The 72,089-nt window shown below is 37.2% G+C and overlaps 1 protein-coding gene and 1 long non-coding RNA gene across 3 annotated transcripts; one reads left to right on the top strand and one right to left on the bottom strand.

The window, feature by feature from the left end:
- Positions 1-2,697: 2,697 nt before the first annotated feature.
- CAND1 (cullin associated and neddylation dissociated 1) lies at positions 2,698-37,002 on the bottom strand. 2 transcript variants are annotated; one of them, NM_001101173.1, is given in 15 exon segments: positions 2,698-3,318; positions 4,052-4,159; positions 5,227-5,391; positions 5,468-5,637; positions 7,971-8,066; positions 8,928-10,421; positions 10,761-10,902; positions 12,518-12,810; positions 15,375-15,520; positions 16,622-16,727; positions 16,808-17,064; positions 18,034-18,157; positions 20,389-20,543; positions 27,807-27,950; positions 36,634-37,002. In NM_001101173.1, coding segments are annotated over 15 exon segments (3,693 nt in total). In that variant the 5' UTR covers positions 36,702-37,002; the 3' UTR covers positions 2,698-3,093.
- A 220-nt stretch (positions 37,003-37,222) lies between these two features.
- Positions 37,223-50,088, top strand: LOC100848339 (uncharacterized). Its single transcript, XR_234564.5, has 2 exons — positions 37,223-37,307; positions 49,368-50,088. It is a non-coding gene; the product is annotated as an uncharacterized lncRNA (long non-coding RNA).
- Positions 50,089-72,089: the final 22,001 nt, after the last annotated feature.

The raw sequence follows: 72,089 nt of genomic DNA on the forward strand, positions 1-72,089 counted from the left end.
CACTGTCCATTTTCCATTTCACAAAGGATTAGTTAAAATTTCAAAAACATGTGTGACTCTGGAGTAGCAGTAATTTAAAAATTAGGATTTAATTTAAGAGCTAGAACCAACATCTCCTGAAATTTTAAAGCTCTTTAATATAAAAATATTTACTAAGTATACTATATCTAGAGACTGGCAGTTAATTTTTACAACTTAAGTTTTTGGTAGAAGTTTTTACCTCGGCAGAAAATGTTACTTCAACTTTTAAAAAATTGTCACGCATTACTATATTACTTTGTCATGTGGTTAAATACACCTTAAAAGGATTATTAACTAGTTAACTGAATTTCCTGACTGAGGATCTTGTGTATTTCATTAAACTTCAATCATGCCTATCTATATAATCATATTCATGTATCTGAAATTGAGTTAGATATAAAAGGTATCAGAATATGCCTTTAAAACCGGTTAGATACACCCATATTATTTATCATTTACCCAACAGAAGTGCAAAAACAAAAAAGTGGCCTGGTTATATAAAAATTATGTAAGTATCAAACACTTGTTGAAGTCTCTATACTCCAAATTTGTGAGGAATTCCAAATGGTTAAGCAGCTTTAGATATCACTAATTAATATATGACCACATTTTAAAAATTATCATGCAGTGCTATTGACTTTAAATTTTTAGGTTAGGCTTTGCCATACCAAATTTCCTTTCTGCCTTAGTCTCATAACGTAACAAACAACTTAAAAACAACCCATATTGAGCTGTCTTTAAAAAGAACTTGGTTAAATCTAAACAATTTAAATGTCCTCATCAGTGAACAGCTGTTTTTTTCTCCTGAGGAACCACCATGTGCAGAACCGCTAAGTAGAACTTCCTAATAATTATTAGAAGACCAGTGAGCAGTGTGAGTGACAGACTGTGACTGAAGCTCACACCTTCCGTCCCAGTACCAGGACGTCACCACCAGAAAGATGAACCTGATCAGTATGACTCCGCATTTAAAACTTGAGTATTCTTCTTTTACTAACTGTTATATATGTGAATATATACATTGTAATATATATATATATCATATATATAAACACAAATCATATCGACTACTAGAAAAGAGCAGAACCTCTTTAAAAGATAGAATTTCAGCTATATTAAAAAATTAGCCATTTTGCGAGACTCAAAAAACAAAAAACTACAAGCATTTTAGAAGTTAAAAAAACTGAAGGTGAAATCCAATATGTGAAAAGAGTTTGGATTTAACTTCAATTAACTAAGACATTCACACAACATGTCAGTCTCCTACTTGGTCCTAGAGCCTATAGTATTGTAATTTATTGTGAAACCGTGAAACCAAATACTTAAAATATATCCACAACATCTGTACCACGGTAATGCATAGTACATAATATACTAACAGCTTGAAATAAATTTCTATTACAGTTTTTTGCAAATTATAGTATGATTATCACCTGCCACACACTCTGAAACAGCACCAACTTCATGTAACGTTTCATGTCCACATACTAATCAAAATCCTTACTGGTAATGAAGTCTTATGCACGATCATCTGAATACCTAAAGTTAGGCTGTTCGTCTAATAACCACAGTATGTTATAATTAAAATCACCTCATATTTGCATGTTAAAGCAGGTAAGTCAAACAGCAGGAAAAATATTTCTAATTCACAGTTTCAAAAATAAAGGGTGCAGTTTTCAAATATGTGAATGCTTAAAACTCGTCACTCAATTTAACAACTGCCTCCTTCAATACATGTAAACTATGTTTGCACAGCATTAGGAGATGTCTTTTATTTCAGAAGTTAGTTCTTACTGTTACAGGAGCACCACAAATTTGAAGGAATAGGCTACAGTGTGAAAGGAGCTCACTGAAGGATATGTTAAATAAAATTTTAACTACAATATAAGGTACTGCAAAGCTTTGCTTCCCCCCAAGCACAGACCCTTTCATCAGGAGTAGTCAACACTTACCAAATACAATATGTAAATTAGCTCTAGAAGAAAGAGGGAAAAAAATCTAACTCAACTAAAAGAAAATACTATTATTAGCTAACAAACCTGGGATAGCCAGCTTCAGAAGTTTCCAAAAAATAAAATTCACAAGCACACAGTTATTAGAATCACTCGATATGGAATGTAGAGGTCCAAAGGAAATCAAAGAAAAATCTGACTAAGAATTTCTAGGGGGAAACACACGCACACAAATGGGTAACCGAGAAAAACTGAGTACTTAAATATTCAAATTTTAAATGTCTAAGAAAATTTATAATAGAAAAAGTGGCAAATTGTTATTTGGACTTGATTTGCTGAAAACACCTGCAAATTCACACTGGCATTAAGAAAACCAAAGTTTCAAAAATTTACTCCCCTCTCTCTCCAGATATGTGTTTTCTGTGCAAAAATAAATATCTGAAAATTGCACTAATACAATAATACTTATTTTAACTTTTGTATTATGAATAATCTGCACATGCTGCTTTACAGACAATACATATTTGCAAACTTGCTCATGCAAAATTAGTGTGCGCAACAGGGATATTGTTAATCCCCATACTTAAAAAATGATACCCTATTGTCTCTCTTAAACCGCCAACCCCTCTGAAATGTAACAAGTCTTACACAGATAATTCTTGTCTGCCAGCTAAAAATCAATTTATGTTGCTGAAACAAAGTTACACAAGAAAAAGAAACATGGTTTTTGTCTTGCAGAATTTTTGATTTTTAAATAAGAGAAAATTTATAAAAGAAAGAAATTCATGGTCACAAAATTTTAACATTTTAATCCTAAACATTACAGGGTAAATATACTGGACCCTATCTCCATCAATCCTAACGTTTAGTTGTCATTTTAAACGTTGCTCTAACCACTAAAACATCAGTGGTTTTACAACCTCTGGATTATGGAAATACATATTTCTGAAATAAATGCTACAAAAACAACAATGGAAGAAAGTCAAACTGTCTCCATGAAGGGGAAAAAAAGTGGAACATTTTGAAGCTTTTAAATACTTCTCTTTTCATGTCTTATGATTAACCTGTCAAATCAGTGCATCATATGGTCAGTGTAATGGTCCCCAGGTTGAACAAATATCTAACTAGTGTCCATTGATTCCAAGTTAGTGGATGATGAATCTTTTTGGATACTTTCAAAGATGGCTGCCAGCTCAGGGTTAGAACTGATCTGTGACTGGAATTCACTCATCAGCGGACTCTTCTCTGCTTCTGGAATGGTTAGCAGTGCTGCCACTGCTCTCATGGCAGATCGCTTTAGTTCATCTTGCTTTTCAAACTCCTGCTTTACTGAGTTTGCTTTTACCTGGAACATTGAGTAAATTTATATTACATGCTATAAAAGGCAGCTCTTATACCAACAAAATCTAAGCACATAAAAATAAAGCAAAGCAACTCTTGCATAGATCCAAAAGGCACATTATTCTTCAAGCAGGGGTGTTTTGAAACTTTTTTAGCAATCACTGTCTCCTTTTAAGGGAATATTTTATACAAAGCCCATTATAAAAACCAGAGTGGGATCTGCTTAGCAAGTCCTACTTTGTCCTCCATCAAACTACTGTTTGATGTTACCATATTTGTTCATTATTCTTCAAACATGTCATGTACTGAAATCTCTGTGCCTTAATTCATATAATCATTTTTGTATGAAAAGTCTTGCTTCACTTTCTGAACCTAAAAATAATCCTGATTTTTTCAAGGTCCATTTTAAATACTGTCTTGTGCATATATGAAGCCTTCTATGACTCCCACACCCATTCGCCTCCTCCAACAGAATTAAACATTTCCTCCTCTTTTGTGGACCTATCACTTTAATCATATCAGTACTTTAAAAATGTGTCACACTGTTAGAACAAACTTTTAAGAATAGCATTTAACAGTGATAAGCTTTCTAAAACATCCACATTTAATACATTAATTTTTGAAGCCAACTGCTACCCAGGGTGCCAGCACAGTTAAATTTGGAAAACCACAGTACAGAATCAACTGAGAATCCTGAACATACCAAGTCTGGCCTAAATCAACATCATCAGTATTACCTTAGTTGTGCACGTGGCACGCAACGGCTCAACAAGTCGGTCCAACCTCTGCAGTACCGCGCTTGGACAAAGGGTAGAGAGTCTCACCAACATTAAAAATGTTAGCATCTATTATGAATAAAAAAGACAAAATTTAGATTCTGAATTTATTTTCTAAAGACAAATCCCAAATTCTGACAAAGTTTTTAAAAGAAAATGACTAGCCTGTGCTACAAAGTTTCATTTTTAGGTAGTCTGCCATTTGGAATCACACAGAATTCAAATCTAAGAAATTTTAGCTACAAGTACTAAAGTTATCTATCATATGGTCCAAAAATACAGAACTAGAAAAGTGATTCTCAATCTTGACTGCACATGAGTTAGAGCTGGGGAGCTTTCCAATTTTTTTTTTACTTCACTCATTGGGATAGGGTCATAAACTAACTGTTTTTCAAAAAGTTCATGTGCACCAAATGGAAAAAAATCAGTGAATGAGAAAATAACTAGAAGAAAAGCTTTATAACAAGTTTCTACTATCTTAGATTTTTCTAAAGAACAAACAAAAAAAAACCCCCCAAAGCCTGCTTATTCAGATTAATCCATTAAAGTCCAATAACCCATAGTCTTTTATCTTAAGACTATAAATTGTAGAAGGATCCTATTCTTTCAGGGCTCTTTTCATTGAATTCTGGGAGAATCAGGTTATTCCATATTACATTATGGAAACATCAAAGTAAGAGTTCTGATAGTATGGCTGAATTACTGCTCAACTACCACTTTTGCCCTGCTTGACCAAAGGCCCTGAGTAGACGATTTTTCAAATCACCGTTTTATAGTTCACATTTTAAATAGGAAGATAAAAAGCAGCTATGAGCAAAGTTCATGCTCTACGCCTAAGAGGCGGTATAATTTCTCTGTGGTTGCATCTACAGATAGCTTTGTGTATAACATCCTTTAACAACACTCTGAATCTGACTTGCTCCGCTAATGACAAGGTTTCTGGATGTTCCTATATGTCAACTGATGTTATTACACTGCACTGCTACTTTGTTTGCATATTAGAGAGTTTCTAACACACTAAAATCATGACAAGTAAACTAATCGTTCTCATTGAATAACAAGAGTAAATTACAAAGGTGAAAGTCACTAGCAAAAAGTATTCTAAAACATTTTATCAACAGGCACAAACATCTCACCTTAATGTCATAATGGTCCTTCAAACCGTCTTCAACATGATTAAGAAATTCAAAGATATCAAGTCTGTCCAGACAACTATCTAGAAGCGTGTACATACACTCAAAAGCTGCCTTTCTAATATCCAGGCCGTCATCAACTGTATGCTTAAATGGACCCATTTCTACCTGTTGAAATACAAAGATATGTAAATATTCTACAAAGTAAAAGACAAGCTTAGGTAAACAATGTAATCTAACGTACCTCTCTTATAAGCTCCTTTCTAACTTTTGTTTCATTATAAAGATGTGGAAGAACAGTATCCAAAAGATCCCTTATTAATGATGGCTTATTATGTGCTGCTGAGTTGAATGTGACCAAAGCTACTCTTCTTACATTTAAATCTGGGTCTTCTAATGTTTTTAGGAAATCACCTGAAGAAATCAAAGAGAAGCAACATAGTTATATGGCAAGTTTAAAATTAAATAGGCATTATACTGTTATTTTACTAGTGTTGGTATTATGGCCATTTCTTGAACGTGGATCATGAAATATGATGAAATACTAAGTGAACTACATAATTTCTTTTGGCAACAGTTATACCATCATGTCTGAATATGAGTGTATTTAACTGATAAACCTATTCTCAGCACCTTTAAACACAGGAGTGAGGGCCCCCAAAGCTCCCAATTACTTTTATAGATAGTTGATAAAAAGGTGGGTGGCAAAGAGAAGTGATGGAGTCAGCAACCACAAGAACTAGTAATGTGAATGACTCTCCTTAAAGTTCAAAATTAGTACTCACACTAAAAAAACCACCAACAGAAGTGGAAGTTTTTTCATTCAAAAAGTACTTGTTGAGCATTTATCGCATGAAGCATTGGGGATACAGCTGTGCGAAAGTCAAATTTATGCTCATATGAAGTTTACATTATATGTATGCTATAGTTTACATTCCAAAGGTGAAATCTTAAAACCTGAGTTCAAAAGATAAACAAGGGTGGGGACAGAGCCACAGCTAAAATATTGTTAACAAGTAAACAATTTATCAGATGACAGAGAAATGTGCCTCCAAAAACTTGTTTTTATCTTTAACAAGAAATGTATAAATTGACAAGAGGTCTAAGAGTAGAAAAGAAGGAAACTGAAGCCTAACATAAGACAAAAAGCTAGAGAAAGTGCCCAGCCACTCTAAACACAGATATAAGTCTGACTGTTCTTGCACATGGGGGAAAGAATATCTTTGGAGTCACACAGATGGTGATCCAAACTGCTTCACTTGTCAACTCTAAGACTGACTTCTAGCAATTTATTATAGGCAAGAGCCTCAGTTTCCCAGTTAATAAAATGAGAATTATAAACTTTTAGGGCCACGGAACAGAATAAATAGCATGCACATTACTGAACACAGTGTCTGGTACATGTATTCATTCATAGCTATTCATCAATATGTAATCTCAACCCTATGATAAGTAATCTTTTAGAATACATGGTGGGGAAAAGGTGCCAGAAGACTTAAATGTATCACAACAGCAATCTGCTAAAATGGGAGATGAAAAAAATGCTTCAAACATCACAGATTGGTAACCTCAAGACTGACCACCCAGGAAAGTTCTGACTACAAAAAAGGTTAAGAGATAGCTTGTGTTCAAGAAGAATTTAAAGCTCCTCACCTCTGTCTGTCTAGAATTACTATGACGGTAAACTGCTTTTAAGTAAAGCTCCTAAAGTACTGCTATCATTATGGACAAATGGTGACACAATCTAGGATCAGTGGTCCCCAACAACTTGGTCTAGGAATTTCAATTTTAAACAACCAGAATGATCATCATCTAACTGAGTAACTACTCCAGTGATGCACACTTGCTGACTGTTGTCAACCTAGAAAGATGTCTCTAGAGATCTGGCACAGGTCTCTTCCCTTGTTGTATCTTGTACAATGCCAAAAATGAGAGTAAACAAAAGAAAAAAGAGGGGAGAACAAAGGCAAGAATCTTCTGACAGAGACTTCCTATGAATTATCTCTACGTCTCAGCATTGTCATCCATTTATCCTCTATGTCCCTCCTACTCTGAGCTAGTAATCCCTTTGTGTAGTTCTTTTAGACTGTTTTTGCCCCTTCTGGCCCACTGCAGAATGGCATGAAGCTGTTAAGTTTCTATGCATACCCCTCTATCCTTTCTGCTGATATCCCCATTCTTTTGTCAAGAAAACCCCAAGAGTTTAGTTACTAAAGACTCTAGGGAAACTGATGATGAAAACAACTTAAGAAGTTATAAAATCATGAAAAATAATAAAGAGATGACCTTTTTCTTTCTTGTGTATCTCCTCTTAGGCTGACAGGGATAAATACCTCAAGAATTATCTTTTTTAGTCTTAAATTTCCACCTTAAATTTAGAAGCCTCCACAGAGCCCCTTGGGAGCTAGAGGGATATAAATAATAACAGAAAATTCAGCCATCACAACTCAAATGAGATTCATTTACAACTGGGAAGAACTTCAGACTGTCAGATCATATAATATTACCCTTTACCCATTAGTTTACTTTAGGTCATTCCCCAAACACTATTACCAAATGTGTAGTTGACTTTAAAGACATCCTAGCATATTTAGCTAATTTCAATTATTTGCAAAATTATGTTTTTAATGAAACAATTACCAGACCCTTAAAATAGTTCCTTGGAGATATATTTAGCTATTGAAATGATTCAGGTTTTGACAATTAACTACTATTTAGGCAGTATTTTTATCTTCATTTGCACTTACCTATGCAGTTCTTTAATAGTGGATCAATAGGTTGTGGATGATCAGAAATAGTAAACTTCACAGCTGTAACCACTGAGCTTCGGGCATATGATGAACCTAATTAAAAATAAATTCTAAGTCTACGGTATTTAAATCCGCTAAAATCCATGGACATCTTTATCATTTTCAAACCACTTCAAGTAACATCAGTGTCTGTAATTCCTTAAAATTCTCTTTGATCAAGAAGGGTATTTCTTCTTTCCCTCAGGATACCAATGGAGCAAAGTTTATTCATTTTGTGAAATATAATCTCGCTAGATCTCAAAACGAACAATTTCATCCAAGGAGGAGGCAGCCTGAGAAACCAGGAGTGAAGGATCTACCCCTCCTAAAAGGGAACTGGTTTAACCACATCAGCAGATAAGATTATCAAATTTATTAAAAATGGAAGCAATTTCTAAGAATGAATGGCCATTTTTACCTTCTCCTTGGATAATAAGGGTTGACACTGGTAAATCTGAAAACTGTTCCCAGAATTTTTCATTTGAACTTAGTTCACCAATTTTAGTACTGTAAGCATGGTTCTCGGGCTTTATTAATTCAAGACCAAAGAGTAACATTAAAATATACTGAACACTAGAAATGACACCAGATTTAATCATTATCTAACTACACTCTTAATTCTTTTAAACAACAAAATGTCATTTGAACATGGCTCCATATTATAAGTTCTACATGTAACAAGATATAGCATTAGCCATCTTTCCAGGCAACCAAATACTAATAACAATGGGGGGGGGGGGAGGGGAGGGAGGCTCAACAGGGAGGGGATATATATATATATGTGTGTGTGTATATATATGACTAATTCATGTTGTTGTACAGCAGAAATCAACACAATACTGTAAACCCATTTTTCTCCAGTCAAAAAATTTTAAAAATAAAAATTTTCTTAAATAAGAAAATCTAGGTACCCACCTGATATTAAATACCCCTTAAGCCGTGGAAGGAGAGTTTCTGGATCAATTAGAGTGAGTTTGCCTAGACATTCAGCAACAACATTTCTGGTTCCTTCTTCTGCACACTCACAGTGCTTTAGCAATAAGGCCCAGATGTTTTCAACATACGGTTTAAGGCCCACCACTGATGCAGAGCTAATAATTTCCTTCAAGGAATGAAGCAGTAGATACTGCCTTTTGGGTTGACTGGTTATTTCTTGTAAGACAAACGGAAGGTATTCAGGAAGGTTGCCCACACTAATGCTGCCTAATGCATAGGATGCAGCTGATTTGACTTCTTCACTAGGAGATGAGAAAGCTTCTAATATGACAGACTTTAGTTCCAGCTGCCCACTTAAGTCAATATGATGCCCAACTTCTCCAAGAGACAGTAGAGCTAAGAGACGAATTGAATCTGTAGACCTTGAGTTCTTCACATCTTGAATAAACTGACCTACTACAGCTGGTCCTTCTTTAGGGCATGCTCGAGTAAGAGCAGCTACACATTTGGCAATGGAATAATAAGACTGCTTATGAGTAAGAGCTGTGCTCTGAGAATAAACTGGGCCAGTGAGCATGCGCAACAAATCCATATATCCTAGATTATTTGTTCCAGTAACAACCAGAGCTTGGAAAAAGTCTAGCATAGCACTAAGTGCTCCCCCTTGCAATAAAGGTGATCTAACAAGTCCAATAAGTTCATTGAGAATGGATCCACTTATCTTCGAAAGGGAGGAGGGATACACTTTTGCTAGTGTGGTTAGAAAACTGATAGCCATCTGTGAAACATGCATATCACTTTCGCTGATAAGAGGTGGGAGCTCATCTAGAACTGCATCAATCATGGCAGCAGTCAAGCTGTCACTATAGTTTTTAATTAGAATATCTAAAGCAGAAAGGGTACCCAGTTTCAAAGCTCTCTGGTTTTTCCTGAGAAACGAGGCAAGGATAGGAACCCCTTCTCCCAGGACAGGCCTCAAATCTATCTTCAACGGGGACCCAGCAATCAGTGTCAAAGCCTTCACTGTAGTTAACCGTGTAATCTCATTCTTCAGTCTCTCCAAGAAAATCTGAAGTGTATTGGGCAAGTCAGAGCCCAAATTGTCTCCAAGGTTGCAAATAATTTGTCCCATACAGGAAATAGCCCTTTCCTTGACTTCCTGATCAATGTCAGCTGCTTTTAACCTCTTAATGGTACAGGTAAATAGATCTTTGATGTAAGGAGTCGCATCAAACGAGGAAGGCTGATCTAAAGGACGAATTACTTTGACAAGTTGTTGAGTAACAAGAAGAGCTTCAGATGTAATCTTGTAAAATGGGTCTCCAACACAAGCCACCACTGGGGGGACCAAAGCTTGAACGTGAGGATGGAAGACTTGAGGAGAGTGGTTACAGAGGATTACATATAGACAGGACAAAGCATCGATCTTCAAATTTGATGAGCTTGATTTATCATTCAGTGAGAAAATGATTCCTAAAAACCCAACCAAAAAAGAAAAATCCAATATTTTTATGCATGACAACTTTATGAAAGCAAAAATATAAAACTAATCCCTAAAAGACTGCTAAAGCTTCCACTTTATATTATCTCTAAAGTAATAGAAATTCCACAAGCTGTGATAAATATTAAAGTAAAATATTTTAGGGTTTGGTTTTAAACTTTTTACTTTTAACTTTAGATATTCAATGTTCCTATAAAGTTAGTTCCATGTACAAATTAAGTTGTCACAAGTCATTCTTTTCAAGGAAACAATTATTTAAGCTTATCTAAGTCTTAATAAATCCCAAAAGTGATTTACTATTTCTTGCATACCTGGTACAAGTACAGGAATGTGTTGTGTTAGGGCCCCGGGTAATACATTTACCAGTTCAGTTAACATGTTAAAACAACACTGTCGGGTCTTCACACTTTTCTCTTTCATCTGTTTGTGCAGAGCTTTAACAATGTTTGGAACCTGTAATTATCAAGTGCTCATTAGCTGGTTCAGTTATTGGTACTTCCTCAGTTCACTTAACACAAATTACAAGGGATGCGGACGAATGGAAGAATTTTTCTGGTCAAATTCCTAACGAATGGAAGAATTTTTCTGGTCAAATTCCTAATTCTGCTAACTGCTAACAATTAGTTCGATACAAACTTTGTTGCCATCTACTATGCATGTTCTCTTGTAACTATATTTGCTTGATACTGATAAACAGAGAAAAGCTATCATTAGCTTTCTACAGAACAACAGAATAGTCTTCCTTGATTAATTTTACTTATGAAATGCACCAGACTAAATAGAAATCTAAATAATAATTTTCAACCAAAACTTTAGGAACATAATTTATAAACTTAAATAGCACATATAAGCAATTACAGGAAAAAAGACAAATTACAGAAAAGAAACCATTAAATGGGTCTTTGTCTTTGCTTTTCGTTGGCTCTTACAATGAAATCAACCTCACTTCAAATGTAGTTACAAGCAGCAGGAATAGGAGTCAAAGACATCACTTCTATACTTTCTAATATTAGTGAAACCTAAATAGGGTATTTGCTAAAAAGTCTTCAGGAGAGCAGGATACAGACACATACCATATTGAACAATGATGTGAGAACTAGAGGCAAAAGAAAACACCTATCTAATTAATTCATCATAGCACCATCATAATTTTTTGTGATTTTTATCTGCTTTCCATATAGTCAATTACTTATGTCTTGGATACACTTTCTTTTTCTTCTACAATTAATCATCAGTGTTCACCTTTTAAGTTCACCACAATCTATTAAAATTTTTACTACTTAAAACAAGATAGCTATGACACGTACATCCCTTGTCCTAGTTTAGTTGTTTAGTTTCTCTCAAGATCTCTTCTGTAATCCATAAAAATGGACATATATGTACCCTATGGGGATGCTTTAGAGATTACATATAAGATAGGAAAATGCCTAGTGTGTACTAAATATTCAGTAAATGGGGACTATACAGACCTAATATTTAGATCCTAAAGAAGATGTCCTAAAGTGAAAAAATATGTATTTTATCAATAATAGGTGGCATATAAAATCAATAATAATATCAATAATAATACATGGTATATAAAGCCTGTGTGGCAGGCTTCACCGTGTGTTTAAACAGAGCATATCATTTCCATCTTGGGTAGACAGTTTTAAGTAAACCATTATTACAAATGAGAAAACTGAGACTTAATAAAATGTTTAAATAACTTGTCCAAGACCACATACACAAACACACACAGAGTCCTAATTTCTCTAAATTAGAAGAGAAAGCTATGAACACAAGTAGTCCAATTCTACTGCCCTAAGATTTCTCCATTAATACATCAAAGATAAAAGATATTTTATTGAATCTTAAAGCTAATACTGTTCAGCCAAGAAAAATCAAGAAAACTTCAATCAGAATAAATTATAAGTAAGTAATGTTATATGAGGATCCATAAACTATTATACAAACATATCCCAGAAATGTTTCTCTAAAGCTATTCTGGAACTCCTATTTTCATACAAAAACACCATTTTAAAACATCACATTTACTAGCAGGACTTTCAAAACCACACTTTAAACTGACCTGACTCTGAAGCATTGTTAAAGGTGTTTCTCCCTGTTCCATTGCGTCAGGGTCACACAGCCAACTTTGCACAGGACGAGTTTGCTTCAAAAGAGAAAGGTATGCATGAAATACATCTGCTTTTACATTCTCTTCACGCTCTTTAAATCTGGATATCAGTGCAGGAGAGACGGTCTTGTAGAATTCTGGAAGCATTTCATGCCTTGTGCTAACTACAGCATCCAAGCACTTAGCAGCTGCACGTCTCACTTTCCAACTCATGTCATCATCGTCACTGTATTCATCATCACTCCCTAAAGAGAAGTTTTAATGTTAACAGACTATTAATCATAAGAAAAGTTTAATACAGAAAATAAATTGATAATCATAACTAAGATAATTTTCCAACTTTTAAGATACACAGCCAGAGACAGATTTAAAAAGAACTCGTTCATAAACCAGAAGCAGTTTACTTAAAAAATCTACAAATAAACCTCTAAAGAAAAATGATCTGATTGTGTTTTTAACTTAACATTTTCTCGTTGATGGATAATGAGCTGTTTATTAACTATCATTTATTAACACATTAAACATCTTCAGATTACAAATACGTATAAATGTCCCAGCCTTTTAAATAATATGAATAGAAGTTCAATTCAAAAGATTCACTTGACACTACAGGAAAACCAAACAACTGGGGAGTTCATAAGATAAACCATAAAAATAATGATCACCAATGGCATATCACACTGTGAAACTAATTTTTCAGGGGTAAAAAAGAATCCTGACAATTAGCTTTCTTTGTGGCTACATGGCTTTCCATTAAATTTGTTGATGGGCTATTAGGAACAAATATGCATATTCTCAACTTATTAAAATATTATCTTAATATAGCTTAAAGAACCTATACTTTCTCAGTTACAACAATAAAATTCTGTCCACAGAATAGAGCACTAGCTTCTCCAAATTCCTGCTAAACATTAAAACAATATTCTAAGCTTAAGTATTAACAACTCCATCTCACTTATACCAAATACTGCTAAATCAAGGCATTTGATTTGAAGAAAAATTACAGGGCACTATCAAGTAGACTATTTAAAGCAAGTAAGTAAAAATTTTTAGAGAATGTAAACATTTCCAATGGCAACCCAACTATGGGAATAACTTTATAGAAATATACTTTATTGAAAAAGTTATAAAAATTAAATAGCCTAATAACTAAAATTATGGTTATATAAGTTACAGTAACACTATGATAAAAATATATTAGGTATCAGAAAATATTAGGTGTAATGAAGAAAGAATGCTAAAAAGGGAAATAGGAGTATGCGGTATGGGAAAGTCCTGAGATGGGAGACTGGATGAGGGAGGTATGTAAAAGAAGTAATCAGGTATAACCCCAAAGTTTTTGGCCTGAGAAACTAAGAATAGAGGTGCTATTCTGAGATGGAGAAGTCTAAAGAAGAAACAGGTTAATAACCAGTCAGTGGAGGAAGGCTGGGAAGAAGATATTCTGGACATCTAGGCAGTGTATCAATTAAGCAGTTTTGCATATATGAACCTAGAATTAACAGGAAAGATCTGGGATAAAGTTTGGGTTTTCAGCATACTGATATTAAAGCCAAAAGACTAGATGAGATCAACAAGATTATAAGAACATAACAGAGAAGTCAAGAACTAAGCCCAGAAATACTCCACAGTTTAGTGATCAGGGTGATGAAGAGGAATCAGCATAGGGAAAGAGAAGGAGTAATCACAAAGACAGGACTAAAGCCAGGAGAATCTGATATCGTGGCAGTTAAATGAAGAAGTGCTGCTGAAAACTGAGGAACAAGCTAAGTCAAACATCTGAGGTCACTAGCAATCACTGCAAAACTGGATTCAAAACAAAAGGGGGAAAAAGGAGTTGGAGAGCATTTATTCTTTTGAGGAGTTCTGTTATAGTGCAGAGAAACTGAGCAGTATCTGTCGAAAGTCTAAAATGAGACTAAGAGAGAGTTTTTGTATCTTTTTTTTTCAAATGGATGAAATTACAGACTTTAGAGCAAAGGCATTACCTAAATTCATTCAAAGAATCAAACTTAAAAAGTATAATTAACAGGAAATCCACCAACACATAAACCCAATAACTTATTTAAACATTGCTATTATGATTCTTTTAATAGAACAGAGACAACTACACATGAGCAACCCTGTGCCTTTGATGTGTTACTCCTTTCCACAGTAAATACAACAAATCTCAGCACAATGACATCAATCTCAGGAACCTCAGAAATACTTGGATTAATCATGAAAGTTAAGTAGAGCCTCAAATAATACTTAAAATTTCTCATTAAAAGTAACTATGCATCAGATCAGATCAGATCAGTCGCTCAGTTGTGTCCGGCTCTTTGCGACCCCATGAATCGCAGCACACCAGGCCTCCCTGTCCAACACCAACTCCCGGATGCATAAAACAAACCAAACTGCTAGGAATATGTTATAGATATCTATAGGTACAATTTATTCATTTCCCTCCTTACAAAAACACTGTGTAATCACTGATAAGTGCTTGCCAAGAGAAAAACACTAACATTTTTTTTAGCTTATTTAAAAAAATTAAATTGGGACAGAGTAATTTTGTTATCTACTTTTCATTCAACTTATTAACCGCTTTAACAAATGTTTACCTAGAACATGATTTTGAAAATGTTGCATACAGTTCAATAGCTGGACGCCCCGTAATTAAATCAACTTGCTCTTGTTGAATACTGTGGTTATTTCCACTTTCACTATTATAAGCAAGCAAACAAACAGTACATTCTGGGGCTAAGAATCATCTCCATCTATAATTAGTTCTTTCATGAAAATATAACAAATCCTACTTAATTTGAAATACCTTGGTCGTCATCATCACCACCGTCTGCATCCATGGCATTTTCATCTTCATCTTCATCATCATAATTATAATTAGGATCATAAGTAAGATACTTAAGACATATATTTATAATGGTAGAAACATGGGGATACACTTCCTTAGGACATCTGTAGAAAAAACAAAAGCTACCTTGAATAATTGTACTTATTTTCTTGATTCAGTATCTGTCAACTTTATTAGCAGATTGTCTTCCGTTTAACGTTTTAAAACATTTACTTTTCAAATTACTCTTTTTTAATCAATTTTAAGATGAACTCTTCCCTCCTACCACCACCACCACCACTTAACACCTTTGAAGTCAGGATGATTTTTACAATAAATGATATGACATGGTTAGTGTGGGGTCATACAAAGAGAGATCTGCACACAGTCTATCTTTTCAACATACAGCTATAACACAAAGGCCAAATAAATGCATTCTTCAGTAACTAGCATTACTGGTAAAAATGGCAGGGTACATTAATTTAGGTTTGGTCTTATAACTTTAATGTTCAGAAGACAGAACGTATAGTAAATGCCCAAGAATAAGTATTTCTCAATTAAAGGTATAGAAATGAACCCCACAATTTGTAGCAATTTTATATGACTATAAAGCTACTTATCGAAAACCGTGAGTGAAAACTGCTTACTATTACTACAAACAGCCAACAGTCAAGTCACAAAACACTGTGTTACAATGCTGTCAATTCTAGCCAGGAGTGTGGGGGGGCGGGGGGGGGACGGGGGGGACAATCTCGCTACTTAGCCAGTATGATCTTCTCACACATAAATGCAGTTATTATTAGAACCAAGGTTTTCAAACTGAGAATCACTGCCCTAGCAAATATAACAGATCTCAAAAATTGTTAAAGAGATACAAAATTCACTAGTATATATTTCTGACCAGATCATTAATTTGTTCTGGTAAACCACATTAAGACAACTGGAAGACAATTATATATACTTTTCCCAAGTTCTTTAAGTTCTAACAGTAAGGAGGAAACATTTCAAAATAAATGTGATGACTGTATTTTAAAATAAAGATGATACTCACTTCAAATACTGTATTGTTATCACTTATTATTTAAAACTTAATTAAAACATCTGAAATCCAAAATTCAATCCAGCTGTGAGTAAAATAATCCATTTTTCCTCACCCACCAAATCTAGATCTTATTATTCTATTCTTAAGAAAAAATATTTGAAAAATAGATATCTTTAAAACTTGCCTTCTCACAAATGATTCAAAGGCTTGAATGCAGTACTCTCTTAATTCATCGTCATCTACATTACAAAATTTTACCACCAAAGGAATTATCTTCTCAAGGTATTCACCTAAGAAAAGCATATTGGTTCTTATAAATATTCATTAATATGTTTTAAAGAAAATTTTTAATTATATAAATATTTCTTACCTATTCTATGACCAGCTTGCCTACTAATAGCAGCAATACATTGTATGTAGGTTCTTGTTGTTGACATGGAATCATTTTTGGACAACTCTGACAACAGATGTTCAATAAGATCGACAAAAACTATATTTCCACAGCTCATAACCAGATGGCCAAGAGCAATAATGGTTCTTTTCCTCACTGCAAGTCTAGGGCTGGTCAACTGGGGGAGCAGACAGGTCAGAATTGAAGGATGGAAATTAACAAGAAGTCCTCCTTGCCTTAAAACAAAATGAGAAGAGAACAAATAAATTCAAAATGTCCAAGAACTATTACAATTTCTGCCTTCTGACCATCTCTCGATTACTTCTTCTCCCTATTGTCTTTTCTCTACAAATCTATACACTCAGTTTCAACCCACTTTGTTGGTTCAACTCCTCTCTCTCAAATCATTTCACATGTGCAGTTCAATGACTCAACAGCAGTCAAATATCTGTGTCCGGTGCAGTGCTAGTGATAAAGTCACACAGAGGACAAAAGGTCTAACTGAATTTTCACTACATATCAAATTAATAAGATTCCAATCAATCAGAATGATCTCCGACTACCTTCTATTCATTCTATATTCTGGAATACTAGAATATGTTTCCCACCTCAAGACTACTCATATATTCTGATATATTTTATCCTTAAGCACATATATCTGTGCTCTAACCACTTTGCAAAACTAAATCCAGATGTGGTTTCCATAACAAACTTTCATGGCTCCTTCCATTTTAAATGTCAAAATACACCATACTCTGCGTTAATATTTAGTCCAGCTCTGCCTTACATTACAGCCATTTGTCTTATCTCCTATAGTGAAGTATAAGCTTTTTGTGTGCTAGGATAGCTCTTCACTTTTACTGTGTATTTGTACCATATGAAGGCACTTGATTACTTTCAAGTTCAAGTGAATTAGCCACAAATGATAACTATATTCAAGAAAATAAAGGGTAAAACAAAATATAAAAACTGTGCTGAAATATTTAAATTACAAATTTTATTATTTTTCAAGCTACAAGAAATATGCTTGCTATGTAATATTACGTGAGTATAATTAGCTTTTTTCTTCCCTCACCCCTAACCACACATTTATAAAACAATTTAAATATGAATAATTTGACCAAGTTTTATTATATTTATCAGAAAGAGTTCTTAATAAATGCAAATATCTGTATATAAGTAATAGAAACCACAGTCACGTTTACCTGCTTAACATATCAGCCATAATATCCAAGGCTTCTAGCTGAACAGAGACATCTTCCTGCTTTGCTATTGCACTGGTAAGACGCCCAGTAATCTTTTTACATACATTAGCAGCTAATGCAGACCCTGTATGAAAAAGGAACCATAACTTCAAGGCGAGTATGTTGAATTCCACCTTAAATTCATTCTAGTTATTAAATATTCAGCAATTCTAAACTTGATTTAAAAACTGACTCGAGAGATCCACGTCAGAAAAATGTTTCAAAATAGGCTGTTTTTCAATAAAATAAGTTATTAGACATAAACAAGAATTAGAGATAACTGCAGAAGAGTGCATGAAACAGGGAAAACAATATTGATTCAGTAAACTCATACTGCACAACTATTTCTGTGCACCAGTGGGAATGCTGGCTATGGAGCTATTAGCAGCTATAATGTTTACAACTCTAAACTGGAAAGCACATAACATTTTTCTCTACTTGAGTCATCTTTAGTAGTAACCTAATGAGATCCTTTCCAATCTAAGTAGAAATGTTGTTCCAGGAGACTCATCAAAAAGGTTATTAATATTTTAAAGTAGATCTATATTGTTACTGACCAGAGAGAGGAAAAAAAGGAAAAAGAAACTGTGAAAGTAAAAATCTGCATGGTTAACAGAATTCCTGTTAGAGCCAGAAATCGGCTAAAAACAAACATGTTTTAATGAGGGGAAAAAATGAGGAAAATTATCAATATAGCTAATAAAAGGATGCTTGCTCCTTGGAAGAAGTTATGACTAACCTGGAAGAAGTTATGACTAACCTAGACAGCATATTAAAAAGCAGAGACATTACTTTGCCAACAAAGGTCCATCTAGTCAAATCTTTGGTTTTTCCAGTGATCATGTATGGATGTGAGAGTTGGTAGTATGAAGAAAGCTGACTGCCAAAGAAGTGATGCTTTTAAACTGTGGGGTTGGAGAAGACTCGAGAGTCCTTTGGACAGCAAGGAGATCCAACCAGTCAATCTTAAAGGAAATCAGTCCTGAATATTCACTAGAAGGACTGATGCTGAAGCTGAAACTCCAGTACTTTGGCCACCTGATGCAAAGAACTGACTCACTGGAAAGACCCTGATGCTGGGAAAGACTGAAGGCAGGAAGAGAAGGGGACGACAACAGAGGATGAGATGGTTGGATGGCACATCACCAAATCGATGGACATGAGTCAGCAAGCTTCAGGAGTTGGTGATGGACAGGAAGCCTGGCATGCTGCAGTCCATGAGATCACAAAGAGTCGGACTTGACTGAGCAACTGAACTGAATACAACTATAAATGACATACTCAAGAGTTGGTGAAATGTTTTTGAAGTAACTAATTCAGTAAGGGTAAAGTAACAATGACATGATACAGTGAGGAAAAAAAAGCCCATCAACTCTGGGTTAGAAAATAATGTGTATGAATCTTCTTCACCCAACAAGCTAATCAAAACTTTGGATGAACTGACCTAATCTCTCTGAATTTCAATTCTCTTATCAACAATCTACAGTATTAAGACCTCCCACAGGATTAACATTTGGACAAAGTGAAATAGTATACATGCATCATCTAGCATGATAGTTAGCACAGTAATTAATAAATATTAAGTAAATGAATGAAAACTACATACTAAGACTACATTTTTACCAATACACATATTTCCATGAAAGAGTAATTGCACTCCATTTGCAGATGAGACAGTAACTTTAGACTGTTAATTTAAGCCAATAGCTTAGTAGTCAAGACCAATTCTAAAACTTACATAAAAATTTCTGTTGGAGATCAAAAGCTAATTACTTGACAAATTCATTAACTGTAACTGTTTTAAACTTTTTAAAATTGTAAGTAGTTATAAAAGGCTCAGCCTGAATTAAAGATACTAGTAAACTGAAATCTTTCATAGCTATCTTAATAGTGTTAAGTTTTACACCATAAATTCTAATGCAAAGCAAAATTAATACTGAAAATGGAAAGCTAATCAAAATAACTCATGGTTTTGGGTATCTTTTCTCCCATTGCATACACTGGTTTGACTCTTTTCTGCAAGTCACTGTACATGCAATGATATAAAATCAAGTTCCAACACCAAAAATTTTCAGAACTGGCATTCCAAAAATACTTAAATTCAATCAAAATAACTGAATTTATTTTTAAGCAAAAATAAGACTCTATAGACTTTTTTCCCCTCACTGTTCAAAGGGATATTTACAAAGATCTTTCAGGGGTAAATACATCTCTCTCTCTCTCTCTCTCTCTCTGTGACCAGGAGGAAAAAAAAATTAAAGGAGAAACACTTCCATTTATAAAAGGGAAACAGAAGGAAAAAACACTCTTGCTTACCACTGGAAGCTGGAGGAAGTTCTCCAATTACTGTCTTGAGGCCAATACTCGAAATATCTCGAAGTTGTTCTTTATCAGAAAGCATGTTAGTGCAGAGGGTATCTACAATTGTCTCTACTTGGTACTCTTTCACTTTACTCACTAAAGGGCCAAGACTGAAACACAAAAAGAAAAAAGAAAAAAATTAACCTAGATAAAAAAAAAACACAGAAAGAGAGACAAGTAGTATACAAATAAGAGTATAAAAAATTCTTGGTTAATAAGCTTCTGGCAGTTTCTAATTTCTTCCCATTTATTTTCTTCATAGTATCATGAAACTCAAGATGCTTTCACCCGACCCCCACCCTTGGCAAACCCTTCAAATACACATCTTGTAATAAAAAAGCTAATTAGGAGTCTGTTCCTAACAAGAATCCCATGATTTACCAGCAATAGAAATTCTATCCAACATATCACATTTGCCAACTGTGATCCTTTCTTCCTACCATCTAACACCAACTTCATTCAATTCATAAGCCCAAGAATTTATATTTCTTTTATTTTCTTGTTTTAAGCATCAAGTAATCAGTTGCAGAAACCAAACAAGTCAGAACCTCTCCATGCTTCCAAAGCATCTTGAATATGCCTTTCATATTAGTATCTCATACTGCTACATACATGCACTGCATGTAAGTCCACTGGTTGAGGATAAAGGCAAGCTCTCCTCCTATGTCCTTCCTACAGAATTCAGTACATAGATACCTGGGGCATGACTATCCATTGAAGAGCCACTGTACTCAAGACTGTACTGAATAACAAAAGTACGGCCCTGATCTTCAAAAATTTACCATCTGGTTGGTGAGGTAAGGAACTCACATAACTATTTTAGAAATTAACTGAAGGCATTCACTACTCTGCGCAACAGAAAGAAAAAAAAAGGTAACTTTTAAATGCAATGTTAGTATTTATTTACAGACAGGAGACTGCACTTCAGAGAAATTTTAGGTACTTGCATTTACGGGATATAGTTAGAAAAAAGAGCATTTCAAATGGAAGGATCAGATGCTAGAATGAATACAATACACACTAAAGAGATGAGAAGTCAAAAGAATTGCCTGACTTAGTCATTACTCATATTAGTTTTAAACTTTCAGGGTTACTTTTCAGGGACCCCAACTCAAACTTTCAGAATTGTTGCTATAAAATATTGCCCCCAAAAAGGTAAAAAACAAAACAAAACAAAACCAACAGGGACTTCTCTTTTGGTCCAATGGTTAAGTTAAGACTCTGCCTGCCAATGCAGGGGACGTGGGTTCAATCCCTGCTCCAAGAAGATTCCACATGCCATGGGGCAACTAAGCCCATGCGCCACAACTCCTGAGCCTGAGCTCTGCAACAAGAGAACCCACCCTCAATGAGAAACCTGTGTACCACAACTAGAGTAGCCCCTACTTATTAGCACAACTAGAGAAAGCCCTCTCACAGCAATGAAGGCCCAGAGCAGCCAAAAAATAAAAATGAATTTGCAAAACTAAATAAAAACCAACAACAAAAGAAACAAATAGAAAAAAGGCAAAATGGCATACTGAAAGCGTCCTACATCAATATTTACAATAAACAATGAACTAAAAAACAATACCATCAAAGGGAAGAAATTATGAAACTGAATAGGAAAAAAAGCAAGACTTAACCATCTGCTGTCTACAAGACACATAATTTAAAAATAAAAACAGATTAAAAGCTGAAAGTAAGAGAAAAAAGATGCACTATGCAAATACTAGTTAAAAAAAAAAACTGGGGCAGCTATATTAACATAAGAAAAAATATATTCCAAGATACAGTATATTTAAAAAGAAATATTTTTACTCATAAAAACATCAAACATCAGGAAGACATAATTATAAATATGTATGCCTCTAATCATACAGCTTTAAAATACATGAAGCAAAAATTGCCATTATTAAAGAGAAAAACAGATAAACAGACAATGATAGTTGAAAATTTTAACACTCCTTCTCTCAGTATTTAATATCAAGGAAAAAAAATCACAAAGGATATATAAATCAGAACAACACTACCAGCTACCTTGACCTGACATTTATAATATATCACATCCAACTTCTGTAGAAAACACTTTCAAATATACACAGGGAGCATCCACCACAGTGAAAGCCACTCAGTCACGTCCAACTCTTTGCGACCTGATGGACTATACAGTTCATGGAATTCTCCAGGCCAGAATACTGGAGTGCGTAGCCTATCCCTTCTCCAGGGGATCTTCCAACCCAGGAATCGAACTAGGGTCTCCTGCTTTGCAAGCAGATTCTTAACCAACTGAGCTATCATATGCTGAATCATAAAACCAATCTCAGTGAGTAGACAGAACAATACAAACCAAAACAAACAAAATAAACCTCTCTGAAATCTTAAAGAGTATGATTCTCTGATCATATGCAATTAAGTCAGAAACCATTAAAAATAAACATCCAGAAAACCTCTAAATATTTGAAAATTGCTTCTAAATAACTGGTAAATCAAATAATCATCACAATGGAGATTAAAAATGCTTCAAACTGAATGATATAAAAAATTAATCACACACTACTTAGAGAAAATATACCTTTAAATGTTTAAGAATTAGGAAAGGAAAAAATGAGAGGAAAGAAAAATAGTTAAAAAAAAAAAAAAAGCAATCAGTAAAATAAGGCAACACACAATAGGGAAAATGAACAAACCTTAAAGTCAGTTCTTTGATAAGATTAGTAAATATGGTAAATCCTTGATTAAATGAATTGAGGGGAAAATAGAGAAAACAAATTACCAAAATTAGGATTAAAAGAGGTGGATATTCACTGATAACAATTGTTAAGGTAGAATATCCCAAGGAATGAACAGAAAGTACTGTAATAATTATGAGATACTGCAGTTAATGGTTAAAAGATCTAGTTATTATTGTAATTGTTGATCCTCTTCAAATATTTCTATAGCTTCAACACAATTTCAATCAAAATTTGAGCAAGCTTATTTTTAACACAGAACCTGAGAAACTGATTCTAAAATTTACATGAAATACAAAGAACTTAAAATACTCTTGAGAAAAGAAAAATGAGGCTAGAAAACTTACATGACCTTACTTCAGACTGCTACAGATCTGTACCAGCGTTTCTCAACCAAGGGAGATTTTTGCCCTTCAACAAAAATTTGGCATGTCTGGAGACATTTTTGGTTGCTCCTACTGAGGCATGAAGGAATACTACTGGCAAAAATAGTGGGTAAAAGCTGAGAGACTGCTAAATATCCAACAATACATGGAATGTACAAGATAGTTCCCCATAACAAAGAATTATCTGGTCCCAAAACTCAAGAGCACCAAGCCTGAAAAAGCCTGAGCTATGCTAATAAAACAATATGGCATTGACATTAGAATAGACAAATAGACCAGTGGAACATAACAGAGTCTGGAAACAGACCTAACACTTTTATAGTCAATTGACTTTTGATGGAGATGCCAAAACTGACAGTACAGAAAGGAAGATGCTTTCAATAAATGGCGCTTCAACAACTGGATATCCATATGCAAAAAAAGAAATAACCTCAATTTCTACTTCATAAAAATTAATTCAAGATAGATCACAGAACTAAAAAGCTGAAACTATAAAGCTTTTAGAAAACAAGGACAATCTTTGCAACATAATATAAACAGATTTCTAAGAACACAGAAAGCAATAACCATAAAAGCTGAAACTAATTTATAAATTAAGTCAAACTAAATTTTAAAGTAAATTAAAAATTTAAGGTCAAATTGGGAGAAAATACTTATAAAACATATATGTGCAAAAGGACATATACCCAGAATATATGAACTACAATTCAGTAATAAAAAGACAACCTCAATTTTAAAAACTGGGGAAAGTCCACAAAAAAGTAAATGGCAATAAACAAACAAAACAGCATTAAACATCGGTAGTCATTCAGAGAAATGGAAATTAAAACTACACCTATACACCAATTAAAAGAGATAAATTAAAAAGCAACATAACCAGGACTTCCTGGCAATCCATCAGTTAGGACTCCATGTTTCCACTGCAGGGGGCACAGGTTTGATCCATGGTAGGGAAACCATCTGCAATGTTGAGAGTCGTAGCCAAAAAAAAAAAAAGTAACACAACCAACCGTTGATGATAATGCGGAACAACTGTACTTTCATGTAAAATGGTACAAATACTTTGGAAAACAATTATCAGTTTCTTAAAAATCCAAATGTTCATGCATGCTAAGTCGCTTCAGTCATGTTCAACTCTTTGCAAGCCAACAGACTATAGCCTGTCAGGCACCACTATCCATGGGATTCTCCAGGCAAGAATACTGGAGTGGGCTGCCATTTCCTCCTCCACGGGATTTTCCCCCAGGCAGGGATTGAACCTGAGTCTCTTATGTCTCCTGCATTGGCAGGCAGGTTCTTTACCACTAGTGCCACCAAATAGACAACAGCAATTTCATTCTTCCTAAGAAATAAAGACAGACACATGTCCTAAGATTCTTACAAGAATGTTCATTCTACCTTTATGCACAATAGCCAAACCCTAAAAAGATATCAATGAACTACTAGTCAACAGCAAAAAGTCACAAAACACTAATATATCCAAAATAAAACCAACTTAAGGTGAACAATGTTGACCTCTAGTAAGAAGTTGTGAGGTAAGGATACAATTTTATGTTTTCCAAATGGTAATCCAGTTTAAAAGAAAAAAAAGTTCAACTTTTCTCATGATGCCACCAACTGCATCACGTAGTTTCCATCCTATTTTCCACTACTGTTCTATTAATGCGTCACTACCTCACTGCTTTCATTAGATAAACATAACACTATGTTTTCATATCAAGCAGGGTTAACCAATACATCTCCAAGTCCAGTGATTTTTCAGGGCTTTTGTGGTCTAACAAGCAAATATCCTGCCCCTCTTTGCAAAATGCCCTTTAGAATCAACCCCAGCTTGTGGGAAAAACTTGATTTTTCGAGTTAAGTTAGCATTAAAATAACCCAGAACTAACAACTCTGTTGAGTTATTCTATCCAGGGACCTGAGATGTCTTGCCATTTGTTCACAAGTACATTTTTGCTATTGGTCAAGAGTATTGTCAAGTTTTTCTCCTATAAAAGTTTTTTAACAAATAAAATTATATGCTTACTTTAAACCACACAATATCCTCACCCAAAGTCACCACTGTAACATCTGTTACATTTATTGCTAGGCATTTTGTCTTTCTGTTGCTGTAATAAACGGACATTTGCTTCCATATCTTCTGTTTTATTTGCTTATATGAAGGCTGATTTTTGTTCATTAATTTTACAGCACACTCCTTCACTGAATTTTTTATTCTCTTTTCTTGATTGACTTGTTTTTGGCTATGACCTTTTAAAATTCTTTTATGTCTTAATTTCCTCCCCCTTGTCTTACAGTAGCTAATGCCTTCAAAAGAAATCTAATGAAGATAGAGAAACACTCGTGTTCCTGCCTTTAGTGTGAAAGTATCTGGTAATTTAGTGGCTTTTGGGTTGAGGTATAAATGTGTTTGTGCACTTTTTAAAAAAGGACCTATGGATTTCCTGTTATTAAATGCTTTACTTGAAACGAGTGATGAATTCACGTCAATGATATAAAGCATCTCTGACCTGTTCTTCACTCTGACATTAAATATGATGCCAGTTTTCAGAAAGCACTTCATTCCTCTAATTATATTAAGCAGTCTAGGTGTTGGATTTTATTTTTTTCTTTTAAACGAAGAACAAAAGTTGAATCTCATCAGTACCTTGACAACTAACCAGATAGTTTTTTCCCCTCATCTATTAACATGATGAAATAAAAATATTAATAAAGCCCATAATATTAAATTGTCCTTATATTCAGGATGAAATCCACTTGGTCATGGTAAACTGCACTTAATATACTACTGATTTTATTTTGAACATTTAAATGAAACTGATGTGTAATCTTCTTTTAGTGTTATATTTAGTCAGAATTTGTTATCAGTATTTTGTTTAAAAGGTTTTAATACTTTATGTTGTAAATAATTCTAGAACTATCTATACTGGAATTATCTGTTGTTTGAAGTTTCAAAGAGTGTGTGAGAAGATTTTTGGGCAGGGGTTTCTTTTGGGTGATGAGTTCTTTGACAGATTTTTCAATTTCTTGATAAAGCTACTTAGTGATTTATCTATTAGGACTTTCCCTCCTCCTAGAATCAGTTCTTGAGTTTTATCTCCTAATATATTACCTTTGTTTCTATCTTCTTTCTTATATTATTAAATATATGTCATTTCCCCCCACCTGTTAAATTTTATGTATAAGAGATCATCAAAAGCTCAGGTTTCTAACAAGATTCATACTCAAGTGAATAAAGATCTGTGTACCTCTCAATCTGGGACAAAACCTACTTTTTATTATCATTTTTAAAGGCTAGTTAATTGCTCAGCACATATGTTAGACAAAATTTTGTTTGTTAATAAGCACATACCAAAATAAAAGATGAAAATAACTACTAAAGTAAAACTAGACTCATTGGCTCTATTCTGCAACTTATTTTTTTTTTGAAGACCCATTTTATTTTAAACCTGCAAATGCCCCAAGTTAAAGAAAGTTGTATTACATGTCTAGAAAAATCTATGCTGACCAATGATTTCTCACACTTTGCCTGTTTTTACAGATGTGTAAATCCTTAGCCTTAAATAAATTTAAAGCCTTTATAAGAATATTCAAAAGTAATAATGAGAATGCTCTATTTAAATTAATACCACATATTATATGTCATACAAAATGAGATTAAATTCTATAATTTAACTTTATAGGAAGCCAAAGTTATTGTACTTACCAATAACTTACTATGTAAGTTTTTAAGGATCTCTAATATTTGATATGCATAAATTAAAAAGGTGCATTAATACAATTTACCAAGAACTCAAATTCTCTACCCAGTTGTCAATATCACACCTAAAAGATGCTCTCAATGCACCACTCTCCAAAGTAATGGGAATTCTTTTAACTGTTGTATCATCAGTGTTAAGTGAACTATAGTTTTAACTGCTGCTATCCTTTACTAAGTCTTATTATTTTTTACTTCCCTTATCATTGGTTCTTAAACTCCACACTGCCTTGGAATATACAGTAAGTAGGCCTTTTAACCCAGCTAAAAAATCTGGCCAAATAAGTAAGAGAACCAGTCTTTCTAAAGTTTCATAAGATATAAATACCATTGTTCTAGCCAATATAGAAACTACATATAAGGATGTGTCTACGTACCAAGTACAAATGCTAAGTCAAGATACCCACAAAGTCTAAAACACTCCACAAAGACTCAGAACAAAACTAAGAAAATTTACCAGTTACCATATTGAACTTTTTAAAAGCTGAGGTGGTAGGAATCAAGTAAAACACAACTCACCATTTGACAGCTAAATTCTGTACCTCTCCATTTTTATCTTCCAGTAACTTCAAAATCATTTTCACTACTTTTCTTTCACTATCATCATCCAACTTGATGGAATCTTTCTGCAGTTCTGTCATCAAATCATTTGTAGCCATAAACCTAATAAAAGATTAAAATTTGTCAGTAATTAAAATTTTTAAGCATTAACAAAAATCACTGTTTTCAAATCTAATGCTATCACTCATATCTAAGTCCTGATGTACTCTTTTAAATAAGGTATCATTGGCTTTATTTTCCTCAGGTTAGCCTTGATTTCAAATTTACTGACAGGACCTTCAATGAATAATAAAGCTGACCCTTGAGCAACGTGGGCATTAAAGGTGCCAAGCCTCCCCATGCCCCACCCCCTCCTCCACATCTCATCAAAAATCCATGTATAACTTTACAGTCAACATCCACAACTGCACAGTTCTCCATCTGCAGATTCAACCAATCGCAGATCATGTAGTATATATGGCATGCATTTAATGAAAAATGTTCCCATGTTAAGTGGACCCGTGAAGTTCAAACCCATAGTTATGGGGTCAACTATAATTGCATCAAGGCTTTTAGGGGAAGAAAAGTGCCTCTCTACTTTTACTTTGCGTGTGATTTGAATTTTATCTAGGAAGTCTTTAACATTAAGAATACCTTCCTGTGCAATACTTTAGTGTCAGACTGGGCGGCTCATATTACAAACCACTGGGAAAATTACAAAATGCACTCTCACCTCCATCCCAACTCCCACCACCAGAATCAAGTGTATTTTCAAAAGGATGTTTTGGAGCAGAAAGCTGTTCCACCAGACATCTAGCCCCCTTTCCTTAAGGACCACTGCCAACGGACAAAGTTTTAAACTACACACCAGCATAATTCTTATCAAGTCTTGTTAAACCGCTTAAAAAGAAAAGCATATGGTCAAATTGGGATAACACAGGTAAATTAATCCTGTGCCTTTTAAAATTAACACTGTTCTCCTAATTGGAAGCCTCTTCCCATTGTACATGATGAAAAAAATGAATTTAAAATCATGTAACAGTCCGGAAAGTTAAAAAGAAAAAAACAACTAAATAGAACCATGCACGCACTTCTACACGCAAAGCACGAAAAGCATCTTCACCAATTATTTTACTTAGATAAAATCCATTAGACAGGCGTATCAGTTAGGAACCTCTAAGAATCTCTGAAATGTTAATCATACAGTTGAAGAGAAAACACAGTGATCATCAATTTAAATTTAAAAAAGCATATCATCCCAATAAAAAGTTATTTTATAGTTCTGAAGAAACTACGGGTACAAAGATCCCTTCCTTTATTTACCATTTATTTATTCACTGCCTGTTATGCTACAAAGGCTGGATTATGAGCAAAGGACCCTCAGAGAACTTATACTCTAATAAAGAAATTTATTGATTTCAAAAATCTATAATTAACAGTTAAACATTTTTAAAAACTGAAGTGAGCATCAGCAAAATTAGCAATAGATAATATTTTTAAAAATCAGAAAACTAGATTGCGATAGTAAGAATTACGTTTTAATTGTGACCCTAAAACCAGAAAGTTCCCTCTGTTAATGTGTTAAAAAGTTTGCACTATAAATCTGAAAAAGAAGTAGTTTGACCAGTTTGAAAGCTGTCCATGGCAGACTGAGAAGCCAATTTGTAAAATGTCTCTTACGCATTTATTGCTTTAGCTATGGCACGAAGGGCTGAAATGATAAACTTAGATCCAGTCCCTTCCTTTGAACTTTTCATCTCACATGGCAGACAAACAGGTAACTTGGACAAATCTCACACAAACTTTTAAAAATACTCAAGGGTGTGCGGCAATGACCACACCAAAGAATTGACAGTTTGGATTTCAAAGGTTTAAGAGGGGTTTCCATGGAGAAAGCTGGTTTGGGATTTTTAAATCTGTGTGCATGGTGGTGGTGCTGGGGAGGAGCATAGCACCCCAGATGAGAAGCAATTCAGTGTGTCTGAGACACAGGGAAACCTAACGGGAAGATGGAAATCCAGGCTGAGGTTAAGATGGGACAGGCTGTACATACTCATTCCCTATGTCCTGAGAACCTTCTGTCAGGTACTATGCTAGGTGCTATGGAGACAAGGGCTAGCAAAAGCAAACACAGGTGCTTCCTGCTACCTTGAAGTTAACGTAACAATCGAATGGAGGCATAATAATTTTTTTTAAACTACATATATGAGTACTTATCATATGTAGTTATGAACTGAGATAAATGCTATGAAGGAAAGGAACATGATACAAAGACAATGGGCTAACAAAATAACATGAGCTAGACTGGAAAGAAAGTTGTGTATCAGAAAAGACTAAGGTCCTAAACACGAATAGGAACTGTGTATGGGGAGTGGGGAGGTTATAACCAAGTAAGCAAGGGCCAAAAGATCAGAGAAGTCTGAAGACCTTAGCAAGATTTTAGTCTGTATTGTAAAAGTGATGGGAAGCTACTGAAAAGCATTTGAGGTAGAAATGAAGAGTAAGTGGAATGATCAGATTAACATTTTCCAAGTATTACTCTAGTTACACTGTGGAAAATAGTTTGAAGAGAATCAAACTTCATTTAGCAGACCGAATGGAGAACAGTAAGGAGAGCTGCTGCAGCGGTCTAGGTGAGAAATGATGGTAACTAGAATTAGAGTTATGACAGTCAATGGAGATGGAAAAATGGACATAGAGCCAATTCTCATTAGCAAAGTAAAATGTGTTGTAACCCCCAAATCAATTCTCCAATGCTTTCATGTCATTTGCAGACATGTGAAGAACCACGAAACATTTGAAGCACCCGAAGTACGCATCCGCACACACTCTCAGCTGACACTGTCCAAGGTAATGGTCTGCCTTACTTCGCCTCTCATATGTAAACAAGCATCCTCCTCTCAGTCTATCTGGTGCCATTTTTTTTTTTTTTGCATGTCTGTGCTTTTTGTTGGTAATTTTGCTGTTTAGAATGACCCCTCCAGGTGCAGTGCTGAAGCGCTATCTACTGTCCCTGATAGCACACAAGAGGGTCATGATGTGTCTTCCAGAAGAAATACATATTAGACATGTAACTACTGTAGAACAACAAACAACCCTATTTGAGACTTACAAGATTAAAAATTAACAGGCTTTTGAAATGGATTAGATATGGGAGTAGTAAAGCATGAGTTAAGTACAAAGAAATAGGAGGGAAAACACAGGATTCTGGTGTTACAGTGGGTATGTATCCTGTCCAGTCTTAATGTTACTGAATAACCACTGTCACACATTAGATGGTTCAATCACTCATCTTACATCAGAGGGAGAGAGAATTAACAAGCCTAGTTCCACTACAGACTACACTCAATGGCCACTCCTCTGATCCTAATCAACAAAATCCCAGCAAAAGTATAGCCGTCACCATCATGAATTACTGCCCTGAAGACCAACTTCATCTGCTCTTGGCCAAAGAAAATGAAGATTTGGGGGGAGGGGAGAGATGCTGAGAAAGGGGGCCTAGTAGCCTCTACAGTCCAGGAACTGTTCTGAGGTTCATACCTAAACTTCAATTACAATATCCAAAAGAATAATCCAAACAGATCAACAGATCTTATCTTACAGTGAAAGGATATTGTTTTCCTATATATAATCACACAGAACATCCATTTCAGGTAAGTTCACTTAGCAACACAAAACACCAAACATCCTCCTAACTAAAAGAGTGACTGCAACTTCTGCTTTACAATAGCTGTTCCCTTGCTTTACCATGCCTCCTTATAACATTTATTAAGATGTCAAGTGATCGAATTGCCCCTTTCTGACAACATCCACTCTAAAGCAAACAAACCCCTGCCTCCTTAGACCTTCCCAAAATTATCCAAATAGGTACTAACAACCTCTTACTGAGACAAATGGTAACAAACCCAACCTGTGGGAGGGATACCTATACATATGAAAATTTCAAGAAGGAAAAAATGGTAAACAGTGTTTACATACAAAATAAAAGAGCAAAGAAACCACCCACTAAGTTACCTGGAGACTGTTAGCGATTTGAGGGAGAGTAATTTCAGTCAGCTTAGGTGGGCAACCTCTCCTGAGTTTATCTCATCTATGGGAATTAGTGCAGAAGGCAATGATCAGCTGTGATATTTAGGAAGAAAATTCTAATGGAAGAACTACCAACATACTGCATTAAAGAGGCCTGAGATAAGGAGACTAATTTGAGAAATACTCATCAGGGAACTAAAGTAAAGAAGAAAGGGTGATATCAAGGGTTCCAACTGGGACATTTGGTGGATGGTAACATTAACAAGAAAAAATAAGTTTTAAGGTGGGAGAGGAGGAAGTTGTTAACAAGCAGACTTCTATGGGAGTCCCAGGTGGATTAACCTACAGGCAGTGGCATCTCATTTACTCAAATATTTTGGTGCTACCATCATTAGAAACTGTGCCAAGGCTCTGCACAAAAAGTTATAAGCTAGACAGTCAGAGACTGCAACTTAACACACTTGGCTTATTCTACTGAACTGAAAGTTCCCGGAGGAGTAAACTTATTCACCGTAAATAAATCCAATGCGGAGAGGCAGAAATAATGGTAGAAAGATACACTGTGAAAACCACAGTGAGTGGTTTTCACAACACTTCTAATACACAAACACAATTTTAAATTTTACCCTTGCTTCCAACAAAGATTTAAAGGCTATTGGCAAACTGCATTTCCCAATGAACAAATTACCTTTCAAAGATTTCATACACACCCCACCGCTATCTCACTTTTTCTCATTTCTTCTCTTAGTCATGAATCAACTTGGGACAGTCTTAGTATTGTTCATGTAAATAAAACTACTTTTTAGCCATCTTTCTTCTTCCCAGTGTCCTCAATGAGGTCCCTTTCTCCTCTTTTTCAGTGGTGAGACCTAACTATTGCTGATTATGAGTGTTAGCAGTACCTGCATCCACACCTCCCTCCAAATCACATTAAGTGAAATCACGTAAATCACTGCCATCAACAGGCACAGTACTTAGAAAATGCTCAGAAGTCACCTTCTTAAATCTACAAATCTATTTCTTCTGATCAAATCTACTTTTCTTCAAACACAAGCAGAAGAGCCTCTCCTGTTGTAACAGCTGTCATTCAGTTGCTCAGTTATGTTTGATCTTTGTGACATCATGGACTGCAGCACACCAGGCTTCCCTGTCCTTTACTATCTCCTGGAGTTTGCTCAAACTCATGTCCACTGAGTCAGTCATGCTATCCAACCATCTCATCCTTTGCTGCCCCCTTCTCCTCCTGCCCTCAATCTTCCCCTAACCCATTACTGTAAATGCCCACACAGTACTTTCAGCTATTATAGGACCTGTAAGGTCCCTTTCAACTCTGAAAGCTGATGATTCCATAACAGGCCTAATATTTTTATTAGCATCTTAAACAGTTTTCAAGAGCAAATGTTTTCCAATAGTCAAAATATATAAATTAATTTGGTGACAAACCATTATCAAGCTGGGAAATTCTACAACGCAGTGAATTAAGATCGCATCAAATAATTTGGGTAGATTTTGCAATGATTTCTTAAAGAAACTTTCCCAATCCTTATGTTTTTTTTTTCTTAACTCTGGAAATCAACTAAAACAAGTTATCTATTGAGAACTCCCAGGACCAAGGCCCTAAATTAAGTGGAGGATTCAGTTCAATAAGAAAAGGTCCCTGCCATGTCTAACAAGATTATTTATACTCTCTCCCTGAGTGGTGCTTTGTAGAGAATGCTCTCACACCTGTACTCATATTCTCTTCAAGACCTAACTCAGATCACACCTTGCACGTGAATCTCCTTGCTTTCATGTTCTCTGCCACTTAGGCCTGAAAACTACATACAGCCCTGGGTTAATTATCTTTTTACAAATGTCTTAACCATTCAACAAGCATGCAGACAATACTGAAGGCAAGCACTAATCTTCAACTTTTTGGAGTACCTCTTAGGGAATTTAAAGTGTCTTCTAGCACAAAATATTCCACAAGCCTAACTCAGAACTGAAATTTAAGGTCTTATTCGTAATGTCCTCTGGTAAAAACCTTGGTGAAGTAGAGTATGGTAGTTGAGAGTTTATGCCCTGAGGTTATCTGGAAATCCTAGATCTGCTGCTGTCAAACTGCCCTTGGGCAAGCACTTATTGTCAGACTGAAGTTTCCTCAACTGTAACAGAGACTGCTTGTGTCTACTTTATTAAAGTTGTAAGGATCAAGTGTATAAAGTCCACAGTAAGTATTAACTATTATGTACAGAGAGATAAAACAATGATAAAAAAATTCGTTTAGCTTTTGATTCCCTGGAATGCTTTAATTCAGTTGGTGGTGAAGTACATGAAAATAAAAGCAGAATACCATTAGTTACCTCAACCCACTGAATATTCAGGATTAGTATTTATAAACGAAGCATTTGTTTTATTTGTGCATATTAAAGTTCTCATTCTTTTATCTACAGAATCACCAAGCACCCACTCCAGTGTTCTTGGCTGGAGAACCCCAGGGACGGGGGAGCCTGGTGGGTGCCGTCTATGGGGTCACACAGAGTCGGACACGATTTTTTTTTCCTTTTGGATGTACTGTTTTCTCTTCCCCTTGCACAAGGTAAAGTAGTCTGCATACGTTAAGATTTTCTATAATGTTAATTAATCGCGTCCTCAAGATCCTTCTAGCATTAGGTATTTTAAAACATGTGACTACAACTGTGATATTTCCAGCAAAATAAACAAGTATATAAATTTCTAAAGAGAAATTAGAAAGCATCATTTTAAAATAGAACACATGTATTCAAATACAGAAAAATCTTGTACTTGACTGCAAATGCTGTTTTAATTAATCTCTTACATGTCAGTTACTTAACATACATAGTGCTTTGGTTTCAAAGTCTTGTCTATTACTAAAGGGTGTGAGCGTATTACAGGTCTTAAAAATACAGTTATTAAGAATATCTTTATGACAAATTACTGAAAGGCATTTACTGTTCCTAGGCATATCTTCTATAATATTCACCAACTATTTTTAGAAGATTAATCCTCCAAGCAATGTTTTGATTTATTCAAGCCCAAACTAGTAGATAACCCTTATCGAGTTCCACATTGAGTATTACTCTTCCATATAATTTGTAAAAAACCCTCAAGCATATATGTATTACTTTCTTTTACAAAAAATGTAAGGAGGCTTCGGTCAATAATCACATATGCAGTATTATCACATGACTTGATTTCTGTATTTTCAGTGGCTTGCACTGAAAGCAAGCAAAGCTCCAAAGGGAAACAACATTCTAATCCTTTAAGGAACAAACAACTTTTATTTCCCCCAATAATTTTTATTTTCACCCTAAAACTCACAAACCTAAAAATACCCCAAATAATCGTCTCTTCCCAAAACACTAAAATATTTATTATGAGCAACTTTTAACTAATTTTAAAAGTTTTGAATGCAATACTTCAAAACTCCCTAGGTAGCAAAACTTTTTGAAAATCATTCTTGGCTTTGAAGCCACAATACCAAAATGTATTTCATTGGCTATCTTAATATACCAGCATATCAATTTAGCAACACGATTATTACATTTTTCATGATTCTTTAACAAACGGAAAAATTTTCCCCCAGGACCTAAGGTTTGGGTGTGTTTTCAGGTTTTAAAATGTACTGTTCATACGGAAAAAAAAACAACCCTTGGACCAAAATTCAAATTGAAGACTACTTGTTCTTCCCTTTAAAATGCACAGAAAATACAACCACTAGAGAACAAAACAAGTATCAAAAAATATAAAAAATCCGCTTCAGATCGGGAGCTTATTTAAATTTAATTCGTGATGGAATAGAAGGCGGGAAGCAAGGAATGTAGCAATTATTACTGTGCAAAAAAGAAAAGAGAAAAAAATCCAAGATAATCTGTGAAAATATAACAATTCTTCAATATGCATGTGACCAAGGTCTGGAACCAACAGCACAAGTCTCCAGGAACAGAACTTTATAACAAACCTTCATATTCACCGCCCCCATATTAGAAAACTCCTTTCAATAAGATCCATTTGTTCCCAGTACTTGTTTAAGGTTCAGCAATTCACCTTTCTGGCAGTAATTTTGAATAAAAGGAAACAGGACTGAAACCCTGAGTTCCTGCTTGGGTTTTTACCTGCCAAAGAAAAATGACAAGAGATGCTGGCGGGAAAACTCTAAGAGTCAAGTTTCCACCATCCTGGCACCCCCTCCACCTTCTTACCACCTTTACTAAAGGGATAATCCAAAGAAAAAGTTTATAACACAACCCCGAAGACTTGGGAGGAAAAGCAAATCGTTCAAGCAGAATGCACCTAGGCCTGCTCACATCTGCGGTAAAGGAGACGCAGCTGGGACCCCGCGTGGGCAGCAGCAGCAGCTCGGGCCCCACGAGCAGGGAGGCCTAGCGCCTCGGGCAGGCCGGCGAGTAGGCCTGGCCTCCACGTCTCCAAGCCTAGAGTGACTCCCTTGCCCACAGTGGTGCGTGATCTCGCCCCTTCACGCTACCTGGGACGAGAAGTCACGTCCTGGGAGGGCAGAGCATGCGGTGGGGAGACGCAGAAGGGGCCTATGACCGGAGGTGGGCAACGGCCTAGAGGAAATAACGAGGGGAGGGGGTTAGAAGGTGGGCGAGAAAAGGGGCCTGCTGGGATCGGGGAGCGGAGGGTGGCCTGGAGGCGTCGGGAAAGCCGAGGAACCAGTTAAGGCCAAAGGGGTGGGGCAAGGCCTGTGTGAGGGCCGGGGCCGCGGATCGGGGACGCCCGCCGAGGCGGACTGAGGGTCGGATTTCGGCCTCACCTGAAGTCCTTGTCGCTGGATGTCATTTTTTCCAGCAAATTGGAGATGTGGTACGAGGCGCTCGCCATGTTGACGGCCTCAATCCCGCCCGCCGGCGTTGCTGGTGCTGCTGCCCGCCGCCGCTGGGGCTCCTCCTCTCGCTCGCGGCAGCTCCCGCTTCCAGGGTCGCAGCGCGACGCAGACGCTGACTAGGGAGGCGCCTCGACAGGCTGCCCCCTCCCCGGCAAGGCGTGGGCCTGTCCCGGGGGAAGCAGAGGCTAAGGAGCCGGCCTAACGACGGCGCTGCTCGCCGGAGAACGGGCTCATGAGCAGCGTGGAGTACAGCAGGGCCTCTCCGAAGAGTTGGACACTCCACTCCCTCCGCACTCGTTCCCTAGGGCAAGAGGCCAAAACCCGCCTCCTTCGCTCCGGGGGCGGGCACGGTAGACGCGGGACGCTACGGAAAGCTAAGGTCAGGGTTCACGGAGGTCTCCCCACGCACGCTGTGGAGACGCCAGATAAAGGGCAATCCTGTTGGCTGAGGCCCATGTCAATCTACACGTGACCCGCCCTTCAGAGGCCTGCCTACAACCAAAGGAGCTGATCTCGCGAGACTTAAAAGCGACGGTTAAAGGACCGGGTGGCCGGTGGGATGAGGATGTCTTCATCCGAAAAATCTTGTTTCCTGTATGACAGTAAGAAAAAAAGTTTACGATTTTTAAGGCGCACAAGGCCTGGGAATAAAACTAATTAACAGGTTAGCCTGGGGCACCAACAGAATAATTATTAGAAGGAGCTTTCGTCTGGAATCGGACGCGGGGCCTACATCGCCTTAAACACGATGGTGTAATGTTGCCACGTGAAAACCACAAACCCCAGAATTCAGTCGGCATGTTATACTGGGTTGGGGTATGATTGGCTGAAGAAATTTGTAGCTTCCTTATTGGCTCCCGTGTGAGGAGTGAATGCTGGGATTTGTAGTCTGGCAAGGCAGCCGTGCTGGCTAAAACCTTTGGAGCGCGGGGGGCGAGGTTGCTGCTGCAGATTCGAATTTTCTCGTACAGTTGTTTTTGGTGTTATGGGATGTATGCAGAGCTAGGCTGCTGCGGTCTGGGCAGGCGCATTGCGGCTGAGTTGATGTGCTTGGCAGAGGCCTAGTAGCGACTTCTAGCACTAATCCAGGAATGGGATAGTTGCCTCATTCTCAGAAAGCAACCAGTGCTTCTGCTGGGTCTCTGGACGTGCATTGAAGAACCAGACCCCTAAAGCTAGAAGGACGTAATAAAACCAACGACCATTACCGATGACTGTATTCGGGGCTTACTCCTTTTGTTTAGAATTACTAAACAGTTACCCTCTGTGTGCAGCATTTGTGGAATTGACAATCCTGCAGCTATTTCATTGTTCCTTAAAACAGACAGCAATCGGGTATCAGATACCAAATCACTTGCGAAGGTGGCCAAGTTTTTATCGCCTTCATTCGAGTTGAAGCTAGCTAAAAGGCCTTCCTACAAAAAAGAGAGAGAAAGCCTAGTTAAGAGACGAGGAAAATTCAGTCTCAATCTGTTATTGCTCCTGTTGGGAGAAAAAAATGGCTTCTTCCAAGTGTTAAATCTCAACATTTCTCTACCGTTCTTTGCTATATCACCAAATGTTAATTTAGTGTCTTAGAAAAGACAGACATAGTTATAGGCAATAACAAAATAGATAAAACATTATCTGTTCTCATCATTCACATTTAAATGTCATCTCATTACTTGTTTACCAGTTTGTATTCTTTAATACTGTTTTCCTCCGCAGTAGTACCATATCTCTTCCCTTATTTTACCCAAGTCTGCTGGTCCATGAGTACTTAAGCCATAATTCCTTTCTGCTCTAAACAACCTTTTTAGAGTATTTAATATAAACTATACACACACCACACATCACACACAAGCTACTCATTTAACTTGTGTGAACCCCAAGGCCTAAAATCTCAATAATTTAGTGATAACCCCCCTTTTTTTAGCCCGAATCTAATAAGTCTAGTAAATCTAATAAGTCATATATCTGCCTTTTGTGTGTATAAATTCTTTCATTTACCAATTTACAACTGAACTATAATATTTGTAGTAAGACAGCTTAAATTTAAATTCTGTTTACTGCTACTTATTAACTGTCTTAGGCAATTCATTTTAAGCTCTCTGAGCCTCTGTTTCTTCAATGGTGACACAATGATGGACAGACTATTTCTCCATGAGGCTGGTTTAAGAGTCAAATGAGCCATTGTCTTAGTCTGCCAGAATTGCCATAACAAAATTGGGTGACTTAAACAAGAGAAATTTATTTTCGCAACAGTTGCAGAGGCTGTAAGTCCAAGGTCAGTGAGCCAATAAGGTTGGTTTCTCCTGAGGCTTTGACTTGTAGACAGCCACCTTTTCACTGTGGCCTCACCTAGCCTTTTCTCTGTGCACCCACATCCTCCTATCTCTTTGTCATATGGACACGAATCGTAGGGCCCCAACCTTAATTGTGTCTTCATTTAACCTTAATTACCTCTTTAAATGCCCTGTCTCCAAATACTGTCATACTGGAGGTTAGGGCTTCAACATATGAATTTGAAGAGGAGGGGCAGAATTCAGTCCGTAGAAATATCCCATATAAAGTGTTCAGCACATTGTCTGAACATAATAATAGCTTTTTTTTTGCACTTGCAAAGGTCATGCAAAGAATCTTATAAAAGTTGACTATTATTATTACTATATTCTCTGTCTTGTCCCTATCCCAAACCATCCTACATAACCAGTTTAGGGTTTGCCAAAACTTTGTTTTTGTGTTGCTCCTCACCAATTTTCTAAGTTCCCTGGGTCTCTGCTACTGAATAAAGTCCAAATGTTTGCAATCAGTGACTTCCTTCATCTGTCCCTAATCCTTTCTGATCTTTCTCCTTCTATTATAATATAGGAATTGCTCAGGAATTCTGCTTTTTAAGTATGAGAGACACAGAGAGGTTAAGAAACTTGCCAGAGATAGCAGTGAAGAGCAATCAGGATTAAAACTCAGGCAGTGTTGCTTCAGAACCCATGCCTCCAAACGTCTATACTGGAATGCCTCTCACCTCCCCTGTCTCCCTTTCTAAGATCTTGAACCAATCATGTTTATATGCTAGCCTCCAACTACAGTGTAAGTTCCTTAGAGTTTATACCAAGTTTAAATCACTTCTGCTCCGTTCAAGTTCTTATCCTGTGACAAATTCATAGTAGGCACTCAATAGTACTTAATTTTATTTTGTATTCTTGACCACTTAGAGGTTTGATTTGTATGTCACTGAGTATAGTTTGTCACTCAATAGTGGGAAAATGTTTTTCTTTAAGAATCTGTAAATGCTAAATTAATGATAAGTGCAAAAGAAAATAAGTCTAGATAAGGCTATCTTCTTAGAATTTTCTTCTTGGTTAGTGGTTATAATGCAAAACTGAGGCAAGAAATTTGATTTTTAAATAAATGGGGTCTTTCTAGCTGTTGGGAGGTTCTTCAAATATAAACCAGTAGTTTAGCTTGTTTCTCATTTATTGAGTGTCTACACTGTGCCAGACATACCCTCCTGTCTATATCAGGACCACCTTGGGAAGAGAGGATTCAAGGAGAAATGTGGTTATTAGTTTACAGAGTGATGGGTCTTTCCTCCTCTTCCCACTCAAAAATAAAAAAAGAAAAAGAAAAACCCAAACAAGAAAACAAACAAAAGAAACCCACTCAGAGAAAATGAGTCTCTCTGTATGAAGAGGACTTGGAAAGCTTTGAGGTTTGCCCAAGGTGTTATTCCAGGTGAAGGAAAATATTTGACAGAGTGCATCAGAAAGCAGTAATCGGAAAACAAAACAAGAAACAGTTCATATAGGTACCCCAAAGCTTCAGATTATTCATCCTTTGGTTGGCCACCTATTAATCTATACCTATTTGAGGAGGGCAGAAGAGAAATGGAAGCTAGAGAGGGATATTGCGTTATAGCAGCTGTATTCCCTCTTATTTTTAAAGATACCCATCAAGGGTGGGTGGCAGTCACCCCTTATAGGAAGTGACTTTGTTACCATTATCCTTCTAGTGCCCTCCATTTAGTGCGTCAAGGATGCATGGGTCTCCAGTGGGCAAACTAAACAACTCCCTCCAAAGTATTGGTAAGTTGGCTTGAGTGCCCTCTCTCTGCCATATGAAGACACAGAAAGAAGGTAGTCACCTGCAAGCTAGAAAGAGAGCTCTATGGAATTTTGTTATGGTAGCCCTAGCTGACAAATAAAAGTCTGCAGCCACCTGATATATTCAAGCATAGAATTTCTTAAGGTCCTGCCTATTACCATCTCAAGGGAAAGAGTACCATAAAACATATTTTGGTAATCATTGTTCCATTGCTAATTATTTTTCTGAACTGAATGCTGAACTGGTGATATAGAAGAAGAGAGTCTTGGTAGAGAGTAAGTTTAGTTGATATTTATCTTAGTACAGCCTTATGCCAAGTAAATGTGAACTGTACTTACATCATACATTTGCTGTAAATTGAGTTCTGTACTTCTTACATTTACTGTAAACTGAGTTAAAGGAACTAAGGAAAAAAGAGCTATTTTTTCAACTAGTTATTAATTTTTGAAATATAATTGTTGAATGTCAAAGCTGATATGTTAATAAGGGAGGTAAAGGGCAGTTCTGATTTGTGTTTCAGTATAGACAGCTTTGCACACAAATGAACAGGTACAAAATGCTTCCTATTAGAGATCATTTGTCAGTACTGAATTCAACTTAGGTGCAAAAGGAAGTAAATGCTATACAACACTTAAGATTTATTTCTATTTGATTGAAAACACCCCAAAAACTAGAGTTTTTCCTATAATCTACTGTCTTCTATATAACTGATAGAAGTTCTTAATTTTTAGTGACACTGTAGATCAAATTTAATTGTCATTCTGTGAAGGAATTACTTTTTTAGAGATAGAAATATATTTGCATTATGTTAGATAAAATCACAAAGATTAAGTCACAAAGTTTCTTCACTTGGAATATCTTCCATTTCTTTTTCACTTTTGACTTTTATAGTAATATTGACTATCATCTGGCATTTTAAAATTATAACATTTTCTGATATGAACTGTCCAGGATTTTCAGACAACTAAAAATAGAACTTTATAAATGTAAAGCTGGTTATCAGTTGTGGCAGAAGGATACAGAAGAAAGGGCTAGAATTCAGCAAATGCTGCATTTTGCTATAAATACAGATATTTGCTGACGATGACTTGTCCTGTTACTTTAAAAGGTAATCTGCTTACTACCAAGTGAAAGTTGTAATTTGAGGAGGGGGAAAGGTGTGAAAGACTAATGAGAAATCATGAGCCCACAGAATCAGGGATTGGAAAAAAATCAGAAAAAATAAAATTGAGGCAGGGGAAAATTACTAATTTTAGTGAAAACAAATTTAATGAAGTGGTACTGAGATTCTCTCAGCAATGAATATTTATACAATGAAATTAGTCCATTATTATTACTTATACTATTAGATAAAATGGTAAAAATATCACCTTCTAGAAAAACTGCCAATCATAAAATACATTTTTTGTTTTTTTCATTTTGGAAAATACAGACTTTTCTGTGTGACCAAGTAAACTCTCTTTGTACTTCATGGAGAAGGCAATAAAATTTTTCATCAATTTGTAAGTGTGAGAGCTTTGTTATAATGGATGTAGTTATTTAACATTTAAGATATGGTGCAACCTAGAAGTGGTTTAGAAGAAAATGTTTATTGATTGAGGCAAACTATTACTTTTAACAGTATAATCAAACTTAACACAGGAAAAAAATATTTGCAGAACATTTATTTGACAAAGGACTTGTATTTAGAACTCATATAACTCCATAATAAGACAGAAATCTATGCTTAAAAATAAGCGAAAGATTTGAAAGACACTTCACTGAAGAAGCTACAGGATGACAAATAAATGAAAAGGTGCTCAATATCATTAGTATCAGGGAAAGATAAAGCTACATGAGACATCATTACATATTTATCAGAATAGTTAAAATCAAAAAGAGTGATCTTACCAAGTGTTGGCGAGGATATGGCAGAACAGGAACTCATGCACTGCTGGTATAGAACAGTTTGTCAGTTTCTTAAAAGCTAAAATAATCTACATATAACTCAGGTATTCCATTCCAGCTGTCTACCCAAAAGAAATGAAAGCATATGTCTACACAAAGACAAGAACATGATTTTTTCTTACCAGATTTATTTGTCATGCCAGACTGGAAACAACCCAAATATTTGTCAACAAGAGAACAGATAAGCACATTGTAATGTATCCATACAGTGAAATACGTCCTTGAGATAAAGATGAGCAAAATATTAATACATACTCATGGATGAGTCCCTGAATCATCATTCTGAGTGCAATAAGTCAGAGAAAAAAATATACATAATCTATGAGTCTATTTTTGTATAATTTTAGAAATTGAAAGCCAATCTGTAGAGCCACAGAGCAGATCAGTGGTTGCCTAGGAATGAGAGTGGAAACAGGGACAGATTATTAAGGGTTCCAGGACAGTCTTGGAATTGATGAAAATGTTTTTTAATTGCAGTAATGATTTCACATGTGTATACATATGTCAGAACTCATCAAAGCATGCACTTTAAATGTATGTTTATCAAATGTCAATTACATCTCAGTAAAGATGCAAAAATAATGATAAAGACAGAAACCAAGTTATTTAAAAACAAACATATATAGAATACAAGAGTCAAAGTAATTTTAGTCTTCTTTCATGAATGTTTTCAGAAGACAATGTTTGACTTGAGGCATCAGAAAAATAACAGTATTATCATGACGAAAAGCAAGAGATTTTTGCTCCAGGGGAGCAGCAAGGAATTGTATAAAAAGAGTATATATTTTATATATAAACTATAGATAGATACTACCTATAGTTTTATACATTTTATTTACTATATTTATGACAAAGATGTTTATGTGCTAATGCTTCACTTAAAATTACTTAGTATAGTCTCCCAAGGCAACAGAAGTAGAAACAAAAATAAACAAATGAAACCTAATCAAACTTACAAACTATTGTACAGCAAAGGAAACCATAAACAAAATGAAAAGGCACCCTATAGATTGGGAGAAAATATTTGCAAATGGTGCAACTGAGAAGGGCTTAATTTCCAAAATATACAAACAGGTCATACCGTTCAACAATAACAAAAACTACCCAATCGAAAAATGGATAGGAGATCTACATAGACACTTTTCCAAAGAAGACCTACAGGTTGCCAATAGGCAAAAGAAAAGATGCTCAACACTGCTAATTATTAGAGAAATGCAAATCAAAATTACAATGAGGTATCACCTCAAAACAGTCAGAACAGGCATCATTAAAATGTCTACAGATAACAAATACTCCAGAGGGTGTGGAAAAAAGGGAACCCTCCTATACTGTTGGTAGGAATGTAAATTGGTGAAGCCACTATGGAAACATTATCAAAGTTCCTACCACAATATTGTAAAGTAATTAGCCTCCAATTAAAATTTTAAAAAATTAAAAAAAACTATAGCGTTTCCGTGTGTGTGAAAGTTGCTCAGTTGTGTCTGACTCTTTGCGGCCCCTTGAACTATACAGTCCATGGAATTCTCCGGGCCAGAATACTGGAGTGGGTAGCCTTTCCCTTCTCCAGGGGATCTTCCTAACCTAGGGATCAAACCCAGGTCTCCCAAATTGTAGGAGGATTTTTTACCAGCTGAGCCACAAGGGAAGCCAGGAGAGTTGCCATATCATCCAGCAATCCCACTGCTGGGCATATATGTAGAAAAAACTATAACTCAAAAAGATACAGGCATTCCTGTGTTCATAGCAGCACTGTTAAGAATAGCCAAGACACAAGCAATAACCTAAATATCCATTGACAGATGAATGGATAAAGAAGATGTATATACAATGGAATATTACTCAGCCATAAAAAGAATGAAATAATGCCACGTGCAGCAACATGGACGGACCTAGGGAAATAAAGAAAAGACATACTAAGTAAAGACAAATACCACCTGATATCATTTAATTTGGAATCTAGAATATAATGCAAATGAACATCTACAAAACAGAAACAGACTCACAGACGTAGAGAACAAACATGGTTGTCAAGGGGGAGAGGTAGAGGGGGAGAGAGGTGGGGGAGGGATGGATTGGGAGATTGAGGTTAGCAGATGTAAGCTATTATATATAGAGGGAATAAACAACGACCTGCTGTATAGCACGGTGAAGTATATTCCGTGTGTGTGCTTAGTCGCTCAGCTGTGTATGACTCTTTGCAACCCCGTGGACTGTAGCCTACCAGTCTCCTCTGTCCATGGAATTTTTCAGGCAAGAATATTGGTGCGGGTTGCCATTTCCTACTCTAGGGGATCTTCCTGACCCAGGGATCAAATCCACATCTGCATTGGCAGGCAAATCCTTTACCACTAGTGCCACCTGGAAATCCAACTATATTCAATATCCTGTGACAAATCATAATGGAAAAGAATATGAAAAAATCTATATACATATACGTATAATTGAATTACTTTGCTGTACAGAAGAAATTAACACATTCTAAATCAACTATACTTCAATTAAATAGTTAAAAATAACAAATCTATTTATAAGCTATTAGTTTTCTAAACATATAATCAATTATTTTGTCTGTGTTCTACTCCCATATTTCCAATGGTTCTGGCACATTTCTGCTTAGATATTGCACAGTTACATTACATTCAATATGTTATACATATAGCCAGTTGATTCAGAGTGTAGGCTCTAACTCACAAAGACCTAGGCTCAAATCCTGAATATAGCACTGAATCCATCATCTGGACAACTCCTTTAAAATAGAATAATGCTAATAGTACCTAGGGTTGTATGAGATGAATGTAAAATGCTTGGCACAGCTACTTTATAAATAATACCTATTAGTAAAAGCCAAAGTGATTTTTCTCCAAAAAATGAGCCCTCTTGCCTACCACTGCATTTCTTCTCATAAGTCCTACAAATATTCCCAGCTCTTAGATGGAAAATCTTGGGAAAATATTTGAATTTTGTATTTTTCTATATTCATTATCTATATTCCCTTCAACACCAGTTCTTCATTAAAATATCACTTAGATTTCCCTTTCTAATAAATTCCCGATCCAATTAGTCTCTCCAGGCCCTCCTCAGTTTACTACTATATAGCATTCATTAAGCCCTTGCCACACTAGATGCTAGCTGGGTGATTTAGATAAGTTAGTTAACCTCACTAAATTTCAGCTTTCTCCACTGCAAATTGAGGATGACTGTAAAATGCACTTGAAGTGCCTGATAGAAGAGTAATTGCCTGAAAAATGGGAGTTACTTTTACTATTCCCTAGTTCTATTCAATATTTATAATTAATGGTCATTTTAGCTTTTTTGGTTGTCACATCTCGCCATTGCTTCATTGATTTTACAGTTCACAGAATCCTCTAAACATTTCCATACTTGCACTGGACTGTGGTTATTCCACTTGTCACTCCCTCCTCATCTTTCACAGTTAGTGTATTCCAAATGATTCTCAGCTCTGACTGACTTAGAATCAACTGAAATGCCTCTTAACAATACTCAGCCTGCACCCAAAACCAATTAAATAAAAATCCCTAACTCTAATGTGCAACTGGTTTTGAGAACCACAATTTTGTTTTGCTTGTTTGTTTTTGGTTTTATTGTTCATGTTTTGCTTTGTTTTGTTTGGCATTATAAGATTTGCTTTAGGTTCTGAAGATCTTGGAGAAGGGCATGGCAACCCACTCCAGTATTCTTGCCTGGAGAATCTCATGGACAGAGGACCCTGGTGGGCTACAGTCCATGGGGTTGCAAAGAGACACGACTGAAGCGACTTAGCACGCACACACTGAAGATCTTATTTGGATCTTGTCTTTACCATGAGACATTCTAGCTATTCCTTGCAGTTACTGAGTTTCTGCAAATTTAGGTGTCATGCAGCAATACCCTTGACCAAATCATTGGTAAAAAAAGAGAAAGAAATAAGATAATAATATAAATCCTGGAGAATTAATGAATGAATGCTGAATTAATGAGAAATTCATTAATTTCCTTAATTCATTAATCAGCACATCGGAGAATATCATTAATCAAGTACTTTAATTATAAATACACATAAGTGCACTAATGATACCTCTTAATAACTGCAAACATCATCCCTTCTAAATCTTCTACAAATGATATTTGGAGAGAACCTGTCAAAGGACTCTATATTTATGCTGCTGCTGCTGCTGCTGTTACTAAGTCGCTTCAGTCGTGTCCGACTCTGCGACCCCATAGATGGCAGACCCCCGGCTCCCCCATCCCTGGGATTCTCCAAGCAAGAACACTGGAGTAGGTTGCCATTTCCTTCTCCAAAGCATGAGAGTGAAAAGTGAAAGTGAAGTCGCTCAGTCGTGTCCGACTCTTAGCGACCCCATGGACTGCAGCCTACCAGGCTCTTCTGTCCATGGGATTTTCCAGGCAAGAGTACTGGAGTGGGGTGCCATTGCCTTCTCCCTATATATTATAATCCTATCTAAAACTGATATGAGGTTTATCTGGTGTGATTTTCTTAATAAATCTATTATCTTCGTAATCCCAGTTTTCCTTCCTCAGTTCTTAAAGGTTCAACAATTTATTCTAGAGTTTTACTGGGAGTCATAGCAAGCTCTTGATCCCATAGTTTTCAGTCTTTCTCTCTCTTTTTCTTTTTTAGATTTTTAATCTAACCCTATATTTTAAGCACTTTTTCAGTTCTCTCCAAACTCCAAAAGATTACCAATAACTTCCTGGTGGATTGAGATTATATCGTTTGGTATCTTGAGATATTGTTCACCCAAGCCTGGAAATAAACAGGAGCAGATGAGTATTTTTCACTATTTTACTGTGTTAATCTCCATTTCTTCTTATTACCACTAATTTTATTCTTTATAAGTGATGATAAATCTTCATAGAAAAGACAGAAACATAACCCCTTAAGTAGGGGTTAACAGTTAGAGAGTTAAGTAATTGACTTACCTTTCTCTATTCAGTAGCATTGTGCCATTCACCCCAGTGGCATTCTTACACACCATTCTTGTTTCCTTTACTTATAAGGGTCATTTTTCTTGCTGTTAATACTTTTCACAAGCTTCAGAATCTTCTGGGCTTTTAGCCTCACTGACATTTCCATATATTTCTTGCTGCTTCTCAGAATTATTCCTTCCTTCTTGTTCTGAATCTTTCCCTCATATTTCTTTAAATATTTTTTCAAAAGTCTTTTAAATATAAATTCATGTACTCACTGGAGAATTCTCTGTGCATTCATATCTATAATTTTATATTCCTCCCCTTTTCCCTTTCATCACTGTCACTCAGAGGTTGGCAAACTTTTTCTGTAAAGAGATAGACAGTAAATATTTTAGGTTTTCTGGGCCTGCAGTCTCTGTTGTATTTACTCAACTGTGTCATTGCCGCACAAAAGTGGCCATGGAAGATACATAAATAAATGAGTGATTATGATCCGATAGAACAATATTTATGGGCACCTATCTTGGGCTTTTATATACATTTCAGTTTAGCTCAGTTCAGTTCAGTCGCTCAGTCGTGTCTGACTCTTTGCGACCCCATGAATAGCAGCATGCCAGGCCTCCCTATCCATCACCAACTCCCGGAGTTCACTCAGACCCACATCCATCGAGTCAGTGATGCCATCCAGCCATCTCATCCTCTGTTGTCCCCTTCTCCTGCCCTCAATCCCTCCCAGCATCAGAGTCTTTTCCAATGGGTCAACTCTTTGCATGAGGTGGCCAAAGTACTGGAGTTTCAGCTTTAGCATCATTCCTTCCAAAGAACACCCAGGACTGATCTCCTTCAGAATGGACTGGTTGGATCTCCTTGCAGTCCAAGGGACTCTCAAGAGTCTTCTCCAACATCACAGTTCAAAAGCATCAATTCTTCGGCGCTCAGCCTTCTTCACAGTCCGACTCTCACATCCATACATGACCACTGGAAAAACCATAGCCTTGACTAGACGGACCTTTTGTTGGCAAAGTAATGTCTCTGCTTTTGAATATGCTATCTAGGTTGGTCATAACTTTCCTTCCAAGGAGTAAGTGTCTTTTAATTTCATGGCTGCAATCACCATCTGCAGTGATTAATCTTGTATAACCCTAAATCTCTTTTACTGGCTGCTCTCAAACTGGCTTTAACTTTGTTTTGAGCAGAATGTTTTCCACAATATGACAAACAGCTTAGATACCAGGAAAATTCTTTTCCACCATTGTACACAGCCTCTAGAAATATTGTTCTTGAGAAAATGGGATATCTTTTTCAGATGTTGCCTCATCCTGTTCCTAACAATTAAAGACATCCAGATAGTTGCTAATCAGGGGACTTGTAGATTTGAAAGAAAGTACATGTTAGCCTGTACTTGTCCTGTCCAGGCCAACGGTCCACTTATTGGGAACAGGGTGGGTGTGTGCCCTCTGGAGATGATTCAGAACAACCCATGGAGATACAGCCAGAAAGTAGGAGAAATTTGCTTTACATATTTGTATTTAAAAATTCTACTTGTAGAAGTTTTATTATGTGCATCATTTATTAGTATAACAACATGTATACAGTTTGTAAATGAATATATCACCTATGTTGGAGAGATGTGTTCGGGTGTGCAATTAAAAACACTGGCTGGAGGTTAATCATTACACCCCCTTCTTCCCATTTTCCAGATGCAGCATCAGTCCAAGAGAGCCTGGATTACATCATTCCGTGGGCTGTGGGCACTATGCCTGTGCTCCTGTCAGAAGCTGCTGTGGTCCTGAAACGCTGCACAAGGAGAATTTGTGCCTTTTAAATCTTGGGTTCTGGGGATTATGCCAGGGCTGGTTACACAGCAGGAAAAAGCCAGACCCATGATGTCATTCAACATATCTTCTCCCAGAGACTAGATACACTTGTGAGCTAGATTTGGACTTTTATACTTGCTTCATGGGCATAGGTGTTCTGTTTTGCTTTGTTTTGTTTTAAGCCTCAAATTACCCCTTATCCCATGGCCCTGGTTTTAGTAAATGTCCTTGTACGGTTCTGATGTTTCAGCTTGAGGCTGTCGATAACAAACAATAGTAGCTTCATAAGGAACCAAAGTGCACTGCTGTTGTTTACTGACTCATTTTGCATCTCACAGAAAATGTAATGGATGATAGTGACAGGCTGCTTTTACCTGCCATAGCTCCAGAAGAGGAGGACTTTAATCTCAGCTGTAGAAACTGTTAGTTAGCTCTTCCTGTGGAAACTCCAGACCCCCACCATCACTGCCACGCCTCCCCCACCTTCCTCATCCACCCTTTAGCCCCCCCAAAATAGGTTGTTAATGAGAGAGCCTCTCAATTAGGGGAATGAAGAATGCTCTGGTTGATTTTTTTTTTCTGGAATAAATTTGAGTTAATCTAAGAAAAATGCTTTTTAACCATTTATATTAAAAATGACTTCAATAAACCTGACCAAGGAGGTGAAAGATTTATATACTGAGAACTATAAAACATTAATAAAGGATATTGAAGGCGATTTAAAGAAATGGGAAAATATCCCATGTTGTTGAATTAGAGGAATTAAAATGTCAAAATGACCGTACTATACAAGGAAATCTACAGATTCAGTGCAATCCCTATCAAATTACCCATTACATTTTTCAGAGAACTAGAGCAAATAATTCAATTTATATGGAACCATAAAAGACCCAGAATTGTAAAACAATCCTGAGGAAAAAGAACAAAGCAGGAGGCATAACCCTCCCACACTTCAGACAATACTACCAAGCTACAGTAATCAAAACAGTGTGGTATTGGCATAAAAACATATAGATCAATGGAACAGAATAGGGAGACCAAAAGTAAACCCACACACTTATAGTCAATTAATCTTTAATAAATAAGGTAAGAATATACAATGGGGAAAAGACAGTCTCTTCAGCAAGTGGTGTTGGAAAAGCTGGACAGCCACATGTATATCATTAAGTTGGAACACACTCTCACACCATATATAAAAATAAACTCAAAATGCCTTAATGACTTAAATATAAGACTCGAGACCATAAAACTCCTAGAATAGAACATAGGCAAAACACACTCTGACATAAATCATACCAATGTTTTCTTAGGTCAGTTTCCCAAAGCAATAGAAATAAAAGCAAAAATAAGCAGATGGGACCTAATCAAACTTACCAGCCTTTGTGCAGCAAAGGAAACCACAAACAAAATGAAAGGACAACCTATAGCTTGGGAGAAAATACTTAAGAAATGATGGTACCAACAAGGGCTTAATCTCCAAAATATACAGCTCATTTAACTCCATAACATTCAAAAATAATCCAATCAATAGACGGAGAGAAGACCTAAATAGACATTTCCCCAAAGACAACATACCAAAACGCATGTGAAAGGATGCTCAACATCACCAATCATTCAGTTCAGTTCAGTTCAGTCGCTCAGTTGTGTCTGACTCTTTGCAACCCCATGAATTGCAGCATGCCAGGCCTCCCTGTCCATCACCAACTCCCAGAGTTTACCCAAACTCATGTCCATCGAGTCGGTGATGCCATCTACCCATCTCATCCTCAGTCGTCCCCTTCTCCTCCTGCCCCCAATCCCTCCCAGCATCAGGGTCTTTTCCAATGAGTCAACTCTTTGCATGAGGTGGCCAAAGTATTGGAGTTTCAGCTTCAATATCAGTCCTTCCAATGAATACCCAGGATTGATCTCCTTTAGGATGGACTGGTTGGATCTCCTTGCAGTCCAAGGGACTCTCAAAGAGTCTTCTCTAACACCACGTTTTAAAAGCATCAATTCTTCAGTGCTCAGCTTTCTTCACAGTCCAACTCTCACATCCGTACATGACCACTGGAAAAACCATAGTCCTGACTAGACGGACCTTTGTTGGCAAAGTAATGTCTCTGCTTTTGAATATGCTCTCTAGGTTGGTCGTAAGTTTCCTTCCAAGGAGTAAGCATCTTTTAATTTCATGGCTGCAATCACCATCTGCAGTGATTTTGGAGCCCAAAAAAATAAAGTCTGACACTGTTTCCACTGTTTCCCCATCTATTTCCCATGAAGTGATGGGACCAGATGCCATGATCTTCGTTTTCTGAATGTTGGACTTTAAGCCAACTTTTTCACTCTCCTCTTTCACTTTCATCAAGAGGCTTTTTATTTTTAGTTCCTCTTCACTTTCTGCCATAAGGGTGGTGTCACCTGCATATCTGAGGTTATTGAGATTTCTCCCGGCAATCTTGATTTCAGCTTGTGCTTCTTCCAGCCCAGCGTTTCTCATGATGTACTCTGCATATAAGTTAAAGAAGCAGGGTGACAATATACAGCCTTGACGTACTCCTTTTCCTATTTGGAACCAGTCTGTTCCATGTCCAGTTCTAACTGTTGCTTCCTGACTAATCATTCAGTTCAGTTCAGTCACTCAGTGATGTCCAACTCTTTGCGACACCATGAATCGCAGCACACCAGGCCTCCCTGTCCATCACCAACTCCCGGAGTTCACTCATACTCAGGTCCATCGAGTTGGTGATGCCATCCAGCCATCTCATCCTCTGTCGTCCCCTCTTCCTCCTTCCCCCAATCCCTCCCAGCATCAGAGTCTTTTCCAATGAGTCAACTCTTCACATGAGGTGGCCAAAGTACTGGAGTTTCAGCTTTAGCATCATTCCTTCCAAAGAACACCCAGGGCTGATCTCCTTTAGAAGGGACTGGTTGGATCTCCTTGCAGTCCAAGGGACTCTCAGGAGTCTTCTCCAACACTGCAGTTCAAAAGCATCAATTCTTCTGCACTCAGCTTTCTTCACAGTCCAACTCTCACATCCATACATGACCACTGGAAAAACCATAGCCTTGACTAGATGGACCTTTGTTGGCCAAGTAATGTCTCTGCTTTTCAATATGTTATCTAGGTTGCTCATAACTTTTCTTCCAAAGAGTAAGCGTCTTTTAATTTCATGTCTGCAGTCACCATCTGCAGTGATTTTGGAGCCCCCCAAAATAAAGTCTAATCATTAGAGGAATTCAAATCAAAACTACAATGAGGTACCACCTCACAGTGGTCAGAATGGCCATCATTTTAAAGTCTACAAATAACAAATACTAGAGAGGGTGTGGAGAAAAGGGAACCCTCCTGCACAGTGGGAATTTAAGTTGGCGAAACCACTGTGGAATACAACATCAAGTTTCCTCAAAAAACTTAAATGAGAGTCGCCATATGAACCAGCAATCCCACTTCTGGGTATATATCTGGACAAAACTACAATTCAAAAAGATACATGCACCCCTATGTTCATAGCATCACTACTCAGAATAGCCAAGACATGGCAACAACATAAATGTCCATTGATAGATGAATGGATAAAGAAGACATGATACATACATACAGTGGAATACTACTCAGCGCCCCCCGCCCCCAAAGAAAGAATGAAATAGTGACATTTGCAGCAACATGGATGGACCTAGAGAGTATCATACTGAGCACAGTAGGTCAGAAAAAGAAAAATACTATATATTATCGCTTATATGTGGAATCTAAAACGTGGCACAAATGAAACTATCTGTGAGACAGACAGACACAGAGAACAGACTTGCGGTTGCCAAGAGCAGGGGATGGGGAGGGGATGGAACTGGAGTTTGGGGTTAGCAGGCACAAACTATTATACATAGAATGGATAAACACCAGGGTCCTACTGCATAGCACAGGGAACTATATTCACTATCCCGAGATAAACCATAATGTAAAAGAATATATATATAACTGAATTACTTTGCTGTATACCAGAATTAACACAACATTGTAAATCAACTATGCTGCTGCTGCTAAGTCACTTCAGTCGGTCCGACTCTCTGCGACCCCATAGACGGCAGCCCACCAGGCTCCCCCGTCCCTGGGATTCTCCAGGCAAGAACACTGGAGTGGGTTGCCATTTCCTTCTCCCATGTATGAACGTGAAAAGTGAAAGTGAAGTCGCTCAGTCGTGTCCGACCCTCAGTGACCTCATGGACTGCAGACTTCCAGGCTCCTCCGTCCATGGGATTTTCCAGGCAAGAGTACTGGACTTCAATTTAAAAGATGACTTCAAGATATTATAGCATATTTCATTACAGTAAAGTTGACCAAGTCTCTCTCTCTCCTTTTTTTTCCTGATAAAGTATTTTATAGGGATTCAGGGTTACCATTCTTTATACCAAGTTTCAATCTCTAAAGTATACCAGTAGGAGAATAAACAGCGTGTATTGACCTCAAGGAAACATTTGACATGTAGGGATTGCTTTCACAAGATACTTAAATTGACATCCTGTTCTCATCATCTACCCCTTTCTCTGAAAATATGTCACTGCCACACTGTCATGGTTATATTGGGGTGGGGGTCTATTATGTCTAGTTTTACTTTAACCATTCTTTTTTTGACCAGTATCTTAAAAAGCAAGTCTAAGGAGAATAATCATTTAATATTATGAAACATTTAACCTCTTTCTGATTCCATTTTCTGACTTTTCGTGTGAAAATTTAGCACTAAGGACTCAGAGTATTTTTCATAATTTTTTTTTCACCAGGAAGGGCAGAAATTCTCTAATACAAAAAATAGAGAAAGATTTTATAGCTACAAGCATATGGAATTTTTAGGCATACAGGTAACTTACTTTTCTTCTTGGTTTCCAATTTCTGCCTACACATGCTATCGAGTTTGTTTTATATATTGAATACATACATATATTGATATATATATATATATCACCACTGAGTACACATAATCTCAGAGATGAAAGGGTTTATCATCTACAGTACAAGAAATAAGACATACAGTACTTACTTATCTTGGGTACTCAGTAGTGGTGAGCCTATACTTGCTTCCAGTTTTTTCAGAAAGAAGTATTTCACCTTAAAAGGTGAACCCAGAGGATACAATTTCTGTACTAGTTATGATACTGTTTGAGTGTTTTTGAACAACAGTCTCTCCTAAAATTATTTCCTGAAGAGTAAGCAAAAATTCAGCCTTAAAAAAAAATCATCTAATAATTTTTTTTCAAAAGTGGGCACTAGTATGATAAATTGTTAAAATATGAGGTGCTTAATAAAAGTTTTGAGTAATAATGTAAAATGTTGCATCTGTTTGTACAGCTTATAAATAATAGCTATGTGGAAAAAATGGCCTTCCAACAAATACATAATTATATAAGGACAGTTTATGATTTTAAGATATAAATATCATTTTTCATTTGTTTTTTGAAATTTCTGAATTGTTATTTGGTAGCACAGAGCATCATGACAGATAGAAGTAAAATGCTCCTAAGCGGCAGCTTAAGGCAGTAATAAGACTTTGGAGTTGGACAGAAATGCATGAGTTAGGAGAAGGAAATGGCAACCCACTCCAGTACTCTTGCCTTGAAAATCCCATGGACGGAGGAGCTTGGTGCAGGCTGCTATCCATGGGGTCGCAAAGAGTTGGGCACGACTGAGCGACTTCACTTTCACTTTAAAACCATAAATGTAATTGATTTTCCTACCTTTTCATGCCAATTTATTCCATTAAAAATATAGTGAAATATGCTTTAAAGAAAAAAAAAAAAGAAATGCATGAGTTAGAAAAGAAGATCTAGCTTAACTAGCCTATTTAATATAAGAATAACAACTTCTAGTTCATAGGTTTATTGTGAAAACAAAATGGAAACATGCAGATACAAAACCACTCACCACCTGGCAGGTGGGTAAGTGTTCTGCCAGAGGAGACATATGACAGTGATGCTGTGCTAACCTGTTGAAGGTCTTAAAACTGTCAAAGGACCATACCCTTTTCTGGAGACTGAAAGAAAGATTGTGAGAAATAAGCAGTAGTGTTTGTATTGGGGGGGAAAGAAAGGTTGCTCTCACCCGCTAAATATTTCCTCTCTTTTCATCTGCAGTGTTCAGCTCCATAGTTCAGAAACAGAGCAAACTGTTCTCAGAAGTTAAAACCCTTAATGAATGTCATTCCCATGGAAACTTCTGAGGAAGTCATGCTGATCAAGGGTAACTGATGATGTATAGAGTCAGACACAAAATTCAGCTCTCCCTGCTTTTCAATCTATGTCTGCTTCTTTTACATCCATCAAGGATTCAGCCTGGCCTTTGCTTGTGCTCATAAGAAATACAAAAGATACTTAGCTTATTATGTTCACAAGCAGAACTGAGTCTTTATTTCTGTTTATCTCTACCAAGTCACTTCACAAATCTTCTTCATAACATAGTCCTGTACTTCTGCACTGTGTAAAGCTTTGGGCCAAGAGACAAGCAGTTCTAACCACGGTGCAGTAACTGAATATAGTTTTGTCTTCATTTTTAACAGTCACGATAAAAGAAAATTCAGTTGTGTCAAATAGCTTAGAGAGTGGTTAGTCACATCAAAATTCCTTTATCATTAGCTTCTTGAAGAAAACAAAGGGCTGGTTGAGAAACATGAAGTTAAAATGTCAGGGGCTCCTAAGCAATGAAACAATGGAAAAATAATCAATTTACAAAACTTTTATTTACAGAGAGTTTGTCAGGGCAAATTTACCTCTGTATACTCCTGGATCTCTTTCAATTTGCTTTAATAATATTAAACAGTTTTTTATAGACGCAATAACTTAGTATATAAATGATTCTGCTAAAAAGATAAATATTCAGAGTCAAGTTAACTTTAAAATCTCTTTCATATATGAAATGAAACCAACCCCTGGGGGATGTCAACTAAAAAAATGCACCTAAAAATTGAGAATTATGTCTTATTCAGCAGACTTTCTGAGGACTTCAAGCCCAAGAGAAAACCTCTCTGCTCAGAGACAGTGCTCCCAAGAGGTAGGGGTGGAGTCAGGATATATAGAAATTTTGCATCAAAGGCCAGGTAGTCCGAAACTTCAAAAGATTACTGTTAAAGAAAACTAGACATCTCACGCTGATGAATTTAGCATTTTTTCTGTGAAGATGCAAGAGTCAGGGCTCATTGAAATCATTCCTTTGATATGCACCTTAGCTCTCTCAGGCCAGAATCCTCTCCTTTCCCATCCTGACTCCCCTCAGGCTGTAGTGGCTGATGGCTTGATGGCCACAGCATCCTTAGTTTGCTTATATGGCTGGCAACATTTTTCATTCACAGGAGCAATGAACCAAAAACACTAAAAGGGGTTCTTATAATTAAGGAGAAATATTTAGAAAACATGGCAAAGAAGTTTTTGCTTCTTTATCAGTCTTTTCGATCAACATCTAACTGAAAGTCAATGACCTGAGTGGTTCTGGAGTCTGGTGGTGTCAGAATCAGTTAGAGGATTAGTCTTCAGTATGCGTTGGCACAGATCTTGCTCTCAGCTGTACGTCACTTTGTTGCTTTCGGACCGCGATAAAATAACAGTTAAGAATAATTGTTCTTTGCTTGAGCTTAATGACATCACAGAATTTTCTAGTTTTGCTTCTGGGCCACTATCAACTTACTGATTCAAATGAATTAGGACATGTACTATGACAGACTAATCAACCCCAATATTTCTTTTTTACAATCTGAACTCCACAGAAGTGAACACTTAGAACTATGGGCTTTTGACATGAATCTTATGCAATATAGAAGAAAAATATCACCCAAAGCAGGGATTTTCAAACATATTTTTTTTACCATGTCCCATGTTAAGAAAAGTACTGTATATCACAACTCAGTGCAAGCAAACTTGTAGATACAGTTGGCGCATATCCACGGATTTGCATCCTCAGACCAACCAATTGTGGATCAAAAGTTTGATATATACAGTATATTTGATATATTTTATAAATGTGACTATTTATACACACATAGGCATGTGTTTAAAAAATTTTACACAACATGAGAGTTACCAGTTAAGTTTTATTGGGGCCAAAATGAGGACTGCAGCCTGGGAGACAGCATTTCAGATAGCTCAGAGAAACTGCTCTGAGGAGGTGAGGGAAGGAGCTAGAGTACATAGGAGTTCTGCAACAAAGGACAGGTACTAAGGAACAACAAAAGATTACTGTTAAAGAAACCAGATATCCCAAGTTCAGAAATGTAGTGCTTTTCTGTGTATGAAAGATGTAAGAGTCTGGGCTCACTGAAATCTTTACTTTGATATGCACCTCAGCTATCTGGGGGCTTCCCTGGTGGCTCAGTCTGTAAAGAATTAGCCTTACCTGCAATGCAGGAGACCTGCTCTTGACCCCTGAGTCAGGAAGATCCCCTGGAGAAGAGAATGGCTACCCACTCCAATATTCTTGCCTGGAGAACCCATAGACAGAGGAGGCTGGTGGGCTACAATCCATGAGGTCACAAAGAATCTGACATGACTGAGCAACTAACGCCTTCACTGGCCGGTATCCTGTGTTTTCACATCCTAAGCTCCTCGGGGCTCATCATATGGAGTGCCTGCAGGGAGTGACTCTAGTCTGATGGCTACTAGGTGGCAGGTATTCTTTCCTTTCTCAGTTCCCTCAGGGCTCATCGGCTCATCATCCATGATTGGCTGCAATTGCTGGTAACTGTGACATCCTTGTTTATTAACACGCAAGAAATAAATCACTGCGGACAGTGACCACAGCCATGAAATTAAAAGACACATGCTCCTTGGAAGGAAAGCTATAACAAACCTAGACATTGTAATGAAAAGCAGAGACATCACTTTGCTGACAAAGATCCCTATAGTCAAAGCTATGGTTTTTCCAGTAGTCGTGTACAGATATGAGAGTTGGACCATAAAGAAGGCTGAACCCCAGAGAATTGATGCTTTTGAATTGTGGTGCTGGAGAAGACTCTTGAGAGTCCCTTGGACTGCAAGGTGATCCAACCAGTCCATCCTAAAGGAAATAAGTCCTGAATATTCATTGGAAAGACTGATGCCGAATCTCCAATACTTTGGCTACCTGATGCGAAGAACTGACTCATTGGAAAAGACTGATGCTAGGGAAGATTGAAGGCAGGATAAGAAGGGGACGACAGAGGATAAGATGGTTGGATGGCATCACTGACTCAGTGGACATGAGTTTGAGCACACTGTGGGAGATAGTGAAGGACAGAGAAGCCTGGTATGCTGCAGTTCAAGGGGTCACAAAGAGTCAGACACGACTTAGCGACTGAACGCCAACAATTCCATTTCTCATATGTGTGATACTATGATTTGTAAGTAAAAAATATATATGTGGTCTTCCCTTTCTGGCAGAGAGCTCCTAAAACTGTTGGAATTTCCTAAGTGCTGAGTGCAATCAATGTGTCTCTTGTCATGTTAATAAGCTGAGTCCTGGAAAGCACCTAAGAATGGGAGTTGGTTGCCTGTGCAGTCTATTGTCTGATTAGAGGACTGGAACTTTCAATCCCACCCCTCCCTTAACCTCCAGGAAAGAAGAGGTTGGAGCTATGCGGGCAGTTAGGTGATCATAATCAGGGAGCACTTCTGTCTGTCATAGCAGAAATGTGGAGAGATGGATGTGACAGAGCTTAGACTCAGAAAACTGGGTTTGTAGCTTCCGCTCCTTGTGTATTACACTGCCTTGAAAATAAAACATTTCACTTCTCTTAGCTTCAGACTAATGACAAACATTTAGGGTATTATCATGTGCCAGATATAGTGCTAGATTTTAAAAGACAAAGATGACTAAATAATAGTGCACACCCCTAACATAAAAATGATAAAACTAGAATAATGTTCTCATAGTATTATTATGAGAATTAAAAGGGAGCAAACAGGGAATATGTTGCACACATGTTAGGATTATTTTTGTTTCTCTCTTTTTGCATTTGAATCCACTTGTTTATGAAATAGCACAGAAACTTTGAAAAGTGCAAAAACACGTCTGTTCCACTAAATGAATTATTAAAAAAGCAAATACTCATTTAACTGAAACCAAGATATAGAAGTAGAATATTGCTGTTTACCCCAGAAATCCCTCTTTGCTTTATCAAATCACAACCTCTCTCTCCCAGAAGGTAGCCATTTGCTTGACTTTTATAGTTGTCACTGTCTTGTTTTCTTCACATATATGTGTGTGTGTGTGTGTGTGTGTGTGTGTGTTGGTGATGCCACCTAACCATCCCATTCACTATCACCCCCTTCTCCCACTGAGTCCAAAAGTCTGTTGTTTGTCTGTGTTTCCTTTGCTGTCCTGCATGTAGGATTAATGTACCATCTTTCTAGATTCCATATGTATGCATCAGTATACGATATTCGTCTTTCTCCTTCTGACTTACTTCACTGTGTGTAATAGACTCTAAGTTCACCCACCTCATTGGAACTGATTTGGCCATGTCATGTGGGTTGCAGGAATTTCATTCCCTGACCAGGGATCGAAGCTAAGCCTCAGCAGTAAAAGCACTGAGTTCTAACCATTGGACCATCAGGGAATTCCTTATACTTATCACATTTTAAAAATTATTTTAAAAACTACCCTCATTGTAAATGTGAGTTGTAGTTAGTTCATTCTGTTGCTGTATAATATTCATTGGAATAAACATACCACATCTTCTACTTTGATCTACTTTATCATTTGAACATTTGCTTTGTTTTTACTCTTTGGCTGTTACACGAAGTGCAGTGATTAAAATTCTTGTCCATGTCTAAGCCTGCATTTCTGTACAGTATATACTTAGGAGAAGAATTGCTGGGTCATACAACATATATATCTTTGTTCCTGCTACATAATGTCTGTTTCCCAAAGTATTTACATCAATTTACACTCTTGAACTTCCCTGACGGCTCAGATGGTGAAGAATCCACCTGGAATGCGGGAGACCTGGGTTCAATCCCTGGGTTGGGAAGATCCCCTGGAGGAGGTCATGGCAACCCTCTCCAGTATTCTTGCCTGGAGAATCCCCATGGACAGAGGAGTCTGGTAGGCTATGGTCCGTAGGGTCGCAAAGTGCTGGACACGACTGAGTGACTAAGTACAGAATACAGCACACTCTAACCAACAGTGGATAAGAGTTGCTTTTGTAGCACTTTCTCACCAACTCTTGGTTATTATCAGACTTCGGCTATTCCAGTGGGTGTAGATCTCATTATAGTTTAAATCTTGCATCCCTGATCACTAGTAAGATTGAACACCTATCAGCCATTTGAGCATTTCTTCTTATGCGAAATGCCTGGTTAAGATTTTGCCCCTACTTTTTTTTTTGAGTTGTCTTTCATCATGCTTTGTATATAATCTTTTTGTTAGTATCTATAATATAAATGTTATGTAAATGACTTCTCCCACCCTGTACCTTGTCTTCAATATCTTCCTAGTGTCTTTTGGTGAACAGAAGTTCATAATTTTAATATTAGCCCACTATATCAAATTTTTCCTTTAAGAGCTTTTCTTTGTCCTAATTATGCCTTTTGAAAAATCTTTTCCCTTATTATACTCCAGTGCTCCTTCCGTTATAAATCAAGCGCCCATATATGTGTAGTTCTGTGTGCAGTTTCTTTTTATGTTTCCATTGATCCATGTGTCTATCACTGTAATAATCCCACAAATCTTCTAAATCCTCAGTGATTTTTATCTGCTTATTTAGTCAGCTACTGAAAACTATATGGTATGATTTCTCAATATGATTGTGGGTTTGTATATTTCACTTCATAACTATCAATTTCTACTTCCAACATTTTAAGTCTAAGTTATTAGATGCATACAATTTTTTATTTGCTATAAAATTTCTTACAAATTGAACTTATAATTCTTCTTTATTTCTAGTAATTGAAATAGAAACTTTTTTCATACCATCCATGTTTTTATTTTCTAAATCTGTTACTTATATAGCACCTAGTTTTAATTATCTCAAAGTTTTTGTCTTTTAATTAAATCATTTGATTTATTTACACTTAACACAATTATGGATTCATTGGCTTATACTATTATCAATCTATTGCCTCTCTGCTCCACATTCACTCTTCGCTGCCAAGTTTATGATACTGAGACATTTCTCCCTTGTCAGCTGGCACAGTGCTTAGCGTCATCACTGGAGGCCACTGGAGACACACAGGGGAGTGCAGACGTCAAAAGTATGTAGTATCCCCCATGGACAGCTTCCTCTGGCAGTTAGAGGAAGGCTTCCAGTGAGTTTTGTCATAGGGGAACCTCGCTGGGCTCTGTCATACTTTAACCAGTCCCTTCTCTATGCTATTTCTAGTGTTGAACTTTTCACAGTGCATTATAATTTGTCCAGGTGTCAGAATGTCCACTACTAGGACACAAGCTCTGTAAGAATAGGATCTGTGTGTCTGTGACCTCTGTTCTCCAGTGCTCATCACTGTTCTAGGCAACAGCAGTAATAGCTAACCTATTGTTTATGTTGACCTAGACTATGTAACCTAATGTCTATGTTAGACGTCATCTGGTATGTTTGAATACAGTGGACATTTGTGCAATGTTTGTTGATAAAAGTGTAACTTATTATTCCCATTTTTCAGGAGAAGTAAGTAAGGATCATAAAGGGAAAGTAACTTGCTGAAGGTCACATAACTAGGAAATGGCATGGTTAAAATTTAAACGTAGATATGTTTCTTTCCTCTCTTCTGTGCTCGTTAAGATACAAGAATGATAATGCCAAGAGGGACTGTTTTTATTTGTTGCTTTAGAGTAGAATCCTCTGTTGAATTTGAACTCATTAGTAGGGAATAGTGGAGAAGGCAATGGCAACCCACTCCAGTACTCTTGCCTGGAAAATCCCATGGATGGAGGAGCCTGGTAGGCTGAAGTCCACGGGGTCGCTGAGAGTTGGACATGACTCAGTGACTTCACTTTCACTTTTCACTTTCATGCATTGGAGAAGGAAATGGCAACCCACTCCAGTACTCTTGCCTGGAGAATCCCAGGGATGGCGGAGCCTGGTGGGCTGTCGTCTATGGGGTCGCACAGAGTCGGACACGACTGAAGCGACTTAGCAGCAGCAGCAGTAGGGAATAGGGAAGTGTCTTATGTCACTTTGATTATATGCAACCACTTTTCATACATGCACTGATAAGATGGGTGTTATTATCATCATGATACAGAGAAAGACACTGAAATCCAGAGAAGTTAAGCAGAACTTCTCAAGCCACACAGTTTCCAAATGGCAAAGACAGAATTCAAATCAAGTTGATCAGGGTCTTGAATTTATACTTGACTATCATGAGAAACTCTGGACTGGAAGAAACACAAGCTAGAATCAAGATTGCCGGGAGAAATATCAATAACATCAGATATGCAGATGACACCACCCTTATGGCAGAAAATGAAGAGGAACTCAAAAGCCTCTTGATGAAAGTGAAAGGGGAGAGTGAAAAAGTTGGCTTAAAGCTCAACATTCAGAAAACGAACATCATGGCATCTGGTCCCACCACTTCATGGGAAATAGATGGGAAAACAGTGGAAACAGTGCCAGACTTTATTTTTCTGGGCTCCAAAATCACTGCAGATGGTGACTGCAGCCATGAAATTAAAAGACGCTTACTCCTTGGAAGGAAAGTTATGACCAACCTAGATAGCATATTCAAAAGCAGAGGCATTACTTTGCCAACAAATGTTCGTCTAGTCAAGGCTATGGTTTTTCCTGTGGTCATGTATGGATGTGAGAGTTGGACTGTGAAGAAGGCTGAGCGCCGAAGAATTGATGCTTTTGAACTGTGGTGTTGGAGAAGACTCTTGAGAGTCCCTTGGACTGCAAGGAGATCCAACCAGTCCATTTTGAAGGAGATCAGCCCTGGGATTTCTTTGGAAGGAATGATGCTAAAGCTGAAACTCCAGTACTTTGGCCACCTCATGTGAAGAGTTGACTCATTGGAAAAGACTCTGATGCTGGGAGGGATTGAGGGCAGGAGGAGAAGGGGATGACAGAGGATGAGATGGCTGGATGGCATCACTGACTTGATGGACATGAGTCTGAGTGAACTCCAGGAGTTGGTGATGGACAGGGAGGCCTGGTGTACTGTGATTCATGGGGTCGCAAAGAGTCAGACATGACTGAGCGACTGATCTGATTAATATACTGACTGACCAGGTACCAAAAAGGTAAGGAAAATAATATAATAAATACCTATATATCTATCATTCAACATGAGAAATAAAACATGACCCCATGTATGGATTACATTGTTTAGAATTTGGTGGCTATCATTCATATGCATGTCTTTAGGTTTTTCTATATATATAAAAATACTCTGCAATATACAGTATTATTTTCATGTAGTTATATAAATGACATTCCTCAGTAAATATTTGAATGCGTATTCTGTGCCAGCCACTCTTAAGTACAGAGAAAACAGTAGTGACAGAACAAAATCCCTGCTCTCATGAAATTTAATTCTGGACTGGGAAGACAGACAATAAAGCATAAAAAAAGCAATACATACTATATCTGGTGGTAGCAAGTAAAACAAAGTAATACATAATAAGGGATAAAGAGAGATAGGGCTGAAGAAAAAGGTGAAGTCCTCTTTTATCAAGGGATATTTGAGCAGATATCTGAAAGAGATGAGCAAGTGATGTCTCGCATTATAAAACAAAACAAAAAAACACTCTTATCAGTATGGAGAATAGATGGCGGTGAGCCAGGAATGGAAACAGGGAGATCAGTTTCAAAAAGTCCAGTTGAGAAATGATGGTGGCTTGGATTGTTTAGTAGTCAGATTTTGCTTGTGTTTGGAAAGCAGCATTTATAAAATGGGATGGGGTGGAGTGGACGTCTTTGACTACCATTTTGATTTTTAAAATACTTACTGCTTTCTTCTGATTCTCACTTTTTAATGTCAACATCTTACTTTTCTTTGAATTTTTCCATTTCATTAAACTTTTCTTTTTAAATTACTTTAATTGGAAGATAATTACTTACAATATTGTGATGGTTTTTGCCATATATCAACATGAATCGGCCATAAGTATACATGTGTCCCCCCCAATCCTGAAACCCCCTCCCACATCCCTCCCACCCTAACAAGTTGGCTAGTGTACACTTGTTTGTATTACCATGTTTGCATTTTCACCCCTTTTTTCATTCTGTATTTTGTTTTCATTTTCTCTCTTTTCATGTATTAGTCTTGCATGACTATCTAATTAAACGTTTTGAAGAACAAGGTCTGCAGTTTTTTAAAGCTTCACAGTTTTTATCATTGTCATTTTTTATCCATTTCAAAGTGAGAAGATAAGTCATATTTCCTAACATTTTGTTTTTCTAGATGTTCCTTTATGATTCTCTCTACCCCAGCTTCCTCACTGAATGCTCAGCTTATTCTCATGATTCAAAAGCTCAAAGTACAAAACATTTTACAGTGGAAAGCCAATCTCCTATTGTTATTGTTGGTCAGTCGCTCAGTCATGTCCAGCACTTTGGGACCCCATGAACTGCAGCACTCCAGGCTTTCCTGTCCTTGACTATCTCCTGCAGTTTTCTCAAAGTCATGTCCATTGAGTCAGTGATGCCATCCAGCCATCTCATCCTCTGTCACCCCCTTCTCCTTTTGCCTTCAATCTTTCCTTCAATAAGAGTCTTTTCCAATGAGTCAGCTTTTCACATCAGGTGGCCAAAGTATTGGAGCTTCTGCACCAGTCCTTCCAATGAATATTCAGGGTTGATTTCCTTTTAGGATTGACTGGTTTGATCTCCTTGCAGTCCAAGGGACTCTCAAGAGTCTTCTCCAGCACCACAATTCAAAAGTATCAATTCTTTGGCACTCAGCCTTCTTTATGGTCTAACTTTCTCATCCGTTACTGGAAAAACCATAGCTTTGACTATATGAACTTTAGTCAGCAAAGCAACGTCTCTATTTCTTAATATGTTGCCTAGGTTTGTCAAAACTTTTCTTCCAAGGAGCAAGCATCTTTTAATTTTGTGGCTGCAACCTCCCAAACTTGTACCCATATGCTCAGCTCTTACCACGGTATCTACAGGTGAATAATGTTCTTAGTTCCCCATGTATCATTATAGATTGTCTTTATGTGTACTAAAAGATATGGTTTCATTTTCCTATTTTTTAACAAAAGGTTGCATATTACAAATACTCACCCTGACCCTTCTGATTCACTGAATCATATGTGTTATAGATTTTCCATAACACCACATAAGATACTTTCTAATTTTTTAGAGCTTCATAATATTAAATGCATTTTGTGCAGTCATTCTCCTATTGATAGCCTTTGGGTTGCTTCTCATTTTTTTGCTGTTATAAATGATGTTTGTAACAGACATCACTAGGATCTTTTCAGCCTCATCAGGGTCCTTTTTCACTATTTCCCCACCTTGTGCTCCTATGATGACCTATCTGGAATGAGCTATGGTTTACTCCAACTAGACAGTGCCTCGTCACTTGTCCAACACATGTGAATTTCCCTCCTGACATAGGGTCCCCCTGCTGCTCCTAAGGCATGAGATGTCTCAGGACAGGCTCAGCACACACGCATTCAAATCAGAATTGCAAGAAAGGGAATCTTAAAGAGAATCACAGAGAGCAAATCGTAGAACAAAGAGACATGGAAACCAGCAGAAAAATGATTAATCCTCACTCCTTCCATCTCACAGACTACCCTAAAATGCAGTAGTTTATAGACTCTTAGGATCCCACAAGATCAAGCAATGAGTTTATTTGAAACTGGATGGAAGGCTGCTCAGTAATATACCTTGTGCTGCCTCCCCCTACCTCTTTCTCCCTTTCCTTTGCTCTTGATCTTGTATTTTTGAGTTAAGGTAGCAACATACAGGTGTTTGTCCTGGAGAACTTGGCTAAGAGCTGGATCCAAGGACAGTCCTTGAAAGCAGACCCTTCAGAACATGATTTTGGAGTTTTCTCTCCAGCCTTATGCCAATGGGCTTCCCAGGTGGCTCAGTGGTAAAGAATCCACCTACCAACCAGGAGACACGGGTTCAATTATTAAGTCAAGAAGATCCCCTGAAGGAGGAAATGACAACCCACTCTAGTGTTCTTGCCTGGGAAATCCCATGGACAGAGGAGCCTGGTGGACTATAGTCCATGGGGTCGCAAAAGAGTCAGACAGTTGTTTAGTGAGTAAACGACAGCAATTTAATCCCAATAGGGACTGTATTGCTGATAGTAAGTGGAGGTGGCATTAACTCCTGCTTGAAGTAGCATCAGAATCACTAAGACTTTCATCTAGGGTCAGGTTAGGATGAGGTGTGGTGCAAACTGAGACTCTAGCATGTGCTGAGGTTGTAGCACATTGCATGTCTCAGTGGTACAGGAACAGTCACAAGGGTGAGTCTTATGGAGGAGACTGGGTCCTGTTCACAGCCTTGGGCAACTCATATACGGCCACATTGAGCCAATCGCCAGGGTGATAGTCTGAGAGGTACCATGCTGATTATTTAGCTGTTGTTTCCCAGCTCCAATCCGCTTTTCTTTATAATGCTTTGTGATGCTCTATGAGCCATGTTTCTGTTTTAGCAGCTGGCTCCCTGTTAGGTTTTTCCAAAAGGGAACACTAGAGGGAGACTGAAAGCCTAGAGGAGAAACCACCAAGTCCTCGGTTTGCGTTTGTGCCTGTCAACATCACCCTCTCAAACATACTGGCTTCTAGCACCCCTCCTCAAAGGCCTCAGTTCTTGCTCTATGGAGGCTGCCCAAGGCTCTAAATTTTAATGAATCCAATCTCTTTCCTTTGTCTCCCCCTGTCCCTGGAATGCTGGCTTCTTTCCTTGTCATTATTTCTGTGTTATTGTTTTCCTTTTGCCTTTTCAGTCTCTTAAGTATCTGTTTAACCAATTCCTTATGATACATTGTTTCTTATATAACTGAATTAAGTCAAATAAATTGAATGAGGTACCCTTTCCAGAGATTGTGGAAGTAAAATGCATTACTTTGTACATACAGAAATGGTTCTAACAGTTTACTTGGTTGGTTGACAGAACTTGGGTTCAATGGAAGCGTGCATTCATTGAGATGAGGATGTAGAACTTTCCCCAGTAATGCAGAGGATGGAATTTAAAGGTTTCAGTGGGTGGGGGGTGCAGTGGATTTATCATCAGTGACCTGTACACTAACTCCCTGGACCCCTCCTCATTACGTCATCTTTGATACCTCGGGGGATGCTTCAAGGGCTAACCAAAATTCTTGACCACCAGCCACAGAAATGAAATTGGTAGACATTCTACTGAAATGTTACTTGATCATCATAACAGAAAAAAGTAATCCAGGTCTTGTGGCCAGAGAGTTGACATGAGTCGTCACAATGGAGAGTCAAGACCTTCCATCTAACTTGCAAACCTAAGCCAGTTCAAAAACTCAAAGACCTTTGATTGAAAAGGAGGATGGGTCCCTTGGGAAATACCTGCAAGTATATACTGTCCACAAGTATATACTGTAAATCTTCCTCCAAGCTTTTCTCAGAGATAGAGCAGTCAATTACTATCATGACTGTGTGCTGAGGAAGAGGAAATACTCAGAATCAGCTTCTAGAATGGATTGAAAGAAAATGCTCAGCTCCTGCAGCCGCAAGGCAGACTGTGCTGAAAATCAGGCTCTGGATCTGATTTTAAGGGTGGAGATGATGCAAAGGATGTTATGCACACTTGACAGATTTCCTCTGTAAATGAAAGAGCTTTGATACAAAAAGGATAAGGTCCTGAGATCTGGATTTTAGATAGGTGAGCTTGAGAGTCTGTGACGCCTAAATTCCTCTAAACTCTCTACGCTGGCAAAAGCAGACACTTGCTAGGGCTTCCCAGGTGACACTAGTGGTAAAGAAGCTCCCTGCCAAAGCAGGAGACATAGAGATGAGAGTTGAATCCCTGGGTCAGGGAAGATCCCCTGGAGAGGGGCATGGCGACCCACTCCAGTGCTCTTGCCTGGAGAATCCCATGCACAGAGGAGCCTGGTGGGCTACAGTCCATAGGGTTGCAAAGAGTCAGACATGACTGAAGCGACTTAGCATGCACACATGCATCACTTGTTAGGAGAAAGGCCTTCTTGTACCTGGAGACCAAGCAATGATCTCAGCTATAGCAAGTATCTTACAAAATCTTGCTGATTATTAACACACACACCCCCACCTCATTACCCAGGCAGAAAACCAGGGTCATATTTCAGCACAGGTTGAATGAAGAAGTACTCTGCTCCAGGAAGAAATAGTTTATGTGTCAAGGGAATTGAATAATGTGGATCACATATACAGGCTTGAACTAGGGGAACATGTGAGGGACTAGGTTTTTAGGGCATTGGGGAGGAGTTTGAAATACAAGGCCAGATGGGGTAATTTACTGATATGGGGACACTCATCTATGACTTGGGATTCAGTGCTTTGGCAAAGACAACAGGACCTTGTCCTCCTAGTCTGCTTGCTGAGATGGCTCTTTGAAGTTTGGCTAGAGCAATAGCTTATAGTAAATGAAGAGGTATTGCTAGAATTTCCTTGGCATGAGACTGGGAAAGCATTCAGAGGGCTCAAGCTTATGAGAAGTTTTGAAGGACCCACCACCTAACAGTTAATGAGCGGTCCTAAAGGATGCTTCTTTTGTAAAGCAACAAGATGTACTTAAAGGAGTCATTAGTATCTTTGAGAAGTATGATGGTTTCTGTCCCACATGGGCTGGGTTGACAGTATAAGATGCTGCATGGCAACTGTAATCTTTGGAATTCAGGAGAATGAAAGGATTAAGAAATGGCAGAAGCCAGGTGGCAGCCCTGAATCTTTGGAGGCAAGATGGAACCAGTGACCAGAATGAGTAAGGCAACATACATCATAGTTTGGTCAGGACAATTTTCACTTGTTGTCCCAGTATTATTATTAATGATAGTCCCAACTTTCACTCCCAACATCCTGGTTTAGACAATAAGTCTTTGGTTATAGTAATGGACAGAAAGAGTGAAATGGCCATCAGGATGCCTTCATCCATAGGAATCTAGGGTGAGAGCTAGGTGATGTTTCTAGGGTCAAAATACAAGGATCATGGAATGAAAATCTAGTTGATTTGTACAACAACAAAACAATTTTTAAAAGTGAGAGTTGGTGTGTAGTGAGCTGATGTCAGCTACTATAACAGAAAATTACAATTTCTCATTCATTTTCTAGAGCTAAGACAATTCACAGACCCAGAGCCAACAGATTGAAACAGAGGGTGTATGCCCTTGAGGAAGTACCCTGTAATGTTATCACAAGCATGTCTTTTTCTAGTCATTGCCCCAAAACAATCTGTGATTTTTTTTTCCAGGATAACTCCCCACTGGAGCATGTAGAATGTTCAGACTTTTCAAGGTAAAAAGTAAAATTTATGCAGGCTAGTTGGTAAATGGAGTCCTGGCCCATGTCCATCTCACAGTTTATCTCATGAATCCGCAGATCTATCTTGTGCTAATTTTCTTGGTCCTGAATATAAAATTGGAATAAATATTCTTGGCACAAACAGTAATTTTACATTTGACCATAAGATTTGCAAAGTAAGGACCATGATGCTAGTAAAAGCCAAGTGAAAGTCCCTAAAATTGTCACTCCCCCACTTGGCAAAGATAGTAAGTCAGAAGCATTACCTTCCAAGAGACACTGAAGAGATAAGTAGCACTCTAAGACTGAAAGGATGTAGGAATGGTGCTCCCTATCATCTCAAGGTTTAATTCTTTCTCCTGTAAAAAACATATGACTAATGGGGGATATTATTGGAATATTGTAAATATAAACAGGCGGTAGCCCCAGTTGCAAATTCCATGCCAAATACGGTAGGTTTATTGGAGCACATCAATGTAGCCAATGGTATTTGGTATCCAACTATTAATTTGCTTAATTTTCATCAGTAGAAAGGATCAAAAGCAGTTTGCTTTTATATAGTAAACTCATTGCCTTGACCCGGATCTATGTTAAGTTTCTTGTTCTCAGTCATGTGTCTGCATGCTGTATCAAATCATCTTGATATTTCATGGAACATCATGGGTCTGCTATATTGATGACATTATACCAATTGAATCTGGTGAGCAAGAAGTGGCAAGAATCCTGAATAATGGCATAGCACTAGAAAGTGGAAGAAAAGCCCCAAGGAGAGTCAAAAGCTTGCTATATTGGTAGAATTCTCTGGAGTCACTGGACTGGGAAATACTGGGATACCTCCTTCCAAGATGAATATACTATTGCACCTCACACCTTGTGCCACAGGAAAATAAGAGCTGTGTTTTGTCAGCCTCTGGAGTTCGGAGGAAGTACGTACTGTAGTACAAAATACGGCTTTGATCCATTTATTGGATCATTTAGGAAGCTTCCATTTTCTAAGACATCCAGAACAAGGGAGGGCTTGGCCATAGGTCTGTGATAAGATGCCAGAAGTTTCTGTGCTACTCAGGCCATGTGATCCAGTCATTTACAGTATGTGTCTTTCACATCTTTTTACAGATTTATCCCTAAGTATTTCATATTTCTGATGCTATTTGAAATGTTTTTTTTTCTCAATTTCTGGTGGTAAAATAATGTATATAAAAATACAGTTTATTTTCATATATTATGCTCTGCAATCTTGCTAACCTCATGCATTAGTTGATTGGAAGCCAGATTTTGAAACTCTACCTCATTAAGTACATGTTTTTTATTCCTGTAAATATTTCTGAGAGTTGTTTTGGGATCCAGTGAATTTAGATACAAGGATAGGTTCTTGATGATTCTGAGCAGCTATCACAGTAACATGAGTATAAAACTCTTTTTGTATAAAAGACAAACTTCTTTCTCTTTTAAGCCGTTGTCACTTGGAAGTTTTCTGTATTTGCTTTACATCATTCTATCCTGTACATTAAGTTTGCCAAATTGCCCAAAACCTAAACAAACACCTAGAGACCAAACTTGCCACAAAATATTTTAAGGTTGGAGAAATTTATTTGTGATGATTAAAGCTCATCATTTGGTGTCTTTTTGCCACTTTTCAATCATCATATATGCTCAGTGCTTTCATACTATTTCCTTGTCATCAAAATTGCTTTCAAAGAAAAGATCCAAAACTCATTTACTAGGGTTATTTTCATATTAATAAGGATCAGTACTTTCATCTAAAGAAATTACATTCTAATTGTGGCTTTTGCAACAAGCAGGGTAACTGAAAAAAATTACCAGATTTGTGTGTGTGTGTGTGGGTGGGGGACACTCTTAAAATTCTATCTGTATAGGAGCCTGTACTCAAATGGGAAAGATGGCTTCACCTAACAAGTGGATTTTTAATGATATGCTTTAGAGAGTCAATATGCAAATACACAACTCATAAATGGGCCTGCAGCCTGAATTCAAAACCAGAGGGTAATATCTAGGGGAGATCCTATTACTCCAATTTTCCTCCAAGCTTTTCTCTGAAACTATATTGTATAATTTTGACATGTCTCATGATCATAGAGTTTCTCTTTCTCTCTAGTTTACTCTGGAAAGCTGATGTTTTATACAGAATAGACTCGAGGCTCAGTTGACATCCATGTCTAGTTAAAACATTGACATGTGACCAGTCACAGCAGGTAGAGATAGATAGACAGGTGTTA

The sequence above is a fragment of the Bos taurus genome, chromosome 5 (genome assembly GCF_002263795.3).
Source record: "Bos taurus isolate L1 Dominette 01449 registration number 42190680 breed Hereford chromosome 5, ARS-UCD2.0, whole genome shotgun sequence".
NCBI lineage: Eukaryota > Metazoa > Chordata > Mammalia > Artiodactyla > Bovidae > Bos > Bos taurus.

Excerpts from the sequence above, each read along its gene's own strand:
- CAND1 (XM_059886578.1), bottom strand. The coding sequence starts at position 27,946 with ATGGCTACAAATGATTTGATGACAGAACTGCAGAAAGATTCCATCAAG. Across the intron at positions 16,728-16,807 it reads GCAAGCTGGTCATAGAATAG|GTGAATACCTTGAGAAGATA; the intron begins GTAAGAAATATT and ends TGCTTTTCTTAG. Across the intron at positions 8,067-8,927 it reads TAAGGGGTATTTAATATCAG|GTTCATCATATGCCCGAAGC; the intron begins GTGGGTACCTAG and ends ATTTTTAATTAG.